The sequence below is a fragment of the Henckelia pumila genome, chromosome 1 (genome assembly GCF_033568475.1).
Source record: "Henckelia pumila isolate YLH828 chromosome 1, ASM3356847v2, whole genome shotgun sequence".
Taxonomy (NCBI): Eukaryota; Viridiplantae; Streptophyta; class Magnoliopsida; order Lamiales; family Gesneriaceae; genus Henckelia; species Henckelia pumila.
Window position 1 is genome coordinate 158856577 of NC_133120.1, and position 72089 is coordinate 158928665.

Here is a 72089-nt window from a genome sequence, read left to right on the forward strand (position 1 = left end):
ATACAAAAAGAATAATCAAACAAATTTTTTTTTGTGAATAGTGCTCCGCTAAATCGGTAAGATCTTACCGATCGATCGGACACATTTTCAGATTCTCTGTTTTGGAAAAATCAGGCCTCGCTCAATCGGTTATATTTAACCGATCGATCGGCCTCTCTGCTAGAAAACAAACAGCAGAAAAGTTTGTTATCACAACGTGGAACAATCAATCCAAATCATCAAGAACCAACTCAAATCATGGTTATCAATTTTAGAACTTGCATATTTACACATATGAAGTCTCAAGCATCAATCCATGCGATTATTTCATCAAACGGATAGTTATAAAGGCATTAAACTATCAACTACACAAAGTGTACTTCAAGACATAATTCTTCTACAAGTTTGATGTATTCTACAGTCCAACTTTAGCTACAACCCGAGACCTCACTTGCTAAACTCTCTCCCAAGCTTTCAATGTCGTATTTGACCGGCTCCTGCCCCCTCTATTGCCATGCACACATACAAAACAAAGCAACATCCAGATAAACTCTGGTGAGAAAATATTCCCAGTATAATCGACATATATAAAGCGTTAAATAAATCATATCGACTCTATTCATAATCGACTCAACAATAGAGTAAATAACGCATATATCGATTAAGAATTGATTCATAATTCGTCGTTGCCATCAAGATTTGTAACCGATCTTGACATGGATATCCATCTATCGTAGTCATTCTGGACTAGAAAATAAGATCGCCTCAGATCTTGGCATAGAATCAATTCAATATCATATCATATAATCATCGTATTGACTCAAACTCAAAGATCCACTACCTGATATGGATCGAAAACATCAAAATCAAATCAAAACAATAAACAAGTATGTAGTTTTGGTGGGACAACTCAAGAAACGTCATTCTCGAGTTTCAAATCCCTGACTTGCGATGTCGTCATTATACCTTCATATTTCTCGATTCTGAATAATTCAAATCTGAAATATAACAATCAGAACATTCATATCAAACTTCATTCAAGATTATCAATCCAAATTCTGATCAAACTCATCAATATAATTTCAATACAATCTCTTCAAACCTCAAGCAAACTTCTTCGGTTCAAAGTCAGACTTCTTGAGTTGATCGAGCTTGAAACTAATCTGAAACTGAATAAGAAAATTGCTATAACATCATCGACAGCTAGACAAAGATTTCAGCTCAGTCTTAGGCTATCAAAACAGCTTCAAAACACGAATCGGCAGCATAGCGATTGAAAATCGATAACCGACAAAATATCGTAATAATTTTCAACTCATATCAGCATATAACTTATAAAAACCAGCAACTTATCATCATAATCCCGTATATCAGCAGGTATATAGCATGAATCATAAGCTAACATACTGATTTCTGCCATATCTTGATTCTCAAAACATGTCTAAAGAAATAAAAACTTACACTAGATCAAAGCCCTTGTCACAAGGATTCCAGAACACTTTTCGGAATCGAAATCGGACAATCGGATCAAAAGTTACGGCAATTTAAAAATCAAAAAATCAAAAGAAAATGAAGAGGATCGGCTTCTCTGTTCTAATTTTCTGAATCCATTTACATATCACACGTATACATGCTGAGACATCAATTAAAATCTGATAACTTTAAGCATAATTGTCGTTTAGTCCCTCAATTCTTCAATATTTTCAATTTGGTCCTCGGCCCTTATTTTAATTCAATTTTAATCCTAAATAATTTAATAATATTAAAATTTAAATCGAAACTCTAAATCTTCCCAAATTACATATACTCAGATTAAAATTATATAAATTCGGATTAAATCAACTAATCCCGGGCCTTACATTTCTCCCCCACTAAGACATGAGTTCGTCATCGAATTCATAAACAGTCAAGATATGCAGTCTGTATACACATAAGAATAAAGAATAATAGAAAACAGAATAAGAACTCACATCAGTGGAATAGGTAAGGAAATCTCTGCCTCATGGCTTCTTCAACTTCCCACTTCGCTTCTTCAACTCTGTGCCGACTCCATTGAATCTTCACCAATGAAATGGTCTTCGTTTGGAGTTGCTTTTCCTTTTTATCAAGTATTTGAATTGGCTGTTCAAAGTAGCTAAGAGTTTCATCCAACTCAGCTTCATCAGGTTGCAAGATATGAGATTCATCAGGTTGATACTTGCGAAGCATCGAGACATGAAATACATCATGGATATCAGATAAAGATGTAGGAAGAGCGAGTCGATAAGCAAGATTACCTATCTTCTCGAGTATCTCATACGGCCCAATAAATCGCGGAGATAACTTCCCTCGCTTGCCAAATCTGATTGTGCCCCTGAATGGTGAAATCTTTAAGAACACTCTATCTCCCTGTTCAAAAGATAATGGCCGACATCGAACATTCGCATATCTGGCTTGTCTATGCTGTGCTGTTCTCATTCTCTGCTGGATCAACTTCACTTTCTCAGTCATCTGTCTAATCATATCCGGTCCCAACTCAGGCACCTCTAATACATCATCCCAATACAACGGCGATCGACATTTCTTCCCATACAATGCTTCAAATGGAGTCATCTCTATACTTGTCTGATAGCTATTGTTATATGAAAACTCCACAAGTGGTATGGAATCTTGCCATGTAGTACCAAAATCAAGTACTACAGCTCTAAGAATATCCTCAAGAGTCTGAATAGTTCGTTCAGATTGTCCGTCAGTTTGAGGATGATAAGCAGTACTCAAATGTAAGCGCGTACATAGGGCTTCCTGTAGGCTATGCCAAAAGTGCGACGTAAATCTAGGATCTCGATCAGATACAATCGACTTTGGCATACCATGCAGTCTTACCACTTCTCGAATATAGAGATCTGCCATTTGATCATGACGATAAATCATTCGGTAGGGAATAAAACACGCAGATTTCGTCAACCTGTCAATGATCACCCAAATAGCATCGCATCCTCGGGATGATCGTGGCAATTTCGTCACAAAATCCATGGAAATATGGTCCCATTTCCATTCAAGAATAGATAAACTCTGCAATAGACCTCCAGGCTTCTTCCTTTCAGCCTTCACCTGTTGGCAATTCAAACATTTTGATACAAATTCAGTCACATCAGACTTCATTTGTTTCCACCAGTACTGATTCTTCAAGTAATTGTACATTTTTCTGCCTCCAGGGTGAATGCTGAATCTACTGCTATGAGCTTCTTTCAGTATTTGCTATTTCAAATCAACCACATCTGGAACAACAATTTGGTTATTCACATACAATACATCATCATCACTAACCTTATACTCAGACTGATGTCCTGATCTGATCATTTCAATCGACCTCTAAACATTCAAATCAGATTTTTGTGCTTCTTTGATTCAAATCAACAGTTCTGGCTCAGAACTGATAGCATATACTCTCATCTATCTTCTATCTGTCTCAAATATATATCCAGAAATACAGCAATCTTCAATCAAATTAGATACACCTATAGTAGACAAGGACAAAGCACATACCTTCCTACTTAAGGCATCTGATGCTGCATTTGAATTCCCTGGATAATATTTGATTTCACAATCAAAATATTTCAATAAATCAAGCCAACTTCTTTGTCTCATGTTCAACTCAGATTGTGAAAACAGATACTTCAAACTCTTGTGATCAGAAAAGATTTTGAATTTCTCACCATATAAATAATGTCGCCAGATTTTCAATGCAAAGACGATCGCTACCAATTCAAGATCATGAATTGGATATCTAACTTCATGCGGTTTCAGTTGTCGAGAAGCATAAGCGACAACATGTCCTCTCTGCATTAATACACATCCCAAACCTTGGTGAGAAGCATCGCAATAAACAACAAAATCACCAGTACCTGAAGGGATTTTCAAGACTGGAGTTGTAGTCAATCTTCGTTTCAACTCAAGAAAACTAGTTTCTCATGCTTCAGGCCACACAAATGGTGCATTATTCTGTGTAAGCTGTGTAATAGGCTTTGCAATAGATGAAAAATCTCGGATAAATCGACGATAATATCCTGTCAAGCCCATGAAACTTCTGATTTCAGGCACCGATGTCGGTCTCTGCCAATTGATCACAACTTCAACTTTACTCAGATCAACTGAAATACCATCTCCTGAAATGATATGACCCAAAAATATCACATGTTTCAACCAAAACTCACATTTGGATAGCTTAACATACAGTTTCTCCTCTCTCAGCGTCTTCAAAACTGTTCTCAAGTGGTCAGCATGATCACACAAATTCTTAGAGTATATCAAAATATCATCGATAAATATGATCACGAAGTCATCTAGATACTTTTGAAATACTCTATTCATCAATCTCATAAACACTGCTGGTGCATTCGTTAGACCAAAAGACATGACTATAAATTCATAATGGTCATACCTGGTTCTAAAAGCAGTCTTAGGGATATCCTCATCTCTTACCCTCAATTGATGATAGCCAGATCGTAAATCAATCTTCGATTATACTGACGAACCCTGCAATTGATGAAATAAATAATCTATACGAGGTAAAGGATAGCGATTCTTTACCGTTGCCTTGTTCAATTTCCGATAGTCAATACATAACCTCATTGATCTGTCTTTCTTTCTAACAAACAAAATCGGAGCACCCCAAAGGGAAACACTCGGTCTAATATAGCCTTTGGCTAACAACTCTTCAAGCTATTCTTTCAATTCTTTCAATTCAATTGGTGACATACGATAAGGTGCTTTTGATATTGGTTGCGTACCTAGCATCAATTCTATGCTGATATCTACCTCTCGAAATGGAGGCAATCCCGGAATATCGTTAGGAAAAACATCAGTGAATTCACTAACCACTGGCAAGTCAGCCAATTTTGGGCTAGTTTTCATCGTATCAAATGCATAAATGAGAAATCCCTCTACCCCTTTCTGCAATAGATTAGTCATGGAAAGAACAGATATCAAGGGAATTATAGCTCGTGAACCCTTACCATAAAATTTCCACTCGTCAGCCATCTCCGGTATGAACCTTACAATTTTGTGAAAGCAATCAACTGTAGCTCTGTCCTTGGTTAGCATATCGATACCGATGATACAATCAAAATCAGATAAACCAAGAACAATACAGTCCAGCTCAATCTCATGACCCTCAAATTGAAGTGTACAATTTCTGACAGACTTCACTGATATAATACATCTTCCCAAAGGAGATGAAATAGACACTACGGTCGCTAAGGGTTCAACAGGCAATGCATGTGATGCAACAAATTGTTTGGAAATAAACATATGTGATGCACCAGTATCAAATCATACATAGGCAGGATAACCAGAAATGAAACAGTTACCTGCAATCACATCATCAGGTGCCGCTTGTACTTGCTCCTCAGTCAATGCAAACACCCTAGCCTGCTGCCTTGGAGGTTGATTCACTGACTGGCCTCCTCCTCCTACTCCTCCTCCTCCTCCTGTTCTACCCTGTGTCGTTGGTTGTGGTTGGAACGAATGTACAGAAGATGCAGATTGAGCCACTGGTCTCGATGATCCAGTACCCTGTTCACCTTCGGAACCACGCTGTGGGCAGACTCGTTCAAAATGACATGTCTGATTGCAAATGTGACAAGTACCAAAAACTCCTCGGCATTGTTCACTGGTATGACGTCCTCCATACTTGGTACAATACACATCATATTTCTGTCCAACTCTCGACTGTTTGGATCCACTTGAATGAGAAGAGCTACCACCAGGGCGTTTAAACTGTTTGCTTTTGCCCTTAAAGAAATTCTTCTTGCCACTGCTACTACCTCCTGCATCAAATCGAGGTGGTGGTGGAATCTGTGGCTGCTCTTGCAGTTGTTTCATTGGCTGTGGCATAGTATCCCTGCTTCAGCTCCCTTTTCACGATTCAGAGCATCGACAAAGTTATTCGGTCTTCCCGAATTTACAAGAGTGAACACATCTGGATTCAAGTCATTTATAAATTAATCGACTTGAGCTTCATCACTGACGGCAATATGTGGAGCAAACTTCAACAGACTAGTGAACTTTGCAACATATTCTTCAATATTCATCGGTCCCTGTTGCAAACTCGCAAACTCCGCTCCCTTGTCCTTACGATAAGAAACAGGAAAGAATCACTGATAGAAAGCAGTTTTAAATACAAACCATGTGATAACTGTACCTTGATGTTCATATGCCCTCTTCGTCGCTATCCACCAACTCTTTGCAAGTCCATGTAGTTGATGAATCACTAGTCTCACACGACAATCATCTGTATAGTCGAGGGACTCGAATAACTGCTCAATATCCTCTAGCCAATTTTCACAATCCACAGCATTCTCAGTTCCGTGTAACTTTGGGGGTTTGAATGACTGGAATCATTTCAGAAGTTTCTCCATCGGATTAGCATCACCAAACACATCAGCAGAAGTACTAATCTGTCTGGGTTCAGGTGTTGTCGCTGGTATCTGTGCAGCATTAGTCTGTTCAGGCTGATTTACTGCCAATGTCTGTCTAACTCTCGGTGCTAGTTGGGGAGGCATATCTGATAATCAACAGATTAGTGTACAGTTCATTATCATATCAAACACATTTCTGTTTCAGGCCCTCCTCTGATTAGCATTTTCATGCATCTTCAATAGATCGAGTTCTGATTCATACTTATTCAATACATGTTGTTACTCAACTTCAGAAAATCAAATAGCATGTAATTTGAAAGACTGTACTACATACTCTTCTCATTTAATCACAGAATCATGTGATCATAAACATCAGAAGGTTATTGTCATATACCATACAAGTATGAAATCAATAAATAAAGCAATCGAACAGACTCGATCTACTCCGCTCATCTATTCTCAGTCCGAGAAACTTAAAGCTCTGATACCACCTGTTGTGGGGACCTCGGGTTGCTAATCTCATTCTAGGACAATTAATGATACATTAACAATTAATCATATACAAAAATCTAGAATAATCAAACCAATTTTTTTTTGTGAATAGTGCTCCGCTAGATCGGTAATATCTTACCGATCGATCGGGCACATTTTCAGATTCTCTGTTTTGGAAAAATCAGGCCTCGCTCGATCGGTTATATTTAACCGATCGATCGGCCTCTCTTCCAGAAAACAAACAACATAAAATTTTGCTGTCACAACGTGGAACAATCAATCCAAATCATCAAGAACCAACTCAAATCATGGTTATCAATTCTAGAACTTGCATATTTACACATATGAAGTCTCAAGCATCAATCCATGCGATTATTACATCAAACGGATAGTTATAAAGGCATTAAACTATCAACTACACAAAGTGTACTTCAAGACATAATTCTTATATAAGTTTGATGTATTCTACAGTCCAACTTTAGCTACAACCCGAGACCTAACTTGCTAAACTCTCTCTCAAGCTGTCAATGTCGTCTTTGACCAGCTCCTACCCCCTCTGTTACCATGCACACATACAAAACAAAGCAATAGCCGGATAAACTCCGGTGAAAAAACATTCACAGTATAATCGACATATATAAAGCGTTAAATAAATCATATCGACTCTATTCATAATCGACTCAACAATAGAGTAAATAACACATATATCGATTAAGAATTGATTCATAATTCATCGTTGCCATCAAGATTCGTAACCGATCTTGACATGGATATCCATCTATCGTAGTTATTCTGGACTAGAAAATAAGATCTCCTCAGATCTTGGCATAGAATCAATTCAATATCATATGATATCATCATCGTATCGACTCAAACTCAAAGATCCACTAACTGAGATGGATCGACAACATCAAAATAAAATCAAAACAATAAACAAGTATGTGGTTTTGGCGGGACAACTCAAGAAACGTCATTCTCGAGTTTCAAATCTCTAACTTGCGATGTCGTCATTATACCTTCGTATTTCTCGATTCTGAATACTTCAAATCTGAAATATAACAATCAGAACATTCATATCAAACTTCATTCAAGATGATCAATCCAAATTCTGATCAAACTCATCAATATAATTTCAATACAATCTCTTCAAACCTCAAGCAAACTTCTTCGGTTCAAAGTCGGACTTCTTGAGTTGATCGAGCTTGAAACTAATCTGAAACTGAATAAGAAAATTGCTATAACATCATCGACAGCTAGACAAAGATTTTAGCTCAGTCATAGGCTATCGAAACAGCTTCAAAACACGAATCGACAGCGTAGCGATTGAAAATCGGTAACCGACAAAATATCATAATCATTTTTCAACTCATATCAGCATATAACTTATAAAAACCCGCAACTTATCATCATAATCCCATATATCAGCAGGTATATAGCATGAATCATAAGCTAACGTACTGATTTCTGCCATATCTTGATTCTCAAAACATGCTGAAAGAAATAAAAACTTACACTAGATCAAAGCCCTCGTCACAAGGATTCTAGAACACTTTTTGGAATCAAAATCGGACGATCGGATCAAAAGTTACGGCAATTTGAAAATCAAGAAATCAAAAGAAAATGAAGAGGATCGGCTTCTCTGTTCTAATTTTCTGAATCCCTTTACATATCACACGTATACATGCTGAGAAATCAATTAAAATCTGATAACTTTAAGCATAATTGCCTTTTAGTCCATCAATTCTTCAATATTTGCAATTTGGTCCTCGACCCTTATTTTAATTCAATTTCAATCCTAAATAATTTAAGAATATTATAATTTAAATCGAAACTCTAAATATTTCCAAATTAAATATACTCGGATTAAAATTAAATAAATTCGGATTAAATCAACTAATCCCAGGCCTTACAAGATTCCTTACAAAATTGTTTTTACAGCCTAAAAATTGATTAATGTGAATAAGAGCTCTGACTAAATCACTAAGTAGTTGAGGGATGTTCGTGTATTCCATGATTGTGTCCCATATGAACAGCGATTTCTCAAATTCAGAAGCTCAACTTGATGAAATCTTCAATATATATATGAATTTGATCATCAAGCTTGAATAAAATCAGAAGAAAATGGAAAAAATTACCTAAAGGAGTCCCTTGAAGATCGTTCCTTTAGTGTGCGGGCTACCACTTTTGTAGCAATAAATCTATATGATTGTCTGTTCTTGAAATTTTTTTTGAAATCTTGAGTGTTGTTGCAAGATTTTGCCAACATCGTCGAAGAACACTTTACTTGTCAACATAATTTTTGTATGCATGTGCATCTTTTTATTTTTGTCATACTCTGTTTTAGACATATTTAAGACATGCATATTTGTGCTTGTGAATATATTTTGCTGAAATGTTTGACGTTCGAGGTAAAAACAATGTTAGTGATTTGCCTAATCCACAAAAATTTTGATTTTGAATGTGATAGATTTTGTTTTAGTGGAGTTGAGTTTTGATGAGTAGTTTAATTTGGGTAATTTTTAGAAAATTAATTGGGCTGATATTATTGCCAAAAATCAAATATTTTGTTTCCTAATTGAATTTGGTTTCTTTACCGTTGGAAGAATTGTACCATTGGGGGATAGGTAAATCGGCCGAACGTTGGGAGAAGAGGGTAATCTTGGGTATAATTATGTTAAATTTGTTATTTGGCTTTATCATATCTTCTTTCTTATCTGATATCTCTCTCGGCATGTGATTTCTCTTTCCCCTAAATCTTTTCTATGTTTTCATTCTCGTAAATTCCATTGCAGGAAAGCAATTTGATTCGCATGAAATTCACATAGAGATGGGCTACAAGGCAGATGTTGAGGAAGATGTCACAACACCCCAGTCACCACATCGTGAAATCGAGCAAGCCATCGTTCCCATTCTTGAGGAACCTGTGCCTTTGGAGTCGATTGCCCCAAGAGAGCCTGAAAATTCTCTAGATATTGAAAATCTGCCAGACCTCGCCACTCTGAACAAGGTGTTTCCAATGAAACCTTTGACTCGTCGATCAAAGAGACATGCTAGATATAATCCTGATTACTCAACCTCTCAGCATTTTCGTGGCAAGATCTAGTCGTCAAGTCCCTCTCTGATCGACACTGAGTATTCTTCCGGTTATGATAGTGTCGATAAAGATTTTGTAGTAAAATCTCGATCCAAGAGCAAACCCAGTTCCGTTACCCCCTCACGTAAGAAAATCCCAGTGCCCTTTGCGGCAGAGAATGAGTCGTCTAATGACTCTTCTTCAACTGATGAGTCTACTCCATCAGAGACTCCCATTGCATCTGTTGCTGCTAAAGATGCCTCTGCATATTTCCCTGTCTCTCAAGAATTCCCTGCTGTCGCTTCTCTTGAATTTTTTGATGATGAGGAAGCCTCCATCGCTAAGTTTATGACTACTTTGAAGCAAGCTCGGAGTCAGAAATCTCCAGTTTCTCCTCATGTTTCTGATGATGAACCCGACAAAGAGATGCTGCAAGAATTCGCTAATAATCGTCCTGGTGCGGCTGATGACTCTACTTCTGAGTCCAGTGAAGGCTCTGATGCTGAAGATGATATTGACGATGATGCATCTGAGAGCGATACTACTTCTGATGAAGATGTTGCCACAGATGATGCCAACATTCCTGACAACACCCTAGATGCAGCTATGGCTGAGGAGTATACTGTAAGTAGCGGCCATTCGTCTTCTTTCTACACTGCAAGTGTTGCGCATTATTGGGCCAACTACACCAATCGTGAGTTATTTGATGAGCACAACATCGATCTGGACTCTTACGGGACTTAGAATTTGGTAAGATTCTTCCAACTAAGAAATATGCTTGACTCAGTTACTTCCGCCGCTCCTTATTATAAGAAGGTAGTCCTAGAATTTTATTGCAACTTGATCGATGAGGTGAAGGACCCACGATGCTACTACTTAAATTGTAACTCACCCAAATGTAGATTGTCTGCAAGTAATATACTCGTAAGTACGAGATTGATGCACATAGAGATGTTTTAATATAGTTTTTAAAGAACAAGAACCAAACCACTCTTTCAATTTCAAAGGTGGGATCAAAACCTATTCTTCTTAGCCTAAGAGTCTATTTGCGCAAGTATTGAGATATGTTTTTTGATGTTTTTTTTTTGAACGTGCAATAATGTAAATCAAAGAATATTATTTTTTAACTATAAAATTTTTTTCATAAAATAGTTGTGCAAACACAAACTTACTCTTAAAATAACTTAATCATATTATAATTTTTTTTTTCTAAAAACATTTTTATGAAAATCTTTTATACGTATTTGTTCAGGATGAACTATATAATCTATTTTTATCTTCCAGTAAACCTTAGACGAAAATAGAAAACAACATCGACCTTGAATTGAATAAACACAATATATTTATTTCAAAAAAAAGAAAGAAAAAGATAAACACAATATGATAATATTTCTTCGAGTAAAACACAACATTGTTTTACTCCAACGACCCACCTTCTGTTTTATTGGGCTGTCACATAAGTAAATGGGCCATTGATTTATTAGTCCATCAAATAATTGGGCCTTAATAGATACGAAGACTCCTCCTTCGCGAAGAGCTAGATTCTGTAGTTAAATAGTTAATCATTTTTTTGACAGGGTTAAATAATTAATCATTAATCATATAAAGAATTAGGCTGTAATTATCATATATAATATTATATTTTTAATCTTTATTTACACTTTTGAATTTTATAAAAATAAATTATTATATCCCTATTTAACTTAAATATATTTTTAGATTTTTTTTATATATTTCAATTTCCCAAGAATATAATATTTTTGGATATTTACTTTTTAATATTAAACCTAATTTATATGAAAACATTTTAAAAATATAAATATATTACGTCCGTGTTATATATAAGTATATGTGTATTGTGTTACACTTACACAAGAAACATTATATAGTAATAATTATATCGATTCATGATGTAATTTTGAATTTTACTGTACTCAAAAAAAAATTTGAATTTTACTTACATACTCTTCATCTTATCCAACCAACTACGTGATTTCAATTTTCACCATATTAGAATATTATTTTTTTATATTTAGTTTTTCTCTCGTACTATTTTAATTTTAAAAATAATAAATTTTATTTTAAAAATATTTCATTATTTATGTTTTTGTTTTACGGAACACACATATTGCGTGTGTTACTACCCACTAGGAAGCTTATGAAAGAGTTTTACATATATTAACTAAAATACATTATTTTCAGGCCAAGCTTTTATGGGGTTTTTTTATTAAATAATATAAAATAAATAAAAATTTATTAAAATATTGCATTTTATAAAAGGTTATCAAACTATATTAATCCAGGACAGTCTGTCCTGGATTCAGCAGAGATGTCAGATGTCAGATGATAGCCCTGACGCCTCTGCTAAATCCGGGACAGACTGTCCCAGATTCACCTTTAAAAAATAAAAATAAAAAAAAGAAAATTTTGGGCCACAAAAAATGAGGCTGATTTTTGTTTTTTAAAAAATATAATGAAGTTGTCTTGTCGCCAATAGTGGCCGACAAGACAACTTTTTGAATCCGGAGCAATAAGACACCAAATAATTGAATTATTGTGTATATTTTTTTTATTATTGAAACCAGTTATTGTGTAATTGAATTATTGTGTATTGTGTATTGAATTATTGTTTGAAATTATTGTGTATTGATTTATTGTGTGGTTCACGGAAGAACTCAGCTCCTTCTTTCATTTTATTTTCGACTATATATATTTGATGTCGTGGTACTCTCATTCTCATTATATATATCCTATTGATTTTTGTTCTCGTTCTCATTGTTAATTTGTTCTTCACGGTTTCTTCATTTTTTTAAAGGTAAGCTTACTTAAATTTTATTTTTTACAATAATTTTTTTGTTACGATATTATTTTTTAATCGTTATATTGTGATGTAATATTTTTTTTAAACATTGTCAGATTATAAATTTTTCGTGCTCCTACTCTGCTCGGATTTCTTCTCGTGTTATTTTCGTACTTGTTGAAGGTAAGCATCATCATCATCTATGTTTATTTTTTAGTTTGTTGTACTAAATTTTTTAAATGATATTTTATTTAGTTTTATATTTTGTTATAATTTGTTTAAAAATAATGTCCGAGAATAAATTTTAAGTATAGATAAATCTTTTTTTTTCTGTTAACACGTAATTATCTTAATTACTTTGCAACAAATTATATCATTTGCCAAATTTTTTGAGATTTAATATTTAAAATGAATTTAATTTATGTAAAAAATTTTGTTACGTATTGATTTATAGTTTTATGTAATTATTTTAGTAAAATGTAATTAATTAAGTTAATTTGTGAACATAAGTAAAATTAATAAAAGGATATTATTTTTAAAATTAAAAAACTGAAAAAATTATAAAAATAGAACAACTTTGCAAATTTAACAAAAGTAATAGAATCTAGGATGTCTCGTATCTCGGATTCAAATATTGTTGATTAATTTTTTGGCAATTAAAAATTTTTTGGCAATTAAAAATTTTTTGGACTAAAAAAAATTTTGTTACTTCAAAATTTGTCCCAAGTATTTCTATATAGCTACACATATACTCCACTTTCGTATATAAAATTTTTTGAAACAAATTAAGTAATTTTTGTGATAATACAAAACAAAATTAATATTAATTTATTTAATAAAAATTGTATTATTTATTTTTTACATTAAGAATATCGATAAAATTAATATAATTATTTGAGAGATTGTTATAATTATTTTAAGAATTGAACCAATTAGTTAATTTGCTAAATATAAAAACCATTAATTAAAGGGTACAAGTGTGAATTGATCACGATCACAATCACGATTATATATGGTGTATACTTAATAAAAATGAAATTTAATTTAAATATTTAAATGTTAAAATTATAATTCTGAGATTAGATATTATATTATTTATAGATTCATATTGAAAGAACATAAAAATAAATACTATTATTATTTTTCATTTCTAGCACCCAAATAAAAGACAACATGATTGAATAAATTTTGAAATGTAAATAATACTTTTAATATTTTATAAAATATATTTATTTATTAATTAAACATTTAATATTCCAACATACCAAAAAATTATTTATGTTTTGTACTTCTGTAGTCTGTTGTTAAAAATATATTTATTAATTAATTATTTAATTATTTTTTACTATTTTCACCACAATTAAATAATATTAAATTTAATGAATTTTCAATTACTTAAATTATATAGTATTTAAAAAAAATTGTCAAGTTTTTTGTTTATTTTTTTGTTCGTTGCACTCTTCTAGTTTTCCTGTGTAGTATACTTAGAGCAGATATATTTTAAAAAATAAAAAAAAAATATTATTTTCTACATTTTTCTTGTAATATATTATCAATTAATTATATTACTATTGGTAAAATTTATTATCAATTTGCTTACCTAGAAAAAATATTATTCTATATTGTGAACATCAACAATAATATATGTAATTTAATAATTAATTTTGATATTATATATTTTTTGTTGACCACATAGATGAATGATGTGAGTGCATTATTGTACCTAGGTGGTCATGTTATTGTTCAAAACGAGAGGGTCGGATATAGCATACCAGCAACTAGGCCCATGAAAATCCGACGTTCTATCAGATTTGCTCAGTTGGTGAATAAGGTGCACCGCCTCCTACAAATAGATCCATCACAATTCACTATTAAACTATCAACAAAATATTCTTATGAAGTTATGACTCGTCATATCGAAGAGCATGTGTACATCACAGATGATGAGAGTCTACAATTCATGTTTGATTCGTCGCTACTACATTATTTTTACCTGTATGTTGAATCATCTCCAGTATCTTATGAGGTAAGAAGCTGTGATAATGAGCCGTTCATGCCAGAGATAACACAAGGTTTGAGTACAATGGATTTCAATGAGCATCCACAAACTTCTGCACGCCACAATGATGCCGCAGGTTCATAATTGTATTCTGGAACTGATACAGGCAATTGGGATCATCACACCATGGTTTCCACGGAGCAAGATCACGGATGGGTCCAAAACGAAACACTATCATGGGATTTATATTCACGGTCTTGGAGTCATCATATCACGAATCCCACACAAGAATATATTCCTAGGGGGTTCAATACATCCAGAGTGTTGGATTTAAATTACGGAGATACAGGACCGAGTATCATGAACCCAAGATCTTTTTACAATGCGCAAAATATGGTTGATGACCATATCAGGGGAGCAAATATGCAAGAAGCAATTATAGGAAATATTACAGAGGCACATGATCTGTTTGGTGACAGTTCTCATAATGTAATGAGTAGTGACAGTGAGCCTGATGTAGCATCAAGTGATAGGGAAGAAGATGATCGTGCCAACACACTACGTGAAGTTGACGCCCAACTCCATACAAGTATTGCATAACTCGTGATAGAGATAGGTCAATACAGCGGAACCCCAGCTATACGTATTCACCATATCGATGTCCTCAAGAAATGATAAATACATAAGATTCACCGCAGAACTCTCTGAGTCCGGAAACATACATCCACCGATAATCAATAATGCCACACAACGAGAATATTTCACAACGTCGTCATCTGTGCTTTCATCATTAATCATATGATCTAAACAGTGTTTTCGTATAGCGGTGAGGGAAAGGTGGCCACCTTTGATTTTATTAGCCTCGGGCATAAAACCCAACCAATATAAACAGCGTTGCTGCAACTCATTTTTTGTGTATGCAGTATCTACACCAGTGATAGGAATGCCATCGATATTCAAACCCCAAATTATTGCAACGTCCTGTAGGGTTATCGTGGTCTCACCGACTGGAAGGTGGAACGTGTGTGTTTCTCGATGCCATCTCTCTATCATGGCTGTAAGCAAGTGATTATCATAATATTTTATGGGTTCACACTGTAATATACCATAAAAACCCATGCGAGCCAACCATAGACGAACACGATGGTGAATTCCTTCACTATACAATGTCCATAGAGAATGATCAGAACGACGTGGGGGTATAAGTGAATCCATATTCTCGGCATTGATATTGTTCGAAATATGTCTATCTTGTAAATACAATACATTTTCTGCATTTTCCGTCATCCTACAATTAATAAAATATGAATGTAAGTTATATTATTTTTTATATCTAAAAATAACCGATGACATTCAATAAAAACATCATACATACATTTATATTATTAATAATAAGAATTTAATAAAAATATCAATTTTTAGTATGAATTAGTGTGTGTGAGATTTTAAGTGGTTAAAAAATAAAGTAAAAGTTGTTCTCGTTTTATAAAATGTGTAATTATCATATTTCAATAACTTGATTTGATGCTCATCATTTTTTAATAAGTTTTTTAAATTATCATGTTGAGTAATTGACGATTATCATATCAAAAAATTATTTAACTCAAGTCATTATTACACCATAATTTATTATTATTAACAATACTGACAAATAATATAACTAGCTTATTAATTACTATTTACTATTATTCAAGATCTTCTTACTCAAATTATTATTATTATATTATTTTATTATTGATAATTTATTTATTTTTTATTTTGTAATGTTTGTAGTATATAATTTTAAATAATTAAATCAATAACATAATTTTTTTTAAATAATTAAATCAAGAATATTTAATTGTGTGATCTATAACATAAATAATTTTATAATTAATTTCATTATTATTTACAATACTTTAATTATTATTGATCATTATACTAAAAGATATTATTTATTCAATAATAACATTGTGATCGTTACTACACTTTATTTAAAATTAAATTTAATATTCAAATTATTATTATTATTTTAGTAATTACAATAACTACAAATTTATATTATTATTATTAAATTTAATTATTATATATATATAATATGTAATTTTAGTTATTTTTCCGGTTTGAAAATTAAAACTAGTTAAATTTTAATAATTAATATAATATTTAAATATTTTTTACAAATAAAATTTAGAAATTTTAATTATTTCCGATAATTTTAAGACTATATTACTGACTAATATATGCATATATATTAAAAATATCTACTTTTGCTTCTATTTTTTGTAGGATAGTATTACGAAAAAATATAAACACTAGAGTTTAGTAAAAAAAAATAAAATTATCAATTTACATCTTATTTTTGTCAAAATAATTATTTACATTCAAAATTATTCATTTTATTATAATATATTTTATATTTGAATTAGAAAAATTTATTCATGACTAGTGTAGTATTTTCAGATTTATTTATTTTTAATAAACATATTTGAATTAATATACGTAAGAATTATAAAAAATAACAAAAATAAAAAATAATCACCATTACATAAATCTCTTATTACGTATATTAATTCAAATATATCTATTAGAAATAAATCTGAAATAATACTACACTAGTCATTAATAAACATTTCTAATTTAAAATAAAATATATTATAATAAAATTAATAATATGAATGTTCTTTCAAAAAAATAATAATAATATTGAATGTTAATAAATAGAAAATATTTTTAAACAAATTAGAACAAAATATACAACGAAATAAAAATCATAACAAAAAAAATTATTACAACAAACTAAAAATTAAACATAGGTGCTTACCTTTAATAAACACGAAAAAAAATCCACGTACACTTCAAATCCCGAATTAAATTATACTGCAACATTATTTAAAAATAAAATAAAAACACATGACTAAATTAAAAATTTTAATAAAAAGCAAAAATAAAATGACATTAGAAATACTTTCCTTAAAAATAAGAAACACGATACAAGGAAGGAAGCAGATGATATGCGAAACAAAATGATAGCATGAAGAATGAGCAAAGTGCCAATATATATATATTGAATCATTGAATAGGGGAGCAAGGGGTTGTTCACCCGTGAATTAAAGGTGTCATAATGATACCTTTATGAATCCGGAGCAGACTGCTTCGGATTCAATAAAGAAGTCTGGTCAAGTTTGACCAGATTCTTCCTTCTTTTATTTTTTTTTTTAATTTATAAAACCAAAAAAAATAAAAAAATAATCCGGAGAGACTGTCATGGCAGAGAATCCGGGACAGTATGTCCTGGATTGTACTAGATAAAAAACATCTCCAGTTTACACTATTTTTGTTAATATTTTTTAATTTTATATTATTTAATAAAAAAACCCAAGCTTTTATGCTATGCTTTTATGCAATTTTTGTGCTTTTTAATTAATTTTTTAGGAAAAAGTTCGTACAAGTTTGCTGATTAACGAACATGGGATTTGAAAAATTTTGATCTGCCCCCCACATTACCCCAAAATTACAAATCAGCCACCACCTTTAAATATCTTTCCTTCCCAATGGCCAAGCTTCATCTAGATTCTAGGGTTTCCTTCTCAACTCGTCTTCCCGCTCCTCCCCAAACTACGGAAATTTCATACTCCAACGACCTATACAAGCACCTATACTTACATGTATGCCTGTATCACTCTTAACTGGTATCTAAATCCGTCCCTTAATCTTCCCTTCCAAGCTTAGTGTCTAGTTTCGCCTACTTTCTTCGGGGAAGGGCCACCGATTTTGAGGAGTTTTTGTGGCAATTGATTCGTTTGTATCGAAGTATTTGCGGAAAGGAATGATGCAGGTTCATGAATCAGAGACGATAGAAACTCCCGCTTTGGAGGAGCGTGAGGATTCCCGAGTAGTCGAGGAAACGGAGACTCTGGACGAAGATTGTGGCAAGAATGGTTTGAATTTGGGGTCGGCTATAGATGTTTCTGGGAAAATCTTGGACTTTCCCTTGATTGATGTCGGGAAAAATGAGGTGGAGGAGGTGTATATGTATAAGAATGAGTTGAATTTAATACCTAGGGTTGTGGGGAGGCTTAAGGGGCTGAAGACTCTGAAGTTTTTCGCCAATGAGATGAATTTGTTTCCCCGGGAGTTCAAGAACTTGGTGGAGCTGGAATGCTTGCAAGTGAAAGTTTCTATTCCCGGATTGAGTGGGTTGGAGTTGAGTAAATTGAAGAACTTGAAAGAATTGGAGCTTTGTAGAGTGCCACCTAGGCCATCAGCTTATCCAATTTTGAGTGAGATCGCCGGGCTCAAGTGCTTGACAAGGCTGTCTATTTGTCATTTTTCGATTAGGTAAAAATTCCTTCTGATCTGAACTGAATGTTGTATGATAGAACTTTGTGATTGATACCTGTTAGTTTTTTGAAAAGCAAATATATAGTACACTACGAGACAAAGTGAGTGATTTTGCCTTCAATAGGTGCTATGAACTCTAAGACAAATTGGTGAGAGCTATGCAGAGTGCTGAAATAATTGAAAAAATCGTAGGGGTAGTTTCTGTTAGTTGAGATCACTTCTGCTGCATTTGAATTTTAGCTGTGTAACCACTATAGGTGGCTTACAACCGTGACCAATTAATCAAACACGAATGTGGAGATCTATGTGGTAGCTAATGTATATATATATATAGTTGTTGAGAAAAACATTGGAGGCATGGAACAGGGGTAGGGTTATCCAAGTGTTGGAATGTATTCGATATTCAACTGAGTAGTATCAGTATCTATTTTTCATATTTTTCCGCACTTGAAGCATCAATCGTGGATTGCATAATTTATAAGATTTTAGACATCGATAATTTGGGTGATTTACATAGAAGGGGATTTACTTTCTATGTTTGCTCTGTTACATAAAACTCCATGTTTGCTGTGTACTAAACCTTATTCTGGTTCTTCTTTCTGTAACAAAAACCTTAACATCTAGGTAAACACAATGTATTCTTCATCTCCCTCTCCCTCCCCCACCTCCTCCCCCTTCTCCTCTGTGACTGTATTTTCATTTTTCAAGCATTGGACCAAGAGAAGAACCACATTTTTGGTTGGCCCATAATGGTGTCTGTCTGTACCCAACATCTTTGCATCAACTGAATCTTAAGGTCCATGCGACATACATCCAAAGTGGTTACTGGTTAACAGGCAACAAGGTTCTATAATGACTTCTTGCTTCTATCCACTTTCAAATCTATGGAGAGGTAATGCAGATGGAGATTTTCTTCTGGCGATGTGCTATGAAACACAAACTTCCAGTCCTGCTTTTTCTTTTCTTTATTTAAGTTCCTTGAGGATCGAACCACTCTTTTTCGGACATATATAGTTTGCAGCAGACACAATCTTTAAAACTTTCAATAGATAGACTTGCTATATATGTAGTTTCCCATTGGAAGTGCCGAAGTGTAATATCAGTGATAATTCCTCTGGTTGAAATAATATTTAATTAAGTCATGCTGTCAGTTGAGCTTTTGTTGGTAAATAGTTGGCAACAGGTGGAACTTTAAAACCTCATATGGATAGATTTGCTCCTTATGTAGTTGGTCGATATATGCAATATCATCTATATAGATTCTACTTATGTAGTTTGACGATGGATGATTATTATAAATGTTATTTCATTGTCATGCATCAACAGTCATGTAAGCTGTGCTGTTTGTTGTGCTTATACTGGTGATGTTTTATATTTCACGTGCATGTTATTTTCCTGCAGATACCTTCCTCCAGAAATTGGCTACCTTGAGAATTTAGAGTACTTGGATATTTCGTTTAACAAGATGAGGAGTTTACCGGATGAAATTGCTTCCTTGAACCTATTGGTATCTCTTAAAGTCGCTAATAATAAATTAACCCAGCTTCCATCTGGACTTTCATATCTGCATAGATTGGAAAACCTTGACCTGTCAAGTAACCGGTTGACATCTTTGGCGTCACTCGAACTTGAAGCAATGCTTACCCTTAAAAGTCTAAACCTTCAGGTACATACCCACATGTTTAACAGTGGATACAGATATTTGCTCGATGTGATCTCTATCTTCTATGGAGAAATCTTTGTCATGATCTCTTTCTTCCGTGGAGAAATCCTTGTCATTTCTACATATTCAGATGTCAAACTGTCTGTTTTTTTAGCCTTTATTCCGAATGTTTTACAAAATTGGTTAATTTTTTTTCTCAATACTTATTGAAGCACAATCAACTCTTTGATTGTCAAATACCTTCATGGATATGCTGCAATTTGGAAGGGAATGGCAAAGACCTATCCACCGATGAATCTGCTGAGATGGATGTATATGAGGGTGTCATCCAGGAGATTCATAATAGTTCTTGTAATGAAGAGGCATCTCTATCTCTCTCTAATTGTATGGGTGTTTGTGTGCTGCCCCCACACCCCTCAAACACACACAAAAAGCTGTGCCTGTATGTTGGTTTTTCTTTTTAATCTTGCATCTGGCTGATGTTTGTAGTTTGACATGTTGCAGGCTCTTCTACCGCGCCATCAAGTCAATTAGTTGGACTATCCCCTAATAATCGATGTTTAGCTGCACGAAGGTCCAAAGGATGGAAGCGCAGGTATAATTTGCAAACAAAAGCTCGACAAGAGAGATTGGACAACTGCAAGAAGTGGAAAGTTGATGCAACAATGCAAAGCTCGTCGGAGAAATGCATGCCGTGCAGAGTCTCTGTTCATAGTGATGATGCCTTGTCAAAAGATTTATGTGTTGTTGCAGATGCAGAGCTTGATTGCAAAGATCTAATTGTAGATGGTGAGATGCATGTAGGTTCACCTATTATTCCCGGGGACGAGGATTTAAGTGTTACAAAAGAGTCTGTAGATGGATGTTTATGTTCGGCAATTGACTCTGATGGGATGCACAAGGAGGCAGAACCTGACGGTTCGGGATATGATGCAGTTTTGGACCCTGTTTCAGATGCTGCTAAGGTGGTGGGTGAAGGTTCCTCGTCTGAAACATCTAATAGTGTACAAAAGTCAAAAAGGCATTATGAGAAGGATATTGACAATCCCAAGCCCACTAAATCACGGAGACCAACCAATGACCCTTCTTACTTGTCTTGCCAATATAGTGAAAGATCGTTTTGTGGGGTTGGGGACTACCTACCTGATGGATTTTATGATGCAGGGCGAGATCGACCATTTATGCCGCTTGATAACTTCGAAAAAAATCTGCAGATGAATTCTCGGGAAGTGATTCTTCTTGATAGGTAGTTACTGAACTTAGTGTTTATTTCTGTCTATAATCGTGCTTTGATTTAAAGAACAATATTAGCCTGTCACCTATTGGATGTTCTCATCTAATCTGATTTAAAGCTGCTTCATATTAGGTTAGTAGCTGTAAAGGTTGTAATTATCTTAAATTGCTGATCCAGGGCAAAGGATGAGGAGTTAGACTCCATATTGTTACGTGCTCGACAATTGGTGCATCGATTTAATCAGATGAACCGTTCCATCAATGAACATAGAGTAGTAATCGATAATTTGCAAATTGCGTCATTGCTTGCTCTTTTTGTATCCGATCAGTTTGGTGGAAGTGACAAATTTGCTGTTGTTCAGAGAACACGAAAAGCTGTTTCTGGTTCAAACTACAAGAAGCCTTTTATTTGTACCTGTGCAACTGGAATTAGGGACGCCAATAATAAAACCTCCAGGCAGGGTGTGGAATCTGTAGATGATATTGTTTTCCATGATATCTGTGAAAAATCTCTTCGATTTATAAAAGAAAGACGTAATTCTACTGTAATTCCTATTGGGGATCTACAATTTGGTGTTTGTAGACATAGGGCTTTGCTGCTGAAGGTAATTCTCACTTTTTTTTTTAAATAAAAAAATGTATGTGCCAGCACTTTTGAAGAATTACTGATAGGATGTCATTGTTATCTGCTGTAGTATCTATGTGATCGGATGAAGCCTCGAATCCCTTGTGAACTTGTCAGGGGCTACTTGGATTTTTTACCGCATGCCTGGAATGTAGTTGTCATGAAAAAGGGTCAGTCATTGGTTCGCATGATAGTTGATGCATGCCATCCACATGACATCCGGAGAGAAAGTGACCCAGAGTATGCCTGCAGGTATGCCGTTGAGTTTTCTACATACTTATGGCCCTAAAAGTTAATGTATATGTGTATTTGTGTGGTAGTTATCGGCATGCTTACCTGATATAACATCTTTGTTTAAGATATGATTGACGTGCGGCACAATTTCACTGATGTTTTTGTTGAGATTTTGAGTCATGTTGAGATTTTGTTAATTTATTTAAGATCTTAGTGATCTGGAAATTTGTCTCTAGATGAATGGTTCGCCTTGAAATACCACTCGTCTCATAATTTTAGAAGATAATGTTTTTTTTTTAAGACAACTCTAATTCTGAAGCCAACTTTAAAATGATATTTTAGCTTGCCACTTATTCTGAGTAGTTCAGATGTTTTCATATGCTTTATTTTGTTTCAAATGTTTCAGTCTGCCATAACATCTTTGAACAGTTTGGTGATCCATGTCAAATGGTCTATTGTGGTATTTGGTGTACATGAAGGACTATGATTTTTTGTGGCATTGCACTTTTAATTCAAATTGCGCTGTTGACTGAATATTCGAAGTTAAAATGGAGATGCTTTTCATTTTAGGTATATTCCTTCAAGCCATGTCTATACACCTCTTGTTGCTGATGAAGGTGCTAGCCCTAATAGTTCATTTCCATCTGTATCTGTATCTGATGAAATCGGGAAACTGGCATCCACTACTTTGAGGCGCTGTAATTTTGGTTCACTGGAGGCTGCAATGAAGGTATATTTCTCTATTCGTTCTAATGAAGGAATATCATTATATTGACTACGTACATTTCAGAATCTCCATCTTTTTGGTATTTGTTGTATTTATTAATCTATTACATTTTAGTGTAGTGCCTTTTATTTCCTATGACTTCTATCAGGCTTTGCACCTAACTGTAGCCTTTTGCATGACTTCTATAAGGTTTTGACGACGTACATTTCAGAATCTCTATCTTTTTGGTCTTTATATTATTTATTAACCTACCAGGTTTTGACTACGTACATTTCAGAATCTCCATCATTTTGGTCTTTATATGTTTTCTAGAGTATTTATTAATCTATTACATTTTGGTGTATTGCCTTTTATTTCCAGTGGTTTTGCACCTGACTGTATCCTTTTGCATGATCTGGATATCTTCTAAGCATTTATGGCCTTCACCATGGGACCTGATTTATAAAAACAAATATCTTTTGGGCATGTGGCATTTCTGAATTTATTCATTATGCAGGTACGGACCATGGAAGTAAGTGGGGCTCCTGCCGATGAAGTCAGAAACTTTGAGTTATCTTGTTTAGGGGAAGTCAGATTGTTGCGTGTCTTGAACCATTCTTGCATAGTAGAATTTTACGGTCATGAGATAACTTCCAAGTGGTCTGTGACAGCAGAAAATTCTGGAGATCGTTCATTACAATCTGCTATCTTGATGGAGTACATAAAAGGAGGCTCCTTGAAGGTGACTGTTTTATAAGTTGGATCATTTTTGTGCACTGTCGTTCTATGACTTCACACAGTTTTTGTGGCTAATCTTCTATGCTGTCTGAAATCCACAGAGCTATGTGGAGAAAATATCAAGTTCTGGTGAGAAGCATGTTGCTCTGGACTTGGCATTGTCTATTGCCAGGGATGTCTCGTTTGCCTTGACTGAAATTCATTCTAAACAGATTATTCACCGTGACATAAAAAGTGAGAATGTATTGATTGATCTCGAGGAAAGGAAGCATGATGGCTCACCTATTGTGAAGATCTGTGATTTCGATAGGGCAATCCCTCTTCATTCTTACCTGCATACATGCTGCATTGCTCATGTTGGAGTACCTCCACCTAATATCTGTGTTGGTACTCCTCGGTGGATGGCTCCTGAGGTGTTTCGCTCGATGCATGAACAAAACACATATGGATTGGTGAGTTAATGTTGATGGCAGTGTTTTGGTGACTGACATGTGGTGATAAAATGAATTGACAATTATATATAAGTTGTTATTCTTGCTTTATTGAATTGTGAGTTGGTGTGCATTACATTGTTATCGATGGATGTGTAGAGTTATCATGAAAATTTACTTGAGTGGATGGAATTGGTTTTCGTGTCTCCATAAATTGTTCGCACATCAGAAATATCTCTGTTTGGCTAGTCTTTGGACAGGAGTGTGCTAGAACATTCATCCAGAACTTCTTTTCAGATGCACAATTGAATCACTAAAAACATAGTTGCTTACCACTATAATTTATTCCCGTGCTCTTTGGTTTCCCACAATTCGGAACATTAATATTACTTTTTCTCACAGCAGTCCTTCACCCCCATTTCACATTATTTAGCGATCAGTTGATAAGAGTAAATTGTTATCTCCAATCAGACACTCAGGTTTTGTTGTTTGTCTTACAATTTTTACCCTTGCTCGTAACTTGACAGGAGGTGGATATCTGGTCGTTTGGCTGTCTGCTTCTGGAATTGTTAACATTACAGGTCCCGTATTCTGGATTATCAGAATCTGAAATTCATAATTTTCTGCAGGTAAATTGCTTCTTTGATGTCCAATTGATGCATGTATATGAAAGGGTGTGAAAATTATGGTGATAACTAAACTTGCTTCCACCTGATTTAGAAAATTTGCCAAAGTACCATTACAAAACTACTAATTTTTTATGCTCGGTCCTAATATTTTGCCTGGTTCTTGAAACCTACTTGATGAATATGCAAGTCTTTTAAATCTTTTCTCATTTAGAATTTTAACTATTCTTAGAGACATCCTTATCTTCTGCTACACAGAAAGTACGATAATTGTTGGATAAATTTATGGTGTTTTCAGAAGATATTTTAAGAAACATATTTTCAGAAGTTCTTTCTATTAGAGAATAATTTTCATGGTTTGTCGTGCTCTGAGAATGACACAATCTATTACATATGCCCATGCCCATGTCATTTTAAGTAGTACATGTGCATTTTAAAATTTTGAAATATTATTTGTTATTTTTTAATATAATATGATAATGTAATTGTTTGCATCTGTTTTGACTGTTTTCATGTGCAGACAGGAGAGCGGCCTAGATTAACAGATGAACTCGAGGAATTGGCTCAATCCGATGAGGAACTCGAGGCCAAGTCTCAAACCCTTTGGTTTCTCGTGAAACTTTACCGTCGATGCACCGAAAAGGATCCAGCCGATCGTCCATCATCCAAGAACATCTATAATTTGTTACTCAATCACATCAGCTCAATTAGTTCAAGAAGCCCAGAACAAGAATAGTATTCTTTCCTGCTGGTATTTATACACCCTGACTCAAGAATTTTGGGACATTTGCAATTGTTTATTGTTACAATAGGTATAGTATAGATCCCTATAGAGCAACGGTTGAGTTTTTAGCCTGATCACAGACATGAGGGATTAGATCCATAAACCCGATAATTTATTTTTCTAACAAAATACAGAGTACAAGAATCCACGATTTCATTCTTGTACAGGTTTGGGTGTCTGAACGTTTCGCATGGTGCAATTCTGTGATTGATGTAATTTACGAACGTTGAAGTACGAATTCATCTGACTGGGTTTTCAATATATTGTGGTGGATCCTTGGTCTCATCAGGTGCATGAAAGAGATGTTTTAATTATGTTGGGTTCGATGACTCGTTTGTAACAGATGTTTGGATTCAACGAAATTAAGGAAGGCTTCCGTGAATGTGAATCGGTTGGTAAAATTGCAGGTGTTGACCACTAGGAGCAAATTTTGGGTCTTCAGCAATTAATAAGCTTTAAAAATGGTTTCATTCCACAGGGTCTTTTATTATTTATTTTTTATTTTCCTTTTAAAATCCAATGTTTTGCATGCTGAAACTAGTTTATTAAAACTTGTAACGCATTAAAGGCATATAAATCTCGAACATATGAAAATGAAGATTAGTGAAATAATAATATGTAACTTTGGTCTTTGAATTTTTATCTCTTGGCTATAATGAGACATGTATATTAAGTATTAGTGTTCGAATCAAGTGTATGGCATGAGAGTCCAGCAATCAACATTTAAACAAACCATCCAAGAACCAATTTTTTTTTACCAAGTTACTAGATGAACGTCCGGAGCTCATCCCATGGGGCGAGCCGTCCTCGACGTTGGACGAGTCCCAAGTCCCAAATTTTGCCGAATGCTGTTTGGACTCGAGTACATGACCAAGGTTGGAAACATTGCTTCTAGCGAGTAGATAGATATATTCCAATTGATAAGTTGAATAATGTTTCAATTTCGAAAGCTTATTATTGCTGGAATGTTTGGATTAGGGAAATTTCATGCTACTTTCAGGAAAGTATCCTAGAGATGTATCTAAAGGTGAATTGTATGTTTCTCAAAAAAAAAAAAAAAAGAAGGTGAATTGTATTTAATAATAGATGTGAGGTAAAATATAGTACAAAAGATCCATATTTTTAGCCATGAAAGTTTTGACATTGAAATAGGTGCTACGAATAAAATGATTAACTATGACTTGTTTGAAATTTGAGGAATTTTAGGAGCCAACAAGATGACCTCCTCTTAAAGAAAATGAGAGAGCAAGAACTACAAACAAAACAAATTTATTTAAATTCAATACAATCAAGATCATAAATCTTATGTATTTGGTCATTTTTGCTCATTTCTTTGTATTTGGGGAGTTTAAACTTATTGTCTAAATCCAAATCCTCCTCGTGAAAGCGATTTGGTTTATTAGATTTGTGTATATTAGGAATTATAATTCTTTAAAATCTCATAAGAATAGTAGTAAAGTCTTTGGAAAATTGTATAAAATTGCTTGTAAGTGAGATTAGTGGATTGTACATCGCTATTACTGGAGCCTTTAAGTAAAAAAGATACTGAAAACATTAACAATTTTTTTTCAACCCTCAAGATCAAGTAAGTACTAATTAACATTCCTATGTTCCAAATCATGCATTCTCCAATTTATTTTTCTATCTATTTTCTTCCTTTCTTCCTCAAATCTCTCTATTTTTCCCCCATTTTCAACAAATTATTTCATACCAACATTTAAAAACCTCCAGGAAAACATACCCTTCATTCAAATAATATTTATTTTACCTTAGAAATAAAAGATGAGATTAGAGATTGACTTGAGAATTCGTACGAGAAGACCAAGACTGAGCTTGATCGATGTGGTCTACATGTCGCTCTCTTTTGGTGTCAAAATCATAATTGGCACATTTTTAACATGGAAATGGAGACACATTAAATCAAAGTAGTTCACTTCAAGAAATATTCATCAGGTCTATATATCCTACATTTTTATGGCTCTATGTATTATAGTCAAATATATGTTGGAACATAAATTAAAATAGTTGGTAGGTAGGCATATTGATGCCCTTACTTTCACCAACATAGAGAAGACCATAAAAGTCTTAATAGTAACTGCCAAAATTATTGATTTTTTTTTAAATTTTTTAAATTTTTTTTTGTCGCCAACTACCCTTATTAAATTGCTGTGATAATAACCTATTTGCCTACAAGCCAAATACAGAAGAGGTTTTATGATAATAGAAAAAGGAAGAAATGAAAAATGGGATAGTTTTAGTATTACGTACACACAGGTCATATCAACATCTTCTTCTTTTTTTCTTTTTTTTTTTTCAATATAATTTGCAGATAATCAATGTCAAAGATTAATTATCTATAGCTAAGAGCTATTTTCCCATCTGGAAATTTTGTTTTTGAATAGTTATATAGATTTATATATATAAACTTGTACCATTGCTTATTTTATAGATATTGTTAAAACAAAAAGTGAATTTTATAAATTTTAGTAGTAGAGATCCAAATTCTTTTTTTATGGTATTAACTTGTAATATTATTGAAACTAAATAAAATTACAATCACGAGATTATCAATCAAAAAGGAAAAACTACATGCTCTCACACAAAGGAGGAAGTTGATGATATAGCAAAAGTATCTAACTCGATAAATTGGTCCTATGATAGACAAGTTGACTTTTACAAATTTCACTTGTCAAGTCAATTTTTGATTAATATTATACAGGATATTTGTGTGAATATATATCTGAATTCAAAACAAAAAAGTATTGAGATATATATATATCTCATATTATTTGTTTTGAATCTAGGCCTAGCTAGGTGTTCACCGGAGGGCTTCGTTGGACGGTTAATAGGTCACAAATCGAGTAAAACAAACCAAATTTAGGTAACACAAACCAAATTTAGGTCATCCATAACTCCGTTTATACAATATATATCTGGTGTATTTGTCCTTTTTTTTTTTTTTGCACCATTTAATCATGTTCTACATCATATCATATGGATATTCAAGGACTATATATAATATCAAACCACAATACATGACTAGTATTTCATTCATATAACATAGAAAATTACAATATAACATCTTGTGCATTGGGGCAAGTTGAAACCAAGGGTCTTTGAAAACATGTATTTCGTGTCCAAATCCGATCCGATCCCAGATCCACCGAAGATCGATCCCGAGCGAGCATATCCGAACCCGTAATATCTGGGTGAGACTATGCTCCACCAGGTGTACTACACCTGGTAGAGCTAAGCCCTTGGATCAAGGGAGGGCCCACATGATAACATGTGGGTCCCACATATTTTCATGTGGGCCCTATTGATCCAAGGGCTATACTTTGGAGAAGAACTCCAGATGCAGCATAGTCTCACCCTAATATCCTTAATTAGCCACATGTAAGAGAGGTTGGAGCCCAATGTAACCCACAAAAAGGCAGTGGATGTAAACCATTTGGCTTTGAACTGAAAATCTATGAAGTTGAGATTACCTACAATCAATCCTAAAAAAAAAAATAAGAAAAAAAAGAAAAGAAAACCAATATCGCGAGAATCTCACATATTTTACCAGCTGCCCACATAATCAAATTTTATGGTAAATAAATCGAGTAACACAACACATATAAACCAATTAATTAATCAAACATAATATGATACCATTTTTAAAAATAGTATTAATTTTTACATTAAATTAGAGCTCGCATGCACGGCAACATGTAACGTGCATAGGACCACTCTACAAGCTAGCTACTATAACATAATTATATATATATATATAATTATATATAATAATAATAAATTAGCGTAGCGTAGCTACTAGCTAGCTGGCTGCCTATCGCCCCTTTCTGCCACCCTGTTACTGCTTTCAAGGACCACGATTTTTTCGTCTATATATCTACGTATATATTAGGGTTTTCTATCCGTGTTCAAGGGTGAACATGATTACACACACTAATTATATATATGTGTATATATATTGTGTGTGTGTGTGTGTTTTTTTCTTTGAATATTTTGTGCCATAATTAGTTATGGGATTAGCTTTAATAAATGCAGGTCACATGTGATCATCTGCCACCAGCATGCGAGAAAGATAAACATATATATATATATATGGAAAAATTATTTTTTTGGTCCTGTATGTTTGTCACTTTGCGATTTCGGTCATCTACATTTTTATATTTCAGTTTTAGTTCGCTATCTTTATTTTTTTTTGGCAATTTTAGTCATTTTTTCGATGTCGCGCTGATGTGTCACCAATACAGTGCTGATGTGTAGCTGACATGTACAGTGTCACGTCAGAATTTTCGAAGAAAAAAGACCTAAATTGCCAAAAATCGAAACATGAATGACTAAAACTAAATATGAAAATATAAATAACCAAAATCGCAAATTGACAAATATACATGACCAAAATTGCAGTTTTTCCTATATATATTTAAAAGTTTATAGTATATATATATATAATTAATTGGTTTTCGTCATAATTTTTATTTATTATATCTCCACTTTCTTTTTTTCCATATTTTTCTACATACATAACTTACTTATTAAATTTAGCGTTTTTCCGTGCATTTAACCGGTCATTATGATGGGGTATTTATAGAGCATGTTATCCGGATTTATTAGGACGAATTAATCGACTTCTAACTTGTCTTCTTCACCTCATGTTCATATATCATAGTTTTGGATAGACAAAATTGGAAATGTTATTGGAGCTAGCTCAGCCCTTAAGTTATGACCATTGCTAAGTTAAGGAAGAAATAAAATTAACTTTAATTAGATATATATTCAATTCTTTAACTAAAACTAGTAAATTAATGTGGCAATAAATTTTGATATGCGACATATTTTTTTGCAAGGGGGAAAAAGAAAGAAGTGAAAATGGATAAACTTGGAAGCACATAATTGATATCCCAACATTAGTTTCGCTAGGCTGATAGAATTTAATGAATGAATTCTAGGGGCGAATAGTTTTAATTACCTCTTCAAATTTTAATTTCGAGCAATTAAACGACAATAAGAATTGCAACAAATGTCACTTTAAATGATGATATAATATCTTTAGAAAATATCAACGTTGATAAATTATATGCTTAAATTGTCGAAGGCATGTGGAGTCGTGGAAACTCTTAAATATGGAATTCAAATTTGTCTATACAATCGAAGATGATGAGATTCATTTCTTCATAATTTGATTAATTTTATACATACACACACGCAATGTCTCTCCTTTTAAGTTTAAAAATAATATTATTGATCATACTACACACAATACTACGTGGAATTCCGAAATTGTTGAAAACCTCATGTGAAAACAGACAGGGCGGAGCCAGAACTAGATATTAAGGGGGCTAATAGCAAACTCGAGAAAGATCAAATATTTATTATATAATATAACAATAAAAATTTTAATATATTATATTTGTATCAAATTAATACTACATTAATATTCATCATAAAAATTATAAATATATCATTATTTCTCGAATCTATTAGAATTTAGAAATTCTCATTGCAAATCACAAAAATCATCTACGACTACATGAAAACTATATCGAACTTTTCAAAAATTTGATTTTCAATATACACTAGCAAACAATCATTAAAAATTTCACATTTCATTATATTATGAAGCATAATTCTGACTATATTTATAAAATAATTACATATTTAAAAAAACAAAAAAAATCAATATATTTCAAAATATTAAGAATCTTCTCGAGTACATGGTAGAAATAAATGAAACAAAAAAGTTATTTTAAAAATCCCGTAATAAAACATTAATGACAATGGATTTTTTTTTTAAAAAAAACACGTCTCACAAAAATTTAAAAATGAGTTATAATTCAAGAGAGTAAGAAAAAAAAAAAAGAAAAAGAACACACATTTTATTTTGTAGCTTTTAATCAAGATGAAGGGAATGGGGTGGAAGAGAAGAGAAGAAAAAAAATTAAAGGCCAAATATTGTATGAAAAAATTGAGGTTGACATTCGATAGATTATATTTCTCAGTTTTATAAAATTATTTCAAAAAAATAAAAATATATTAATATTTTGAAAGGATAAATAAAATTATATAAATTTTTTAGATGAAATAATAAAAAAATTACAACATATATATATATATACATATATTATAGAACTAAAAAAAAAAATTTGGGCCCCCCCTACACGTAACATACCTCCGCCCCTGAAAACAGATATATTAACTCATCGTGTTTTTAAATATTGAGGACATACATCTTTATGTTTTCAAATATTAAACGCACACATCTTTGTCCGTACATATTAACGTTAGCGTGCTAAAGATGTGAAAACACGAAGAGATAATAATTATGACAGGTTTGTAAAAATCTCATGATTTCATGAGAGTATTGAATGCAATTAACTAACCAATTTCTTTTGAGTAACACTCTTGTGAAACGGTCTCATTCTTGAGACGGGTCAACTCTACCCATATTTATAATAATAAGTAATATTTTTAACATAATAAAATGTAATACTTCTTAATGGATAATATATATATATATATAAGAGACATGTCTCAAAAAATGACCCCTGAGACCGTCTCATAGGAATTTTTGTCATTTCTTTTATATACACCTACAAATTTTTTGAGGAATAAAATCCGTACAAATCCAGGGTGACAACAACACATTTTCAATAACAACTTTGGATGTTGATTTATTAAAATTGGGGAAACTATATTTTTTATCACGTAACATTGCATATTTAATTTTTGTCAGGTTATTAGTCAATTTACGATAATATTTAACTAATTTGTACTTTTTTTAAATTTAGTTTTTTTTTTCTTTCAATCTAGTATTACTTTATTAGAATACTACAACGATATCGGAAAATATCGACGTAATTTTGGAAAAATTAAGGAAATTGAAAAATATGTGTAGATTAATGGACTAAGATTATATGAATGGACTATTATTATTAGTATTTAGCTGCACGCGTTGTGTGAGTACATTTTGTTTTTTTTTAAAAAGATAATAAATAATAAATTGTAAAATTAAAAAATAATAAAAATATAACGTTTTCTTAAACAAATATTCAATAAAATAAGTGTCATATTTGTAAATAAAATAATATCAAAGAGCACAAAGTAAGCTTTTAATGGCTAAAAAAAATCGATTTTTAAAAAACAATAAATAATAAATTAAAAAATTAAAAAATAATAAAAATATAACGTTTTCTTAAACAAATATTCTATAAAGTGAGTGTCATATTTGTAAATAAAATAATATCAAAGAGCACAAAGTGAGTTTTTAATGGTTAGAAAAGAGAAAACCTTATAAAATGACTATTTTGCCCAATAATTTTGGTTTTATTGAAAATTAAGTTAGGAGATAATGATAATTTCAAATCAAGCTTCACCAACTAATTGAAAGTTTGTTAATTAGAGGGTCTCTACTTTAATAAGATATATTAAGATGACAAAAATGGAAAAAAAAAAGAAAAAAAAAGAGTAAGTCTTGTGTAAGAAGGTCTCACGGATTGATCTTTATCCGTGAGATGTGTCAACCATTACCATATTTGTAATCAAAAATAATATTTTTGACATAAAAATTAATATTTTTGATATGTAACCAATAAGAGATCCGTCTCATAAATTCGGCCCATAAAACTGTTTCACATGAATTTTTGCGACAAAAAATGCAAAAATATGACCAAAAATATAATTTTCCCACTAAAATTTTGAAAGTTAATTAATGTGTTTTCTGATTATTTTATTTTATTATTATTTCAATTGTATTGATGTAAGTTTTTATATTATAATAACTATAACAAGAATCTGTAAATAAAATATTGATCGAGGCCGAGTAGTGTGAAGACGTGTATTATTCTAACTTTTCCTATTTTATAGTATCTTCGCAACTAAAGCATAATATCCCAAAATCATTAAATCATCAATATATCTTCAAGTACAGATTGAATCGTGAAACGCCGCCGTCGAATTTTATTATTTTAATTTTAATAATTTTATTACCATTATTATATATGATGATGCTGATTATATATTAATATTATTAGCATTATTATGTTCTTAATTTTAATTATTATATATCATGTGTCGGCATGGTGAGGTTGGGAAATTAATTGCTTGTATCTAGCTTTAATATTATATTAGTTTTATTGATCTATCATATATTCAAACACAGATAAGCAGGAGATTCATGAGTCCATGACCATATGATATCTGAGATGAAATTTTAGGTTCGAGAGTCGAGATGATGAGTAGATGTCTTATGAAATGGTTTTATAGACATGAATATATTTTTTCCACGTTAAAAATGAAAGATTAAATGACTTATATAAGTGGTCAAAATTAATTTTCGTAAAATAAAGACGGATACCTGGTTATTATAAAAAATTTATCGCACAGGTCTGAGCTCAGAGCGTGACAGGATCTATATCAGTGATCGAGTAGTTATTAAGCATATTTTTTTTACTTAGTACGAAGGGAAGAACTATATTTTTGATCATGTTATTTACACTTTTTCACTTTTGGTGTTTTTATTCATGTTACCTGCATGTTTTTTTTTTTTTCGTTTTTTTGTTACAATGAATTTTCATTTATAGTTCTGTAACTTATAAATTGTTTCATTTTTTGTCTTTTAACTTGTATGTAATTTTTATTTTTGTTTTTTTTTATCGGAGTCTATGTTTATTGATCATAAAGCGACCGAAAATGAAAACAAATATAAGTAAAGGGATAAAAAATGAAATAATATATAAATTATAAGACTAAAAATGAACATTTCCTGTATCAAGATCGGACAAATTAAAAATGAAAAAAAAACAAAAAAAAAACATGCAAATTACAGAATTGAACATAAAAATTCATTGTTTACCTGAATAATGTGAAAAAAGTGCAATTAAGAAGACAAAAAATATAGTTATTCCTAATATGAAAATATAAATATGTTTTAAATCACAAAATTAATTAACGATTAAGTTAATGCGAAAGTGGGGAGGGATAAAGAATGACGTTTTGCAACGAAGTTATAACTTATTTTGTGACGTCATTATTTATTTGTTTATATATTATAGACAGATTGGAGGAGGGGATCGTTTAGATAAATGAATCTTTACATAAAGGCTCAATTATTAGGTGTCGCATGCGAGATTCTTAGCGTATCATAAACTATTTAATAATAGATTAAGTGCTTAATCTTTTAGAAATAATGTAAATGTTATCAACAAATAATCAACCAAAGGAATATGTTCCAATAAAGATGGAGAATTATACGCGTGCAATCAGATGAAACACAAATACACAATAAGAGGGAAAGTTTAGTTTTGTAAAAAGAGATATTATTCTTAGTAAATATTTTTTTTAAAAAACAAAATTATCTTTAAAAACTCTAAATAATGACATTCTAAATCTTATGTTCCATGATTGTTGAGAAAATTATAGTATTGATCATATCATTTGGCAACTTTTTCTTTTCTTTTTATTTTTCTTCTTTTATTTTCATTTTTCATTTTTCCGTATAAGTTATCAAAATTCATCTTAATCCAATAATTTTTTTCGTTGCTTTAACCTTGACTCCTTCCCTGTTGTCTAGATTATGACAAATTAGATCCTAAATGTACAGTTGGAAAATTTGATTGTGCTTAATGAATTGAAATTAAGCAATGCGAAGTTCGGAAAAAGAAAAATGATTGAGAAGCTCAAAAAAAAAAAGAAGATTGAGGTGCAGAGGCGCAGAAAATTGCGCCCCTGCACTGGTCATGCTGCTTGGGCACAGGGGTGGTGCAAGGGCGCAATATATTGCGCTCTTGCACTATTGCTTCTGCCTTGGAATTTTTCAAGGCACCTAGGGTGGTGCAAGGGCGAAATATGTGAAAGAGTGGGTGCCCGATTAGCCAACTTGTGGCTAAGGGCTTTTATGACTCTATGTATAAACAATCTTTTTTTAATATAATTTACATTCATTAATGGCATTTTCTTTGTCTTTCCTCATATTGTTATATTGTGATATACTATTGTTGTTTTGATAAAGACCTTGAATATACTATAGTGTAAGTAAGATGAGATAGTGAATAAAGAGAGATCACTATTATGAAACATATCTTATAGTCACTGTATATTCTAAACAGTTCCTAGTCAATTGAGCCGTCCGCTAATAAGGATAAGGATCGCTCGAGATTGAGACTAGCATTTGTGATGCCAAGTACCACGTTTCATTGGTAATGGACATGGAGATGTTCAAAGCATGCAAATGAATATTCATATGATGAAGGATCGAACTACCCTATTCGGACTTTCCAAGTGGTTATCACTTATCGAGTGGATAAAGTCCGCGGTTTTGGTTGTACACCATTAGTCCTTACTACTTGAAACATCATTGAGACTCTATATGCTAGTACTGTACTTTGACTCATTTACCGACTCTATTGGGGTCATCAGGTATCAGGATTGGGTACAGTTACGACACATATAGGAGTCGATGCTTTGTTGTCAAGGATTCACCACATACTTGCGAGTGTGGATATCCTATATCTGAGGAGATATTAGTGTGACGAATCTCTGGCCAAAGTACATGATGTGTTTTAGGTTACTCGATTTTCCTAGTAGCACATACGATGTCACTATTTGATCTTCAAGATGCATTGCATAGTTGTCGAATCTCGAACGACTCTCGATGTACCAATGGTTGTTGATTCGATCGGGATATATGGATGAAGGGACCGTACTGTACGCTAACCAAAATCTACTTGTTCTTGCAGGCACTATCAGTGATACCTAGGGAATCATGGAGCGATGTTGCTAGACGCTCTTACCATGATTCGATGGGTAAGTCGGAAATTGTTGTTCCGAGTCACAAGGAGTTGTGAGCCCACGGCTAGCTGTATCCCTGAACCATTGAGGATCACACAAGTAATGGATTACTAAACCCCGTTGAAATAGTTAAATTTAAAGAGTAAAATTTAATGAAAGAGAAGTTGGACTTCTTAACTAAAAGAGAGTGGAATTTTCTAAAATGACATAGGGATGGACATTTTTGGAAATCACTGAATTCGGATTCAGAAAAATTATCTTGATTTTAAAAGATGCAGAAATGGTTTCTGTGCACATTGGTAAAATCAGTTTATCAATAGGAGTCACGATGAATTTTATATTAATTTCTATAATAACAGGCTTGGCTTGTTGGGCTTAAGTTATGGATTGTGGGCCCTAAGGAGTTAGTGTCCTAATACAATTATAACTTAATTTAGTCTAGAAATTATCTATAAATACATGTGTAGTGTTCGAAAATTACATAGCATCCACTCTTGAAATTTTCGAAAATACTGCATAATATTTCTGAAAAATTACATTCTGAATTGACAGATCAAATCTGTTTATTCTCTTCGACAAACATCTGATTGATTTCTAGTGCAATCAATCAGAGGGTTTTAGTTTTCTATTCGTGGACTTAATTCCGGAGGTTGATCGTGATAGTCATCGGTTCCCGAGATTTACAAGAAGAGCAGATTAAATTCTGTTGGAGTACATAATCAAGCCTTTGCTTGAATAGGTAAAATATTTAACTGTGTTTATTATTTTACTTGCAACAATTTTAATCGTTTGGATTTGATACCCACGATATGGAATCGTTTCATATCGAAAAATAAAATTTTTAAACTTCCGCTGCTTCGGGTATCACATCCGTGTGATCAGAGAACGCGTGTTCCAACAGTGGTATCAGAGTCAGGTTGTAATCTTTGATCAAACGATTAAAATTAATCGATTGTACAAAATTTTTAGCCTCGGTTTTTGGAAAACAAAACGAAATTTTAAACGAAAATTAAATTTGACGAGGGCAACGGGGCAGCGATCGTCGCTGCCCCTGGTTGCTGCCCAAGGGCAGCAAGATCACTGCCCAGGGTAGCCAAGGGGCTGCCCTACACCCCACGTGGGGGCGGGGCTGCCCGGGAACGTCCCGGGCAGCCCGGAAAATTAAATTTTTTATTTTTTCAAGAATTTTAAATTTTTGAAATTTTAGTTTTTGGTCCGATCGAAAATTGTTTTTGATTGGTCCACGAGGCATCGGATCAAATTGTTTGAGTCCAAAATTTTTAAAATTGATTTTTGGATAAATTTGAATTTTTGAAAAATTTATAAATTTTATCCGTTAAATTAGATTTTATAAAATTAATTATTTTGGTACAATTGATGATAAGATATGATCTTATGAAAGGATAAGATAAAATTTAATTTTATCTTTTTAATTATGATGCCATTGCATGTTATCCAATTATTTAATTATTGAATTAATTATTGGATAAAAGGATGATCGATTGCCATGACCAATTTGGTAGGTGTATTTTAGGTTATTTACATTTGGTTTTATTGTTGTTGGGTTTTATTAATGGGTTTGGTTTATAGCCCAATTTGAATTGTCATTTGTAATAAAAAGTGGGTCTGGTTTATGGCCCGTTCCCACCCTTAAATATGTATCCCCTACTTGTCATCGAAATTTATTGTAAATTTATTAGACTTAGTGGGAGATAAAGATTTAAAGATAAAGGTGGGCCCAACAGACAATAAAGACCGAAGAAATGTAAATTGGAAGCTCAATGTAATAGGATTGCATTGCATACTTGCATATCACCTAGGATTGGACTTAGACTCGTGATTGGCAACCACAGGTCGATTAGTGATTGAGATCGATCATCCTTTAAATAATATATGATATTATTGTTTTATGCATGTTTAGACTAAATTGTATGAATCCCGCAAGCATACAAATATTTCTTGATGAGACAATTTTCAAAATTAAAAATCCCTAATTTTAAATATGATTTAAAATTGATACCAAGATAAACAAAAGGGAATTTAAATATTGTTTAAATGTTCCTACCTTCCATCAACGATCAATGTATGAGATGCTACCCGCGGGCACGGTCCGGCTCATATTATTGGAGGGGCCCGTTCGTCGAAAAGCTGTACATTGGATCGACACATGTCGTAAGTTGGGTGGAACTCCCATGGGATTGGCTCATATTATTGGGGATCCACATGGCGACCGTCCATCACAACTTAATATTGATGGGTCATCTTGACATGTCACATTATACGGCGTCATATTATTGGGCCCTTATTGGACATGAGGTAAAAACATAGGGGTTGCTTTGGAAGCAATTGTGCTCTACCTTTTAAAAATTATGGTTGGCTGATATTATTCGGAACTATAGTTTGTCAATTGGACTCCATAGTTCCTACTAAGGAAACAAGTTTCCCGTTTTCACTAGAGGGTAGTGAAATCGTTAAAATAGTGGGAGTGAAATTCATAAAATTAAATTTTGTCATATTTTATGTCTTAGTAGATTAATTAAACAATCACTGATTATTGTCTGTTTCTTTTCAGTATTTCATTACAATGAATTCGCGCAATCCACTATACTCAATTCTCGAACAAAACAAATTGACTGGCGCAAACTACACGGAATGGTTCCGTAAATTAAAGATTGTTCTAAAATCGGAGAAAATTTTCTACGTGTTAGAAAAGAATCATCCAAAGGAAGCACCGGCTAATATAAGTCCGGAAGAATTGGCAAAACTTGATCAATGGTGGGACCATGATATCAAGGCTAAATGCTATATGCAAGCTTCAATGCCTGATGAACTCCAGACGCGATTTGAGGATGCCGTGAATGATGCTGACATACACATGCACCTCAAGAAACTTTTTGGAGCTCAGTCAAGGTCGGAGAGGTATGCCACCGTCAAAGAGCTCATGACATGCCGCATGCGAGATGGGAATTCGGTCCGTGAGCATGGGGTACACATGATTGGGCTCATTGAAAAGTTGGTAACACTCGATTTGACATTGGAGCATGAACTAAATGCGGACTTGTTACTTCTTTCACTTCCTTCGTCGTTTGACGGATTTGTGGTGAACTTCAATATGAATAAGATAGAGGCCACCCTTGAAGAGATGGTCAATATGCTTGTGTCTTATGAGGCCACATTAAAGAAGGATAAACCGGTACTCTTGGTTGGCTCCTCTTCTTACTCCAAGAAGGGGCCAAGTGGAAAGGGTAAGAAACGTTCTGCCCCACCCAAGAAAATTGTACCACAGAAGAAGGGCAAGACAAAAGCTTCAAACGTGAACATATCTGGAGATGTTTGCCATCACTGCAAGAAACCCGGTCATTGAAAAAGTAACTGCAAGGAATACCTCGAGCAGTTGAGAACTGCAAAGGGTATGTTTTACATTGAAATAAATGTTTCACTTAATACTACTTCTTGGGTATTGGATACCGGATGTGGATCTCACATTTGCAATGATTTGCAGGTGATGACAAGAAGTCGTAAGCTTAGGATGGGTGAGACCCAGCTGAGGCTCGAAAATGGTTCCAAAGTTGAATCCAAAGCAGTGGGAGACGTTTATTTAGTTTTGCAGAACGATTTTAAGTTACTTTTAAGAGATGTTTTATTTGTGCCAGATTTGATTAAAAATATTATTTCTGTTTCTATGCTTGATAGAGATGGTTATTCTTGCAATTTTGTGAATGAGATTTGCAATATTTACAAGAATGAATGTTTAATTGGAAATGGACAACTTGAAAATGATCTATATAACTTAAAATTAAAAGACGTTCCAATTAATTATGTTGATAAACCGGTAACAAAAAATAAAAGGAAAAACGATAGTCAAAACCCGGCAAACCTTTAGCATGCTAGGCTAGGTCATATTTCCTCAAGAAGGATGAACAAGCTAGTGGGAGAGGGCATGTTTGATATGTCTGATATTAACTCTCTACCTACTTGTGAGTCCTGCCTAAAAGGAAAAATGACTAAATCTCCTTTCAAAGGGAAGCCTGAGCGTAGTCAAAACCTGTTGGACATACAGATGTTTGTGGACCATTTAGTATCGGTACTAAATTTGGAAACACCTACTTCATTACCTTTACTGATGATTATTCGAGGTATGAGTATTTATATTTAATGAAATATAAGTCTGAATCATTTGAAAAGTCAAGGCTGAAGTAGAAAACAAACAAGGTAGAAGTATTAAAGCACTTCGATCGGATCGAGTTGGAGAATACTTAAGTACCGAGTTTTTGAGCTATCTAAAAGAGAATGAGATTCTCTCTCAGTGGAATCTTCCTACGACACCTCAGCTGAATGGTGTCTCGGAGCGTCGCAATCGAACTTTGTTGGACATGGTTCGATCTATGATGAGCTTCGCTGAGCTCCCACCTTCGTTTTGGGGCTATGCGCTTGAAACAGCGGTATTGTTGTTGAACAATGTCCACACCAAACCAGTGAATAAAACTCCATACGAGTTATGGAATGGCAAAGCTCCCAAGTATTCGTACTTGAGGATTTGGGGATGTCCTGCTTACGTGAAGCAGATAGTGGGAGATAAGTTGGATAGTCGATCCACCTTATGTTATTTTGTAGGATATCCGAAGAATTCAATCAGATATTATTTCTATCATCCTACTGAAACAAAAGTGTTTGTTTCGAGGAATGCCACCTTCATGGAGAAGGAGTTTTTATTAGATAAGAAAGGCAAGATGATGGAACTCGAAGAAATTTGAGAAGAACCTGAGATACAAAATAACGATCCCACACCTCAAAAACCTTCAGTGGACACGCCTACATCTAGGAGATCCGAGAGGACTTCTAGACCTCCTATTCGATATGGTCTTCTTCTTGAAGGGAATCAAAGTGAACCCGACATTGGATGTAATCCAAGAAACTTCAAGGAAGCAATTTCTGATTCGGATTCAAATTTATGGCTTGATGCTATGCAGTCGGAAATAGACTCGATGCATACAAACCAAGTTTGATCTTTAGTAGATCCTCCTGATGGAATTGTTCCAATAGGGTGTAAATGGATCTACAAGAGAAAACTTGGGCCTGATGGCAAGGTACTAGCCTACAAGGCACGATTGGTAGCAAAAGATTATACTCAAAGACAAGGAGTTGACTATGATGAAACCTTTTCACCAGTCGCAATGTTCAAGTCCATAAGAATCCTTATTGCCATAGCAGCATGGTATGACTATGAGATATGGCAAATGGATGTGAAGACTGCATTTCTTAATGGAAACATTAAGGAAAAAATCTATATGATGCAGCCCGAGGGATTCACATCCATGGGAAGCGAGCATAAGGTATGCAAGCTTCAGAGATCAATTTATGGTCTCAAACAAGCATCAAGAAGTTGGAACCGGAAATTTGATGAAACAATAAAGGACTTTGGTTTCATCAAAAACCCGGAGGAACCGTGCGTGTACAAGAAAGTAGTTAAGGATGCGGTGACGTTCTTAGTGCTTTATGTTGATGACATCCTACTCATTGGGAATAACGTAGGGATGTTGCAGTCAACAAAGATATGGTTATCAGGTAGATTCTCGATGAAGGATTTGTGTGAGGCCTCCTATATTCTAGGGATACAGATCTATAGAGATAGATCTAAGAGAATGATAGGACTCACTCAAGCAACCTACATCGACACCATATTGAAAAGGTTTTCTACAGATGAGTCCAAGAGAGGACATTTACCTATGTGTCATGGAGTTTCTCTATCCAAGTCTATGTGTCCCAAGACTGATGAAGAGATAGAGAAAATGACACACATATCATATGCGTCAGCCATAGGTAGTATTATGTATGGGATGATATCTACCAGACAGGATGTAGCCTTTGCTCTGAGTGTCACGAGCAGATATCAGGCCAACCCCGGTCAAATGCATTGGAAAGCCGTGAAGGATATTCCTAAGTACTTGAGAAGGACTAAGAATATATTCATGGTTTATGGAGGAAGAGAATTGAAATTGGAAGGCTATACCGACTCTAGCTTCCAAAGCGACGTGGATGACTCGAAGTCAACCTCTGAATTTGTATTCATGATCAATGGTGATGCTGTCTCTTGGAAGAGTTCCAAGCAGGACACCACAGCGGATTCCACCACTGAGGAAGAATACATTGCAGCATCAGCTACAGCTAAAGAGGCCGTTTGGATGAGGAATTTCGTCCAAGAGTTGGGCGTAATTCCTGAAGCTGTTGGTCCAGTTTTGGTGTACTGCGACAACACTGGTGCCATTGCTCAGGCAAAGGAACCAAGGTCTTATCAAAGATCCAAACACGTACTGAGGAAATACCACATCATCCGGGAGATTATGGAAAGATGAGACATCACTGTCGAGAGAGTGGCCTCTACAGACAATATCGCTGATCCACTTACTAAGCCCTTTCCAGGAACATTGTTTGACAAACATCGCGAAGCAATGGGATTACGTAGTATGACTAGTTGGCTTTAGGGCAAGTAGGAGATTGAAAGAGTGGGTGTCCGGTTAGCCAACTTGTGGCTAAGGGCTTTTATGACTCTATGTATAAAATATCTTTGTTTAATATAATTTACATTCATTAATGACATTTTCTTTGTCTTTCCTCATATTGTTATATTGTGACATACTATTGTTGTTTTGATAAAGACCTTGAATATATTATAGTGTAAGTAAGATGAGATAATGAATAAAGAGAGATCACTATTATGAAACACATCTTATAGTCATTGTATATTCTAAACAGTTTCTAGTCAATTGAGCCGTCCGCTAATAAGGATAAGGATCGCTCGAGATTGAGACTAGCATTTGTGATGCCAAGTACCACGTTTCATTGGTAATGGACATGGAGATGTTCAAAGCATGCAAATGGATATTCATATGATGAATGATCGAACTATCCTATTCGGACTTTCCAAGTGGTTATCACTTATCGAGTGGATAAAGTCCGCGGTTTTGGTTGTACACCATTAGTCCTTACTACTTGAAACATCATTGAGACTCTATATGCTAGTACTGTACTTTGACTCGTTTATCGACTCTATTGGGGTCATCAGGTGTTGGGATTGGGTACAGTTACGATACATATAGGAGTCGATGCTTTGTTGTCAAGGATTCATCACATACTTGCGAGTGTGGATATCCTATGCGATCTGAGGAGATATTAGTGTGACGAATCTCTGGCCAGAGTACATGATGTGTTTTAGGTTACTCGGTTTTCCTAGTAGCACATGCGATGTCACTATTTGATCTTCAAGATGCATTGCATAGTTGTCGAATCTCGAACGACTTTCGATGTACCAATGGTTGTTGATTTGATCGGGATATATGGATGAAGGGACCGTACTGTACGCTAACCAAAATCTACAGGTTCTTGCAGGCACTATCAGTGATACCTAGGGAATCATGGGGCGATGTTGCTAGACGCTCTTACCATGATTCGATGGGTAAGTCGGAAATTATTGTTCCGAGTCACAAGGAGTTGTGAGCCCACGACTAGCTGTATCCCACCATTGAGGGTCACACAAGTAATGGATTACTAAACCCCGTTGAGATAGTTAAATTTAAAAAGTAAAATTTAATGAAAGAGAAGTTGGACTTCTTAACTAAAAGGGAGTGGAATTTTCTAAAATGACATAGGGATGGGCATTTTTGGAAATCACTGAATTCGGATTCAAAAAAATTATCTTGATTTTAAAAGATGCAGAAATGGTTTTTGTGCACATTGGTAAAATCAGTTTATCAATAGGAGTCACGATGAATTTTATATTAATTTCTATAATAACAGGCTTGGCTTGTTGGGCTTAAGTTATGGATTGTGGGCTCTAAGGAGTTAGTGTCCTAATACAATTATAACTTAATTTAGTCTAGAAATTATCTATAAATACATATGTAGTGTTCGAAAATTACATAGCATTCACTCTTGCAATTTTCAAAAATACTGCATAATATTTCAAGGGGAATTTTCGAATTCCTCTGCTCCTTTTTGAGTTAATTCAGTCTGTAATTTTTGTGAAAAATTACATTCTGAATTGACAGATCAAATCTGTTTATTCTCTTCGACAAACATCTTATTGATTTTTAGTGCAATCAATCCGAGGGTTTTAGTTTTTTATTCGTGGACTTAATTACGAAGGTTGATCGTGATAGTCATCGGTTCCCGGAATTTACAAGAAGAGCATATTAAATTCTATTGGAGTCCATAATCAAGCCTTTGCTTGAATAGGTAAAATATTTAACTGTGTTTATTATTTTACTTTCAACAATTTTAATCGTTTGGATTTGATACCCACGATATGGAATCGTTCCATATCGAAAAATAAAATTTTTAAACTTCCGCTGCTTCGGGTATCACATCCGTGTGATCAGAGAATGCGTGTTCCAACAATATGTTGCGCCTCTGCACCGGTGCTTCTGGCCACACGAAAAGTTGCATCCTTCTTTCCAATTTTCTGATATTTTTGACTTTTTTTTGGTGAATTTAGTCAGTTATTTTTACCAAAAGACATACCACATGAGTGAAAAGTTTTGTCTTTACATATAAATACTATAAATATGAGAATCAAACATCATTTTTGATATAGATAATCAGATTCTCAGATTTTCAAATACATTCTTCACATATTTTGTTTTTTCTTCTTTTTACAAAAGAGAGTTCATATCATTTCTGGTTGTAAGAACTTGTGATATATAGTGCTATGTTCACAAGTAGAAGTTGTTGTATCTTGGGAAAAGATTGCCAAACACCGTAAGCACCAAGAGCGGGGCAAAATCTTCTTACAGAAATCGTGTTCAACACGAGCCTCAACTGTTGAATTCTTTTCCTGTTTTATTTTGCCATATTAAAGTTTTTTCCAACAAATATACCAACAAGCTTTAGAAGATTCTTCTGAACAAATTTGAAGATGGCATCATCATCAACAACGACGAACACTCCTGCGACACATGGAGAAAAACCTGAAAAATTTAATGGTGCAAACTTCAAAAGATGGCAACAGAAAATATTGTTCTATCTCACAACTTTGAGTCTGGCTAGATTTCTGAAAGAAGATCCTCCTTCCATTCCTGAAGATGAAGTCAATCCTCGCAGAAGGGCCGCAGGAGACACATGGAACCAAAGCGACTTCCTTTGCAAGAACTACATTCTGAATGGACTACACAATGCATTATACAATGTGTATTGTCAAGTGAAAACTGCAAAGGAATTGTGGGAGATGCTTGAAAATAAATACAAAGCGGAGGATGCTGGCCTTAAAAAATTCATTGTAGGACGTTTCCTAGATTTCAAGATGGTAGACTTCAAATCTGTAGTGAGTCAAGTGCAGGAACTACAAGCATTACTGCACGAGATTCATGCGGAGGGGATGAGTCTAAGAGAGTCATTTCAAGTTGCTGCATTGATCGAGAAACTCCCTCCTTTTTGGAAGGATTTCAAAAATTACTTGAAGCACAAGAGGAAGGAAATGAAACTCGAAGATCTGATCACAAGACTGAGGATTGAGGAAGATAACCGTGCTACCGAGAACAAGGCAAGTAAGATGGCTGCTAAAGTTAACATTGTGGAATCAAGCAACAAAAGGAAGAAGCGGAAATTTGTGAATGTAAAACCACCACCGAAGTATCAAAAGAAGTTTAAAGGAAATTGTTACAACTGCGGAAAACCAAACCATATGGCAAATGATTGTAGACGCCCAAAGAAAGGGAAGGAACAAGCAAACATGAATCAAGAAAGGTCGGTACCTTTTAATTTTTCTGAACTTGATTTAACTGCAGTTGTATTTGAGACGAATATGGTGGACAACCCAAATGATTGGTGGGTTGATACGGGTGCTACCCGCCACATATGCTTCGATAATGAGATGTTTTCCACATACACTCCAAGTTCTGGGAGAAAGTTGTTTATGGAAAACTCTGCCACATCGGAAATTGTGGGGGTTGGAAAAGTCATCTTGAAGATGACGTCTGGAATGGAAATGACCCTTGCTGAAGTGCTACACGTTCCTGAAATAAGGAAGAATCTGGTGTCGGGGTCATCACTAGTGAAACATTGATTTAGGCTGGTTTTTGAATCAAATAAGTTTGTACTGACCAAGAATGGTCATTTTGTTGGAAAGGGGTATCTCGAAGAGAGCCTCTTCAAGTTAAATGTAATCGCGGTTCACCGCAAGATTGATGGCAATAAAGTTGATAATTCTATTTACTTGGTTGAGTGTTATGATTTATGACATGTTCATTTAGGACACGTAAATTTTAATACTCTGCGACGTTTAATGAATTTGAAATTATTGTCAAAGTACAAAATCGATCCAACACATAAATGCGAAGTTTATGTTGAAGCAAAAATGACCAAGCCGCCATTTCATTCTATTGAAAGATGTACCACTCCTCTAGAATTGATTCACTCCGACATTGGGGATTTAAAGTTTGTGCAAACAAGAGGAGGAAAGAAATACTACATAACATTCATAGACGATTGCACAAGGTACTGTTATGTATATCTTTTGAGAGGTAAAGATAAAGCACTTGATGCGTTCAAAACTTATAAAATCGAAGTTGAAAATCAACTTTGTATGCAAATAAAAAGTATTCGCAGTGATAGATGAGGAGAATATGGAGCTCCATTTGATGATTTTTGCTCATCCTTGGGTATTATACATCAAACTACTGCTTCATATTCGCCTCAATCTAATGGGATTGCCGAAAGAAAAAATCGAACTCTAAAAGAAATGATGAACGCGATGTTGATAAGTTCGGGCTTACCTCAAAACCTGTGGGGGGACGAAATATTATCGGCCAATCACATACTGAACAAGATTCCCCACAAAAAAATGATAAGTCACCATATGAATTGTGGAAAGGCCACAAACCTTCCTACAAATACATCAAAGTGTGGGGGTGCTTGGCAAAGGTTGAAATACCAAAGCCAAAACAAGTGAGAATAGGACCAAAGACGGTCGACTGCATATTCATTGGATATGCACTTAATAGTAGTGCCTATAGATTTATAGTGCACAAATCTAAAATTTATGGAATGACCAATGGGATGACTATTGAATCCAGAAATGCAGTATTCTTTGAAAGCATATTTCTCTGCAAAAAAAGGGAATATGACACAAATATTCAAAGAACAAAAGAAATGCCAAAATAAGGTTCTTCTCAAGGAGATGAACCGAATACTAATAGAGGTCTAATTGATTTGGCAAGTAAAAACATTATTCAAGAAGAATTGCCTAGTCAACATACATACAATTCTGAAAATAATGATCCTAGTTTTTGAAAGAGTTGATGCCCCGCTAGCCAAGTTGTGGCTAAGAGCTTTGAGAGTCTCTTATTGTAAATAATCTTTGTTTAATATAATTTACATTCATTAATGGCATTTGCTTTATTTTTCTTCATAATGTTATAGTAATATACTATTGTTGTTTTGATAAAAACCTTGAATATACTATAGTGTAAGTAAGATGAGATAGTGAATAAAGAGAGATCACTATCATGAAACACATCTTATAGTCACTGTATATTCTAAACAGTTCCTAGTCAATTGAGCCGTCCGCAAATAAGGTTAAGGATCGCTCGAGATTGAGACTAGCATTTGCGATGCTAAGTACCACGTTTCATTGGTATGGAACATAGAGATGTTCAAAGCATGCAAATGGATATTCATATGATAAATGATCGAACTACCCTATTCGAACTTTCCAAGTGGTTATTATTAATTGAGTGGATAAGTTCGCGGTTTTGGTTGTACACCATTAGTCCTTACTACTTGAAACATCATGGAAACTCTATATGCTAGTACTATACTTTGACTCGTTTACCGACTCTATGAGGGTCATCGGGTGTCGGGATTGGGTACAGTTACGACATATATAGGAGTCGATGCTTTGTTGTCAAGGATTCACCATACGCTTGCGAGTGTGGATATCCTATGCGATCTGAGGAGATATTAGTGTGACAAATCTCTGGCCAGAGTACTCGATGTGATTTAGGTTACTTCGTTTCCTAGTAGCACATACGATGTCACTATTTGATCTTCAAGATGTATTGCATAGTTATCGAATCTCGAACGACTCTCGATGTACCAATGGTTGTTGATTCGATCGGGATATTTGGATGAAGGGACCGTACTGTACGCTAACCAAAACCTACAGGTTCTTGCAGGCACTATCAGTGATACCTAGGAAATCATGGGGCGATGTTGCTAGGCGCTCTTACCATGATTCGATGGGTAAGTCGGAAATTGTTGTTCCGAGTCACAAGGAGTTGTGAGCCCACAACTAGCTGTATCCCTAAACCATTGAGGGTCACACAAGTAATGGATTACTAATCTCCGTTGAGATAGTTAAATTTAAAGAGTTAAATTTAGCGAAAGAGAAGTCGAACTTCTTAACTAAAGGGAGTGGAATTTCCTAAAATGACATAGGGATGGGCATTTTTGGAAATCACTGAATTCGGATTCAGAAAAATTATCTTGACTTTAAATGGTGCAGAAATGGTTTCTGTGCACATTGGTGAAATTGGTTTATCAATCGGAGTCAAGATAAATTGTATATTAATTTTTATAATAACAGGCTTGGCTTGTTGGGCTTAAGTTATGGATAATAGGCCCTAAAGAGTTAGTGTCCTATTAGACATATAACTTAATCCAGTACATAAATTATATATAGTAGATGGTGCAGTTTTCAAAAATCACTAATTTATTTTCTTGCAATTTTCGAAAATACTGCAACACACACAACTTCATAATTGACAGAGCAATTTTCGAAAATCTTAGAAGAGTTTTAAGGAGAATTCGAAAATCCTGTCTCCCTTTTGAGAGAGAATTCAGTGTGTGATTTTTTGGAAAATTACATTCTGAATTGATAGATCAAATCTGTAAATCTCTTCGATAAAAATCTGATTGATTTCTAGTGCAATCAATCAGAGGGTTTTAGTTTTTTGTTCGTGGACCTAATTCAGGAGATTGATCGAGCAAGTCATCAGTTCCTGGGATTTACAACAAGAGCAGATTAATCTGTTGGTATCCATAATCAAGACATAGCTTGAAGAGGTAAAATATTAATTGTTATTATTATTTTACATGTTGATTTTAATCGTTAGGATTTGATACCTATGATATGGAATTGTTCCATATAAGAAAATAAAAAATTTTAAATTTCCGTGCTCCGGGTATCATATCACACTGATCTGAAAACGTGTTCCAACAGTGGCGTCAGAGACAGGTTGCTCTCAGATCAAACGATTAAAATCTATCGATTGTGCAAAATTTTTAAGCCTCGGGTTTTTAGAAACAAAAACAAAAATTTTAAAAAATAAATTTGTAGGGCAACACGGGTAACGATTGTCGCTGCCCAAGGGCAGCGATCGGGGCAGCAACTTGATTGCTGCCCTGGGCAGCAATTTGATCGCTGCCCATGCCCAGGCCCCACGTGGGGGCGGGGCTGCCCGGGAACGTCTCGGGCAACCCGGGAAAATTAAAAATTATTTTTAAGAATTTTAAATTTTTGAAATTTTAGTTTTTGGTTCGATCGAAAATTGTTTTTGATTGGTCCACGAGGCATCAGATCAAATTGTTTGAGTCCGAAATTTTTAAAATTGATTTTTGGTTAAATTTGAATTTTTGGAAAATTTATAAATTTTATCCGTTAAATTAGATTTTATAAAATTAATTATTTTGGTACAATTGATGATAAGATATGATCTTATGAATTTATTAGATAAAATCTGATTTTATCTTTTTAATTAAATTGCCATTGCATGTTATCCAATGATTTAATTATTGAATTAAATATTGGATAAAAGGATGATCGATTGCCATGACCAATTTTATAGATGTATGTTAGGTTGTTTACATTTGGTTATTATTATTGTTGTTGGGTTTTATTAATGGGCTTGGTTTATAGTCCAATTTGATTTATCATTTGTAATAAAAGTGGGTCTGGTTTATGGCCCGTTCCCACCTTTAAATATGTATCCCCTACTTGTCATCGAAATTTATTATAAATTTATTAGACTTAGTGGGAGATAAATATTTGAAGACAATGGTGGGCCCAGCAGACAATAAAGACCAAAGAAATGTAAATTGGAAGCTCAATGTAATAGGATTGCATTGCATACTTGCATATCACATAGGATTGGATTTAGACTCGTGATGGGCAACCATGGGTCGATTAGTTATTGGGGTCGATCATCCTTTATATAATATATGATATTATTGTTGTATGCATATTTAGACTAAATTGCATGAATCCCGCAAGCATACAAATTATTTAAAGATGAGACAATTTTCAAAACTAAAATCCCTCATTTTAAATATGATTTAAAATTGATATCAAGATAAACAAAAGGGAATTTAAATATTGTTTAAATGTTCTTACCTTCCATCAACGATCAATGTATGAGATGCTACCCGCAAGCATGGCCCGGCTCATATTATTGGGGGGGTCCGTTCGTCGGAAAACTGTACATTGGATCGACACATATTGTAAGTTGGATGGAACTCACATGGGATTGGCTCATATTATTGGGGATCTACATGGCGACCGTCCATCACAACTTAATATTGATGGGTCATCTTGACATGTCACAATAAACGGCGTCATATTATTGGGTCCTTATTGGACATGAGGTAAAAACATGGGGGTTCCTTTGGAAGCAATTGGGCTCTATCTTTTGAAAATTATGGTTAGCTGATATTATTCGGGACTATGATTTGTCAATTGGACTCCATGTTTCCACTAAGAAAACCAGTTTTTCGTTTTCACTAGAGGGTAGTGAAATCGTTAAAATAGTGGGAGTGAAATTCATAAAATAAATCTCGCCATATTTTATGTCTTAGTAAATTAATTAAGCAATCACTAATTATTGTCTGTTTCTTTTCATTATTTCATTACAATGATTTCGCGCAATCCACTATTCTCGATTCTCGAACAAAACAAACTGACTGGCGCAAACTATACGGAATGGTTCCGTAAGTTAAAGATTGTTCTAAGTTCGGAAAAGGTTTTCTACGTGTTAGAAAAGTCTCATCCAAAAGAAGCCCTGGCTGATGTGAGTCCGGAAAAATTGGCCAAACTTGACAAATGGTGGGACCATGATGTCAAGGCCAAATGTTACATGCAGGCTTCAATGTCTGATGAACTTCAGAGGCGATTTGAGAATGCAGTGAATGCTGCTGACATTTACGATACTCTCAAGGAACTTTTTGGAGCTCAGTCAAGATCGGAGAGGTATGCCACCATCAAAGAGCTCATGACATGCCGCATGCGAGATGGGACTTTGGTCCGTGAGCATGGGGTACACATGATTGGGCTCATTGAAAAGTTGGTAATACTCGATTTGACATTGGAGCACGAACTGAATGCTGACTTGTTACTTCTTTTACTTCCTTCGTAGTTTGACGGTTTTGTGATGAACTTCAATATGAACAAGATAGAGGCCACCCTTGAAGAGATGGTCAATATTCTTGTCACATATGATGCCATATTAAAGAAGGATAAACCGGTATTTTTTGTTGGTTCCTCTTCTAACTCTAAGAAGGGGCCAAGTGGAAAGGGTAAGAAACGTTCTGCCCCACCCAAGAAAACTGTGCCAAAGAAGAAGAACAAAACAAAGGCTTCAAACGTGAACAGATCTGAAGACGTTTGCCATCACTGCAAGAAACCCGGTCATTGGAAACATAACTGCAAAGAATATCTCGAGCAGTTGCGAACTGCAAAGGGTATGTTTTACATTGAAATAAATGTTTCACTTAATACTACTTCTTGGGTATTGGATACCGGATGTGGATCTCACATTTGCAATGATTTGCAGGCGATGACAAGAAGTCGTAAGCTTATGATGGGTGAGACCCAGCTAAGGCTCGAAAATGGTTCTAGAGTTGAAGCCAAAGCTGTGGGAGACGTTTATTTAGTTTTGCAGAAAAATTTTAAGTTACTTTTGAGAGATGTTTTATTTGTGCCAGATTTGGTTAAAAACATTATTTCTATTTCTATGCTTGATAGAGATGGTTTTTCTTGCAATTTTATGAATGAGATTTGCAATATTTACAAGAATGAATGTTTTATTGGATGTGGACAACTTGAAAATGATCTATATAACTTAAAATTAAAAGACGTACCCATTAATTATGTTGATAAACCGGCAACAACAAATAAAAGGAAAAACGATAGTCAAAACCCGGCAAACTTTTGGCATGCTAGGCTAGGTCATATTTCCTCAAGGAGGATGAACAGGCTAGTGGGAGAGGGCATGTTTGATATGTCTGATATTAACTCTCTACCAACTTGTGAGTCCTGTTGAAAACTGGCGAGTTCCCAGACCAATTACGATTGATACCCGGTGCAGCGGAAGTTTAAAAATTTTCATGGAACGTTTCCATGGTATGGGTATCAACCGTTCATCGATTGAATTACGTGTGTGTAAAATTTAAATAACAATTAAATAAATTTTACCTCAAATCTCGCAACGAGATTAATGGACACCAACAGAACAATTCTGCTCTTGTTGTCTCTCCCTGGAACCGATGAACGCCTTCAATCAGGTCCACGAACAGAGGTTTAATCCCTCTGATAGATTGCACTAGAAAATCTATCAGAAGTTTTCTGCGAAGAGATTGAACGAATCAGATTCGTTATTCCTTACTGCGATTCAAAATCACAGACCGGAATTTTCTCGGGCAGAGCAAAGGGAGGGGACGGCCGATCGGTTTTGAGAGGGTCTAGGGTTTTCGAAATTTGCTCTCAAAATTTATGACCTGTTGTGTGTAATTTCTGTACTGAAATAACTTATTTATAATGCAGGCCACTAACACCTTAGGGCCCATTAGTCATAAGCTGGGGCCCGACAAGCAAAGCCCACTTGTTCAGAAATTAATATAAAATTCATCGTGACTCCGATTGATGAAACGATTTCACCAATGTGCACAGAAACCATTTCTGCACGTTTTAAAATCAAAATAAATTTTCCTGAATCCGAATTCAGTGGTTTCCAAAAATGTCCATCCCTATGTCATTTTAGGAAATCCTACTCCCTTACTCTTATTTAAGAAGTCCAACTCCTTAGTTCATTAAATTTAACTCTTTAAATTTAACTATCTCAACGGGGATTAAAACTCCATTACACTGTGTGACCCTCAATGGTTCAGGGATACAGCTAGCCGTGGGCTCACAACTCCTTGTGACTCGGAACAACACTTTCCGACTTGCCCAACGAATCATGGTAAAGCGCCTAGCAACATCGCCCCATGATTCCCTAGGTATCACTGATAGTGCCTACAAGAACCAGTAGATTTTGGTTAACGTACAGTACGGTCCCTTCATCCATATATCCCGATCGAATCAACAACCATTGGTATATCGAGAGTCGCTCAAGATTCGATAACTATGCAATGCATCTTGAAGATCAAATTAGTGACATCGCATGTGCTACTAAGAAACCATTTCTTAAATCACATCAAGTACTCTGGCCAGAGATTTGTCACACTAATATCTCCTCAGATCGCATAGGATATCCACACTCGCAAGTATGTGGTGAATCCTTGACAACAATGCATTGACTCCTATATGTGTCGTAACTATACCCAATCTCGACACCTGATGACCCCCATAGAGTCGGTAAACGAGTCAAAGCACAGCACTAGCATATAGAGTCTCCATGATGTTTCAAGTCGTAAGGACTAATGGTGTACAACCAAAACCGCGGACTTTATCCACTCGATAAGTGATAACCACTTGGAAAGTCCGGATAGGGTAGTTCGACTATTCATCCTATGAATATCCATTTGCATGCTTCGAACATCTCCATGTTCCCTACCAATGAAACGTGGTACTCCGCATCGCAAATGCTAGTCTCAAACTCGAGCGATCCTTATCCTTATTATCGGACGGCTCAATCGACTAGGAACGGTTTTAGAATATACAGTGACTATAAGATGTATTTCATGATAGACATCTCCATGTTCTACCACATCTTACATACACTATAGTATATTCAAGGTCTTTATCAAAACAACAATAGTATATCACAATATAACAATATGAAGTAATATAAAGTCATTGCCATAAAAGTGTAAATAATATTAAACAAAAGATTGTTTATACAAAGAGTCAACAAAGCCCATAGCCACACAGTTGGCTCACTGGGCACCCACTCTTACAATCTCCCACTTGCCCTATAGCCAACTAGTCATACTACGTAGACCCATTGCTTCGCGATGTTTGTCAAACAATGGTCCTGGCAAAGGCTTAGTAAGTGGATCAGCGATATTGTCTGCAGAGGCCACTCGTTCGACACTGATGTCTCCTCTTTCCACAATCTCCCGGATTATGTGGTATTTCCTCAGTACGTGTTTGGATCTTTGATGAGACCTTGGTTCCTTTGCTTGAGCAACGACACCCGTGTTGTCGCAGTACACCGGGACTGGACCAACAAATTCAGGAATGACGCCCAACTCTTGGACGAAATTCCTCATCCAAACGGCCTCTTTAGCAGCAGCTGATGCTGCAATGTATTCAGCCTCAGTGGTGGAATCCGCTGTGGTGTCCTGCTTGGAACTCTTCCAAGAGACAGCACCGCCATTGAGCATGAACACAAATCCAGAGGTTGACTTCGAGTCATCCACATCACTTTGGAAGCTAGAGTCGTTATAGCCTTCCAGTTTGAGTTCTCGTCCTCCATAAACCATGAACATATTCTTAGTCCTTCGCAAGTACTTAAGAATGTCCTTCACGGCTTTCCAATGCATCTGACCAGGATTAGACTGATATCTGCTCGTGACACTCAGAGCAAATGCTACATCCGGTCTGGTAGATATCATCCCATACATGATACTACCTATAGCTGACGCATATGGTACATGTGTCATATTCTCTATCTCTGCATCAGTCTTGGGACACATAGACTTGGATAGAGAAACTCCATGACACATGGGTAGATGTCCTCTCTTGGACCCATCCATTGAAAACCGTTTCAATATGGTATCGATGTAGGTTGATTGAGTGAGTCCTATCATTCTCTTAGATCTATCCCTATAGATCTGTATCCCAAGAATGTAGGATGCCTCACCCAAATCCTTCATCGAAAATCTACCTGATAACCATATCTTTGTTGACTGCAACATCCCTACATCATTCCCAATGAGTAGGATGTCATCAACATAAAGTACTAAGAATGTCACCGCATCCTTAACTACTTTCTTGTACACGCAAGGTTCCTCCGGGTTCTTGATGAAACCAAAGTCTTTAATTGTTTCATCAAATTTCTGGTTCCAACTTCTTGATGCTTGTTTTAGACCATAAATTGATCTCTGAAGCTTGCATACCTTATGCTCGCTTCCCATGGATGTGTACCCCTCAGGCTGCTTCATATAGATTTCTTCCTTAATGTCTCCATTAAGAAAAGCAGTCTTCACATCCATTTGCCATATCTCATAGTCATACCATGCAGCTATGGCAATAAGGATTCTTATGGACTTGAACATTGCAACTGGTGAAAAGGTTTCGTCATAGTCAACTCCTTGCCTTTGAGTATAATCTTTTGCCACCAATCGCGCCTTGTAGGTCAATACCTTACCATCAGGCCCAAGCTTTCTTTTGTAGATCCATTTACACCCTATTGGAACAATTCCATCGGGAGGATCCACTAAAGTCCAGACTTGTTAGTATGCATCGAATCCAATTCTGATTGCATAGCTTCAAGCCATAAATTCGAATCCGCATCAGAAATTGCTTCCTTGAAGCTTCTTGGATCACATCCAATGTCGGGTTCATCTTGACCCTCTTCAAGAAGAAGACCATATCGAACTGGAGGTCTAGAAGTCCTCTCGGATCTTCTAGGTGCAGGCGTGTCCAGCAATGGTTCCTGAGGTGTGGGATCGTTATTTTGTATTTCGGGTTCTTCTCGAACTTCTTCGAGTTCCATCATCTTGCCTTTCTTATCCAATAAGAACTCCTTCTCCAAGAAGGTGGCATTCCGTGAAACAAACACCTTTGTTTCAGCAGGATAATAGAAATAATATCCGATTGAATTCTTCGGATACCCCACAAAATAACACAAGCTGGATCGACTATCCAACTTATCTCCCACTGTCCGCTTCACGTAAGCAGGACATCCCCAAATCCTCAAGTATGAATACTTAGGAGCTTTGCCATTCCATAACTCGTATGGTGTTTTGTCCACTGCTTTAGTGTGGACGTTATTCAACAACAATACCGCCGTTTCAAGCGCATAGCCCCAAAACGAAGGTGGAAGCTCAGTGAAGCTCATCATAGATCGAACCATGTCCAACAAAGTTCGATTACGACGCTCCGATACACCATTAAGCTGTGGTGTCATAGGAGGAGTCCACTGAGAGAGAATCCCATTCTCTTTTAGATAGTCCAAAAACTCGGTACTCAAGTATTCTCCACCTCGATCCGATCGAAGTGCTTTAATACTTTTACCTAGCTTGTTTTCTACTTCAGCCTTGAATTCTTTGAACTTTTCAAATGCTTCAGACTTATATTTCATTAAATATAAATACCCATACCTAGAATAATCATCAGTAAAGGTAATGAAGTAGGTGTGGCCATGTTGAGTCCCTACTCTAAATGGACCACAAACATCTGTATGGATCAAATCCAACAGATTTTGACTACGCTCAGGTTTCCCCTTAAAAGGAGATTTAGTCATTTTCCCTTTTAGGCAGGATTCACAAGTAGGTAGAGAGTTAATATCAGACATATCAAACATGCCCTCTCCCACTAGCTTGTTCATCCTCCTTGAGGAAATATGACCTAGTCTAGCGTGCCAAAGGTTTGCCGGGTTTTGACTATCGTTTTTCCTTTTGTTTGTTGTCGCCGGTTTGTCAATACAATTTACTGGAACGTCTTTTAGTTTTAAATTATATAGATCGTTTTCAAGTTGTCCATTTCCAATTAAACATTCATTCTTGTAAATACTGCAAATCCCATTCACAAAATTACAAGAATAACCATCTCTATCAAGCATAGAAATAGAAATAATGTTTTTAATTAAATCTGGCACAAATAAAACATCTCTCAACAATAATTTAAAACCATTCTGCAAAATCAAACAAACATCTCCAATGGCCGTAGCTTCAACTCTGGAACCATTCCCGAGCCTCAGCTGGGTCTCACCCATTCTAAGCCTGCGACTTCTTGTCATCACCTGCAAATCATTGCAAATGTGAGATCCACATCCGGTATCCAATACCCAAGAAGTTGTATTAAGTGACATGTTTATTTCGATATAGAACATACCCTTTGCAGTTCCCAACTGCTCAAGATACTCCTTGCAGTTGCGCTTCCAATGACCCGGCTTCTTGCAGTAATGGCAAACATCCTTGGATTTTCCATCGTTTGAAGCCTTTGTCTTTTGCTTCTTCTCGGGTTCCACTTTCTTGGGTGGGGCAGAACGTTTCTTGCCCTTCATACTTGGCCCCTTCTTAGCAGAAGATGAGGAGCCCACCAAGAAAGCTGGCTTATCCTTCTTAAGTGTGGATTCATATGTAACGAGCATATTGACCATCTCTTCAAGGGTGGCCTCTATCTTGTTCATATTAAAATTTATCACGAATCCATCAAATGAAGAAGGAAGAGATAGAAGCAGCAAGTCCACATTGAGTTCATGCTCCAACACCAAATCAAGGGTCGCTAACTTCTGTATGAGCCAAATCACTCGTACCCCATGATCACGGACCGAAGTCCCTTCACGCATGCGGCACGTCATCAACTCTTTAACAGTAGAGAACCTTTCAGCCCTCGACTGAGCCCCAAAAAGTTCCTTGAGTTGCGTGTGAATGTCAGCAGCATTCACCGTGTCCTCAAATCGCCTCTGGAGTTCATCAGACATCGAGGCTTGCATATAGCATTTGGTCTTGATGTCATGGTCACACCATGCATCAAGTTTGGCCAATTCCTCCGGACTTATATCAGCTGGTGCTTCCTTCGGAGGTGCTTTCTCTAACACGTAGAGCATTTTCTCCGAAGTTAAGACAATCTTCAACTTCCGGAACCATTCCGTATAGTTGGCGCCAGTCAGCTTGTTTTGTTCGAGGATCGAGAATAAAGGATTTCGCGAATTCATTGTATGAAATACTGAAAAGGAAAAACAGACATATATCAATGATTGTTTAACAATTTACTAAGACATAAAATAGGCGAATTTAATTTTATGAATCTCACTCCCACTATTTTAACGATTTCACCACCCTCTAGTGAAAACGGGAAACTTTTTCCTTAGTGAGAACATGGAGTCCAATTGACAAACTTATGGTCCCGAATAATATCAGCCAACCATAATTCTCAAAAGGTAGAGCCCAATTGCTTCCAAAGCAACCCCCATGTATTTACCTCATGTCCAATAAGGGCCCAATAATATGACGCCGTTTAAAGTGACATGTCAAGATGACCCATCAATATTAAGTTGTGATGGACGGTCGCCATGTGGATCCCCCAATAATATGAGCCGATCCCATGGGAGTTCCACCCAACTTACAACATTTGTCGATCCAATGTACAGCTTTCCGACGGACGGGCCCCCCCAATAATATGAGCCGGACCGTATCCGCGGGTAGCATCACATACATTGACCGTTGATGGAAGGTAGGAACATTTAAACAATATTTAAATTTCCTTTATTTATCTTGATATAAATTTTAAATCATATTTAAAATGAGGGATTTTATTTATAAAAACATTTGTCTCATCATATTTAATTTATTGCATGCATTGCCGGATTCACGCAATTTATGTCTAAACATGCATACAATCATAATATCACATATTATATAGGATGATCGATTCCATTTCTAATTGACCCGTGGTTGCCAATCACGGGTCTTAGTCCAATCCTAGGTAATATGCAGTATGCAAATGCAATCCTATTACATATGCTTCCAATTTACATTTCTTCAGTCTTCATTGTCTGCTGGGCCCACCATCTTCAAATCTTGATCTCCCACTAAATCTAATGTATTTACAATTAAATAACAATGAAAAGTAGGGGATACATTTTTAAGGGGTGGGAACGGGCTATAAACCAAGCCCACTTTTATTACATATGACATTCATATCGGGCCATAAACCAGGCCCATTAATAAAACCAACAACAATAAAGACAAAATGTAAATTCCTAACATACACCTACAAAATTGGTCATGGCAATCGATCATCCTTATCCAATAACATTTAATTCAAAATTAATTTATTGGATAACATGCTGTGGCAATTCAAATTTAAACAAGATAAAATCATATTTTATATATAAAATCACATTTCACATATAAAATCATATTTTATCTCCATATCAAATAAAATCATATTTTATCTAATATATCATAAGATCATATCTTATCATCAATTGTACCAAAATAATTGATTTCAAAATTCAATTTATGGATAAAATATTAAAATTTTCCAAAAATTTAAATTTATCCAAAATCAATTTTAAAATTTACGGACTCGAACAATTCGATCCGAAATCTCGTGAACCAATCAAAAACAATTTTTGACCGGACCAAAAATAAAATTTTAAATATTAAAATTAAAATATAATTTTTTCCCGCGGGCCGCCCGGGACACTCCCGGGCCGGCCCGCACCCGGGACGCGGGCCGGGGGCAGCCCGGCTGCCCCCTTAGGGCGGCGCCGTGCGCCGCCCTGGGCGGCGACAGTCGCCGCCTTGGGCGGCGCCGTGCGCCCCCTTTGGGCGGCGCCGTGCGCCGCCCGGGGCAGCAACAATTGCTGCCCCACCGGGCAGCGATCCAATCGCTGCCCGGGTTTTGCCCCGAAAAAATTTTTATTAAAAATATTTATTTTGTTTCATAAACCGAGACTCAAAAATTTTTTACAATTGATTATTCAATCGATTGATCTGAGCAACCTGGCTCTGATACCACTGTTGGAAAACTGGCGAGTTCCCAGACCAATTACGATTGATACCCGGTGCAGCGGAAGTTTAAAAATTTTCATGGAACGTTTCCATGGTATGGGTATCAACCGTTCATCGATTGAATTACGTGTGTGTAAAATTTAAATAACAATTAAATAAATTTTACCTCAAATCTCGCAACGAGATTAATGGACACCAACAGAACAATTCTGCTCTTGTTGTCTCTCCCTGGAACCGATGAACGCCTTCAATCAGGTCCACGAACAGAGGTTTAATCCCTCTGATAGATTGCACTAGAAAATCTATCAGAAGTTTTCTGCGAAGAGATTGAACGAATCAGATTCGTTATTCCTTACTGCGATTCAAAATCACAGACCGGAATTTTCTCGGGCAGAGCAAAGGGAGGGGACGGCCGATCGGTTTTGAGAGGGTCTAGGGTTTTCGAAATTTGCTCTCAAAATTTATGACCTGTTGTGTGTAATTTCTGTACTGAAATAACTTATTTATAATGCAGGCCACTAACACCTTAGGGCCCATTAGTCATAAGCTGGGGCCCGACAAGCAAAGCCCACTTGTTCAGAAATTAATATAAAATTCATCGTGACTCCGATTGATGAAACGATTTCACCAATGTGCACAGAAACCATTTCTGCACGTTTTAAAGTCAAAATAAATTTTCCTGAATCCGAATTCAGTGGTTTCCAAAAATGTCCATCCCTATGTCATTTTAGGAAATCCTACTCCCTTACTCTTATTTAAGAAGTCCAACTCCTTAGTTCATTAAATTTAACTCTTTAAATTTAACTATCTCAACGGGGATTAAAACTCCATTACACTGTGTGACCCTCAATGGTTCAGGGATACAGCTAGCCGTGGGCTCACAACTCCTTGTGACTCGGAACAACACTTTCCGACTTGCCCAACGAATCATGGTAAAGCGCCTAGCAACATTGCCCCATGATTCCCTAGGTATCACTGATAGTGCCTACAAGAACCAGTAGATTTTGGTTAACGTACAGTACGGTCCCTTCATCCATATATCCCGATCGAATCAACAACCATTGGTATATCGAGAGTCGCTCAAGATTCGATAACTATGCAATGCATCTTGAAGATCAAATTAGTGACATCGCATGTGCTACTAAGAAACCATTTCTTAAATCACATCAAGTACTCTGGCCAGAGATTTGTCACACTAATATCTCCTCAGATCGCATAGGATATCCACACTCGCAAGTATGTGGTGAATCCTTGACAACAATGCATTGACTCCTATATGTGTCGTAACTATACCCAATCTCGACACCTGATGACCCCCATAGAGTCGGTAAACGAGTCAAAGCACAGCACTAGCATATAGAGTCTCCATGATGTTTCAAGTCGTAAGGACTAATGGTGTACAACCAAAACCGCGGACTTTATCCACTCGATAAGTGATAACCACTTGGAAAGTCCGGATAGGGTAGTTCGACTATTCATCCTATGAATATCCATTTGCATGCTTCGAACATCTCCATGTTCCCTACCAATGAAACGTGGTACTCCGCATCGCAAATGCTAGTCTCAAACTCGAGCGATCCTTATCCTTATTATCGGACGGCTCAATCGACTAGGAACGGTTTTAGAATATACAGTGACTATAAGATGTATTTCATGATAGACATCTCCATGTTCTACCACATCTTACATACACTATAGTATATTCAAGGTCTTTATCAAAACAACAATAGTATATCACAATATAACAATATGAAGTAATATAAAGTCATTGCCATAAAAGTGTAAATAATATTAAACAAAAGATTGTTTATACAAAGAGTCAACAAAGCCCATAGCCACACAGTTGGCTCACTGGGCACCCACTCTTACAAGTCCTGCCTAAAAGGAAAAATGACTAAAACTCCTTTCAAAGGAAAACCTGAGCGTAGTCAAAATCTGTTGGATTTGATCCATACAGATGTTTGCGGCCCATTTAGTATTGGTACTAAATTTGGTCACACCTACTTCATTACCTTTATTGATGATTATTCTAGGTACAGGTATTTATATTTGATGAAATATAAGTCTGAATCATTTGAAAAGTTCAAAGAATTCAAGGCTGAAGTAGAAAATAAACTAGGTAAAAGTATTAAAGCACTTCGATCGGATCGAGGTGGAGAATACTTAAGTACCGAGTATTTGGGCTATCTAAAAGAGAATGAGATTCTCTCTCAGTGTACTCCTCCTATGACACCTCAGCTAAATGGTGTTTCGGAGCGTCGCAATCAAACAGTGTTGGACATGGTTCGATCTATGATGAGTTTCACTGAGCTTCCACCTTCGTTTTGGGGCTATGCGCTTGAAACGGTAGTATTGTTATTGAACAATGCCCATACTAAATCAGTGAACAAAACTCCATATGAATTATGGACTGGCAAAACTCGTAAGTATTTGTACTTGAGGATTTGGGGATGTCCTGCTTATGTGAAGCAGACAGTGGGAGATAAGTTGGATAGTCGATCCACCTTATGTTATTTTGTAGGGTATCCGAATAATTCAATCGGATATTATTTCTATCATCCTACTGAAATAAAAGTGTTTATTTCGAGGAATACCACCTTCATGGAGAAGGAGTTCTTACTTGATAAGAAAGGCAAGATGATGGAACTTGAAGAAATTCGAGAAGAACCCGAGATACAAAATAACGATCCCACACCTCAGGAACCATTAAACAACACGCCTCTTTCTAGAAGATCCGAGAGGACTTCTAGACCTCCTATTCGATATGGTTTACTTCTTGAAGGGGATCAAAGTGAACCCGACATTGGATGTGATCCAAAAAACTTCAAGGAAGCAATTTCTGATGCGGATTCGAATTTATGGCTTGAATCTATGCAGTCGAAAATAGACTCGATGCATACAAACCAAGTTTGGTCTTTAGTAGATCCTCCCGATGGAATTGTTCCAATAGGGTGTAAATGGATATACAAGAGAAAACTTGGGCCTGATGGTAAGGTATTGACCTACAAGGCACGATTGGTGGCAAAAGGTTATACTCAAAGACAAGGTGTTGACTATGATGAAACCTTTTCACCAGTCGCAATATTCAAATCCATAAGAATCCTTATTGCCATAACAGCTTGGTATGACTATGAGATATGACAAATGGATGTGAAGACTGCATTTCTTAATGGAAACATTAAGGAATAGATTTATATGATGCAGCCTGAGGGATTCACATCCATGGGAAGCGAGCATAAGGTATGCAAGCTTCAGAGATAAATTTATGGTCTCAAACAGGCATCAAGAAGTTGGAACCAAAAATTTGATGAAACCATAAAGGACTTTGGTTTCATCAAGAACCCGGTGGAACCATGCGTGTACAAGAAAGTAGTTAAGGATGCTGTGACGTTCTTAGTGCTTTATGTTGATGACATCCTACTCATTGGAAATGATATTGGGATGTTGCAGTCAACAAAGATATGGTTATCAGGTAGATTCTCGATCAAGGACTTAGGTGAGGCGTCCTATATTCTAGGAATACAGATCTATAGAGATAGATCTAAGAGAATGATAGGACTCACTCAAGCTACCTACATCGACACTATATTGAAGAGGTTCTCTATGGATGAGTCCAAGAGAGAACATCTACCTATGTGTCATGGAGTTTCTCTATCCAAGTCTATGTCTCCCAAGACTGATGAAGAGATAGAGAAAATAACACACATACCATATGCGTCAGCCATAGGTAGTATCATGTATGAGATTATATCTATCAGACCGGATGTAGCCTTTGCTCTGAGTGTCACGAGTAGATATCAGGCCAATCCCGATCAAATGCATTGGAAAGCTGTGAAGGATATTCTAAAGTACTTGAGAAGAACTAAGAATATATTCATGGTTTATGGGTAAGAGAATTGAAATTGGAAGGCTATACCAACTCTAGCTTCCAAAGTGACGTGGAAGACTCGAAATCAACATCTGGATTTGTATTCATGCTCAATGGCGGTGTTGTCTCTTGGAAAAGTTCCAAGCAGGACACCACAGCGGATTTCACCACTAAGGCAGAATACATTGCAGCATCAGCTGCTGCTAAAGAGGCCGTTTGGATGAGGAATTTCGTCCAAGAGTTGGGTGTAATTCCTGAAGCTGTTGGTCCAGTCCCGGTGTACTGTGACAACACTGGTGCCGTTGCTCAGGCAAAGGAACCAAGGTCTCATCAAAGATCTAAACACATACTGAGGAAATACCACATCATCCGGGAGATCGTGGAAAGAGGAGACATCACTGTCGAGAGAGTGGCCTCTGCAGACAATATCGCTGATCCACTTACTAAGCCCTTGCCAGGACCATTGTTTGACAAACATCGCGAAACAATGAGACTACGTAGTATGACTAGTTGGATATAGGGCAAGTGGGAGATTGAAAGAGTTGATGCCCCGCTAGCCAAGTTGTGGCTAAGGGCTTTGAGAGTCTCTTATTGTAAACAATCTTTGTTTAATATAATTTACATTCATTAATGACATTTGCTTTATCTTTCTTCATAATGTTATATTGTGATATACTATTGTTGTTTTGATAAAGACCTTGAATATAATATAGTGTAAGTAAGATGAGATAGTGAATAAAGAGAGATCACTATCATGAAACGCATCTTATATTCACTGTATATTCTAAACAGTTCTTAATCAATTGAGCCGTTCGCAAATAAGGATAAGGATCGCTCGAGATTGAGACTAGCATTTGCGATGCCAAGTACCACGTTTCATTGGTATGGAACATAGAGATGTTCAAAGCATGCAAATGGATATTCATATGATGAATGATCGAACTACCCTATTCGAACTTTCCAAGTGGTTATAATTAATTGAGTGGATAAGTCCGCGGTTTTGGTTGTACACCATTAGTCCTTACTACTTGAAACATCATGGAGACTCTATATGCTAGTATTATACTTTGACTCATTTACCGACTCTATGAGGGTCATCAGGTGTCGGGATTGGGTACAGTTACGACACATATAGGAGTCGATGCTTTGTTGTCAAGGATTCACCACACGCTTGCGAGTGTGGATATCCTATGCGATCTGAGGAGATATTAGTGTGACAAATCTCTGGCCAGAGTACTCGATGTGATTTAGGTTACTTGGTTTCCTAGTAGCACATGCGATGTCACTATTTGATCTTCAAGATGCATTGCATAGTTATCGAATCTCGAACGACTCTCGATGTACCAATGGTTGTTGATTCGATCGGGATATTTGGATGAAGGGACCGTACTGTACGCTAACCAAAACCTACAGGTTCTTGCAGGCACTATCAGTGATACCTAGGGAATCATGGGGCGATGTTGCTAGGCGCTCTTACCATGATTCTATGGGTAAGTCGGAAATTGTTGTTTCGAGTCACAAGGAGTTGTGAGCCCACAGCTAGCTGTATCCCTGAACCATTGAGGGTCACACAAGTAATGAATTACTAATCCCCGTTGAGATAGTTAAATTTAAAGAGTTAAATTTAGCGAAAGAGAAGTTGGACTTCTTAACTAAAGGGGTTAGAATTTTCTAAAATGACATAGGGATGGACATTTTTGGAAATCACTGAATTCGGATTCAAAAAAATTATCTTGACTTTAAAAGGTGCAGAAATGGTTTCTGTGCACATTGCTGAAATCGTTTTATCAATCGGAGTCAAGATGAATTGTATATTAATTTCTATAATAACAGGTTTGGCTTGTTGGGCTTAAGTTATGGATAATGGGCCCTAAGGAGTTAGTGTCCTATTAGACATATAACTTAATCCAGTACAAAAATTATATATAGTAGATGGAGCATTTTTCGAAAATCACTAATTGATTTTCTTGCAATTTTCGAAATTACTGCAACACACACAACCTCATAATTGACAGAGCAATTTTCGAAAATCTTAGAAGATTTCTAAGGAGAATTTGAAAATTCTGTCTCCCTTTTGAGAGAGAATTCAGTCTGTGATTTTTTGGAAAATTACATTCTGAATTGACAGATCAAATCTGTAAATCTCTTCGATAAACATCTGATTGATTTCTAGTGCAATCAATCAGAGGGTTTTAGTTTTCTGTTTGTGGACATAATTCAGGAGATTGATCGAGCGAGTCATCAGTTCCTGAGATTTACAACAATAGCAGATTAATCTGTTGGTGTCCATAATCAAGCCATAGCTTGAAGAGGTAAAATATTAATTGTTATTATTATTTTACATGTTGACTTTAATCGTTAGGATTTGATACCCATGATATGAAATTGTTCCATATAAGAAAATAAAAATTTTTAAACTTTCGCTGCTCCGGGTATCATATCACACTGATCTGAAAACGTGTTCTAATAGTTTTAGTAAAAGAACTAGAGAAATGGTGAATGAAGGTTCTGCCCATAAAGATGAACCTCGAAGGAGTAAAAGAGCTAGAACTGTGAAGTCTTTTGGACCAGATTTTCTTACTTACATTCTGGAAAATGAACCAAAGACTTTACAAGATGCGTTGTCTAGCCCTGAGGCTCCATATTGGAAAGAAGCCATCAATACTGAAATGAAGTCCATTTTTCATAATCACACTTGGGATTTTGTGGATATTCCACCAGGAACCAAGACGTTGGGATGTAAATGGGTCCTAAAAAAAAAGTACAAAGTCGATGGAACATTCAAAAAATACAAGGCTAGATTGGTGGCTAAAGGATATAGACAAAAAGAAGACCTTGATTTTTTCGATACTTATTCACCAGTCTCAAGAATAACCTCCATTCGTGTACATATTGCAATCGCGTCATTGCATAACCTTGAGATACACCAGATGGATGTCAAGACAGCATTCTTGAATGGTGAGTTGGAAGAAGAGATCTATATGGATCAACCCAAAGGATTTGTTGTTCAGGGTCAAGAAAAGAAGGTGTGTCGACTCGTTAAATCCTTATATGGGCTGAAGAAAGCGCCTAAACAATGGCATAAAAAATTTGATACTACAATGCTGTCAAATGGATTTAAAATAAACGAGTGTGACAAGTATGTCTACATTAAAGGCACAAGAGACTCTTATGTCATAGTATGTCTTTATGTTGATGACATGCTTATAATGGGAAGTAATCATGAAGTGATAAAAGCAACAAATAAAATGTTAACGAAACATTTTGATATGAAGGATTTGGGCATTGCCAATGTAATACTAGGGATTAAATCTCTAGGACTTCTGAGGCGATAGTCCTGTCTCAATCTCATTATGTTGAGACCGTCTTGAAAAAAATTAATGCTTATGATTGTTCCCCTGTAAAAACGCCTCTTGATATGAGCGTCCACTTGAATAAGAATCGTGGAGAACCGATTTCTCAATTGGAATACTCCAGAATTATTGGAAGCCTCATGTATATCATGAATTGTACTCGACCTGATATTGCTTGTGCAGTAAACAAGTTGAGTCGATTCACAAGTAATCCAAATGAGATTCATTGGAAAGCTTTGACAAGGGTGCTTAGATACCTAAGGCACACTCTGGAGTATGGATTGCATTACACAAGATATCCTGCGGTGTTTGAAGGATACAGCGATGCAAATTGGATTTCTGACACCAAAGACTCTAAATCCACAAGTGGCTATGTTTTTAGTATTGGTGGTGGCGCAGTCTCTTGGAGGTCATCCAAACAAACTTGCATTGCTAGATCAACAATGGAATCTGAATTCATAGAACTTAAAAAAGCCACAGAAGAAGCAGAATGGCTTAGAAATTTTCTGGAGGATATTCCTTGTTGGTCAAAGCCAGTGCCTGCAATTATGATACATTGTGACAGTCAATTGGCAATTGCAAGGGCACATAATGCTATGTATAATGGTAAGTCTCGACATATTCATCGAAGACACAATACCGTATGACAATTGATCTCAAATGGAGTTATCACAATTGATTACGTCAAATCAAAAGATAACTTAGCGGATCCTCTTACAAAAGCATTGAATAGAGATCAAATGTACAACTTGTCAAGAGGAATGTGCTTAAATTCTACAAAATAAATCTCTCATAGTGGTAACCCAACCTTGTTGATTGGAGAACCCAAAATCTTGGTTCAATGGGAAAACTAAATTATGATAACTTGAGTTAACACTCTGGAATTTTTTCCAACTCATTCCTAGGACTAAGATTGTTGTAGCCTACGCATGTAGTGTGGTTAAGTTTGAACTTTTAATGGTTCCTTGCCTGGAAAAGGCGGAGTACTGTAGGATGCTTTTCAAAGGAGACCACCTATGTAAGTGTGAGGACGGGCCGCCTCAATGAAATATTTATGAAACCAAGATGTGTTCCATGGCCAAAACGGACACAACCGGAAAACCAATAGAAATGAAGAAAATTCATTGTGTAGGTACTATTGTCTGGGTTTACATAAACGGCCAAGAAGTTAAAGACATCATGTTCACTTCGTGGCCTAGTAAATCCGATATTATTCTACTACGGAAGGTTCAAAGCCACAAGCTACCTCTCCTGATGCATTGAATTTTTCGTGTAGACTCTCTTTGACATCATGTGCATTCATGCATTAATTTCATTCATGTGGGGGATTGTTGAAAAATTTGATTGTGCTTAATGAATTGAAATTAAACAATGCGAAGTTCGAAAAAGGAAAAATGATTGAGAAGCTCAAAAAAAAAAAATTGATTGAGGTGCAAATGCGCAAAAAATTGCGCCCCTGCACTGGTCATGCTACCTGGGCGTGTGCTCAGGCAAGCAGGGGTGGTGCAAGGGCGCAATATATTGCGCCCCTGCACTAGTGCTTCTGCCTTGGAATTTTCCAAGGCACCTAGAGTGGTGCAAGGGCGCAATATGTTGCGCCCCTGCACCGGTGCTTCTGGCCACACGAAACGTTGCATCATTCTTTCGAATTTTCTGATATTTTTGACTTTTTTTGGTGAATTTAGTCAGTTATTTTTACCAAAAGACATACCACATGAGTGAAAAATTTTGTCTTTACATATAAACAATATAAATATGAGAATGAAACATCATTTTTGATATAGATAATCAGATTCTCAGATTTTTAAATACATTCTTCACATATTTTGTTTCTTCTTCTTTTTACAAAAGAGAGTTCATATCATTTCTGGTTGTAAGAACTTGTGATATATAGTGCTATATTCACAAGTAGAAGTTGTTGTATCTTGGGAGAAGATTGCCAAACACCGTAAGCACCAAGAGCGGGGCAAAATCTTCTTAAGGAAATCGTGTTCAACACGAGCCTCAACTGTTGAATTCTTTTTCTGTTTTATTCTGTCATATTCAAGTTTTTTCCAACAAATATACCAACATGTACAGACATTACTACAAACAACATCTAAAAGTGGTGATTACCAATATATGTGGAGTTTATCATTTTTTCAATGGACCTCACATATATTGATAAATTTTCACTCTTAGATGCACTATTAAAGCAGTGTTTGTACAAATAAAGTGAAATTTTTCCTGAATTGTTGACGTAATGTCGAACATGTAAGCTATGTCCGAGTGCCACATATGTAATTTTCCATGTCTACATGCACCACACTCCTAAAAAAGGAATAAAATTGAAAATAAGGACCAATTTATCGGATCAAGACCGAACTCTAAGAGGCTAATTAAAACCGAAAATGACCGAGTTACATGACCCAGTATTATTATTTTCTTCACGATTCTATCTGCAACATATTTCATAATGTTCATATAGTTTGAATATTATTTAAATCAATAAGCTATGCATATAAATGACAAATTATACATACACATTCAATAATAGTACTAGTATGGTATGATAATTTCCTTTTTTTTAAATAAAAATAAAAATTTGACATGTGACACTAAGTATTACTTACTTGAGACGTCATTTTCGAAATGAAGCTGTAGAGCCATTAACGTCACTGCTCAAATTAAAGAAAATGACAATTTTTTTTATAAATTAAAAAGGACTAAAATTAGATCAAATAAGCAAACTTATCGGAATAATATTGAAATTCAATCAATAAGTTAAAAGACTGAAATCATGATTTTGAGCTAACTTACATAATAATTTTACAATATTTATTAGATAATTAAATTATCTCAATTATAAAACTAATTTTGTTGTTCTAAGTTAGTTATGATTCAGTACATTTTGGTACCGTTCGTTACAAAAAATGTGACATTAATTTACTACTTATCCTGTTTTGTCCAATTCTTGCATCGAATTATTTTAATGAGTAGTGTCATAAGTCATTATCTTATCCAAACATATTAATTTATCATGTTTATATTATACATATTTATCATTTTATTCACAAGTCGATAACAAAAAATTAGTTAAATTTCCGACAAAAAAAAAACAAAAAAGAAAAAAAAAGATGACAGCCGATGAATGAATAATCATTTATGAAGGAACTTTAAAGCTTAACAATTATTCTAGGGAGGCTCACCAGCATAAATCTTGATTGCACCTGCAATCCTAGTTGTATAGCTATGTAAATAATTAAATCCTATAATTAATTGTGTGAAACAAATTAAAGCTCATATGTCATTTTCAGCATTGCTGTCTGCATCAAATCACATTATTATTTAATTAATGTTTACAAACTACGGATTTGATTCCTAACATACCTATCCCGCCCGCTGTATTCATTTAATTTATTAATGTTGGGAAATCAACTATGAAATTTGGCTTAAATGGAATGAATTAATTGGATGCATCGCCATCGATTCTCCTCGAAAATCATCTATACATATATAATGGGTGATTCTATGCTACACCGGGTGAAACACTCCTTATTTTTTTAAGATATTCGTGCGAACATCTCCCTAAATGACAAAAAATATCATGCTAAATGACAAAAAAAGTACAGGCGGAGTCCACATAATTTTTTTTCAACAAGATGTTCGCGCGAACATCTCAATAAAAAACACAAAAAAATGTATTTCACCCGAAATAGCATAGAATCACCCTTTCATATTGAAAAAACACGGAAAAGATAATATTAAATCTGACAAATCAGATCACCAAACAGTACCCGTATGCCAACTAATTTTATTAAAAATTAATATATTAAGTTTAGTGTATTATTTCCAAAATTTTTAGACAATCTATTTAATTTGTACATGGGCTTGCTGGTACGTAGGCATGACATTTTTGGACATATGTGATATGACATGCTCTTTGATTTGCTTGTTTATGGGAATCTTGGCATTGCATCACCAAGATATATATATACAATTTAAGCCATAAAAAAAAAAATGGTCCCCTTTTGCTACTTCGTTTCATATCATGAACTTAGAATTTGCATAACAACTCATGTGTATCAAATTAATG

At 35.2% G+C, this 72089-nt stretch overlaps 2 protein-coding genes across 4 annotated transcripts; both read left to right on the forward strand.

Annotated features, from left to right (window-relative positions):
- The first annotated feature begins 18307 nt into the window (after positions 1–18307).
- Positions 18308–26418, forward strand: LOC140877385 (uncharacterized). Of its 3 annotated transcripts, none has more exons than XM_073280918.1 (11): positions 18308–19061; positions 20466–20730; positions 20940–21111; positions 21232–21973; positions 22139–22565; positions 22656–22837; positions 23390–23549; positions 24043–24267; positions 24365–24715; positions 25222–25323; positions 25841–26418. In XM_073280918.1, the coding sequence occupies exons 1-11, from the start codon at positions 18550–18552 to the stop codon at positions 26054–26056; spliced, it is 3354 nt and encodes a 1117-aa protein (XP_073137019.1). In that variant the 5' UTR covers positions 18308–18549; the 3' UTR covers positions 26057–26418. The 3 variants fall into 3 exon arrangements, with proteins under 3 accessions (XP_073137019.1, XP_073137023.1, XP_073137029.1); XM_073280922.1 differs by having other exon boundaries at positions 20940–21078; XM_073280928.1 differs by lacking the exons at positions 25222–25323; positions 25841–26418 and having other exon boundaries at positions 24365–24392; positions 24476–24641.
- A 41745-nt stretch (positions 26419–68163) lies between these two features.
- Positions 68164–68661, forward strand: LOC140874311 (secreted RxLR effector protein 161-like). Its single transcript, XM_073277587.1, has one exon. It carries the CDS (start codon positions 68164–68166, stop codon positions 68659–68661), a length of 498 nt encoding a protein of 165 aa, XP_073133688.1.
- Positions 68662–72089: the final 3428 nt, after the last annotated feature.

Coding starts and splice junctions, on each gene's coding strand:
- LOC140877385 (XM_073280918.1), top strand. CDS start 18,550: ATGATGCAGGTTCATGAATCAGAGACGATAGAAACTCCCGCTTTGGAG. Junction 19,062..20,465: donor ATTTGTCATTTTTCGATTAG/GTAAAAATTCCT, acceptor ATTTTCCTGCAG/ATACCTTCCTCCAGAAATTG. Junction 24,268..24,364: donor TAAAAGGAGGCTCCTTGAAG/GTGACTGTTTTA, acceptor TGAAATCCACAG/AGCTATGTGGAGAAAATATC.
- LOC140874311 (XM_073277587.1), top strand. CDS start 68,164: ATGAATTGTACTCGACCTGATATTGCTTGTGCAGTAAACAAGTTGAGT.